This window comes from Lissotriton helveticus, chromosome 3_2 (assembly GCF_964261635.1).
Source record: "Lissotriton helveticus chromosome 3_2, aLisHel1.1, whole genome shotgun sequence".
Taxonomy (NCBI): Eukaryota; Metazoa; Chordata; class Amphibia; order Caudata; family Salamandridae; genus Lissotriton; species Lissotriton helveticus.
The window spans coordinates 49239303-49311391 of record NC_136062.1 but is presented as its reverse complement, the minus strand read 5'-3'; the positions used below and the strand labels follow the sequence as shown (position 1 = coordinate 49311391).

The following is a 72089-nucleotide window of genomic DNA, read 5'->3' as shown; positions in this document are numbered from 1 at the left end:
TGCTGCTTCAAACTATGGGACTTATTAAGATGTTGGGCAGAGTTGCATTCAATCGACCTTGTCTCGGTCCTAACCGACTTCCGGTCGGTGGTTCCGACCACCTCATTATGATGCGACCGAACACTGTTCAGTCAGATACTCACATTTTGCTATGGGAGCGTGTCACAGCCGTAAAGCGGTCGTAATACAGACTCCCACAAAGAAATGGGTGTATATGTGTGTGTGTAAAACCTTGCACTCTGTGGCAGGCACCCCATGGTGCCTACCACACAGTGCATGGACTTACAGGGGGCACCCTAAGTACCCCTCGGACACCAACCATAGGCCACAGAGGCAAGGGGGCCGACCACCTCATTACGATGGGACCGAACACTGTTCGGTCGGATACTCACATTTTGCTATGGGTGCGTGTCACCACCATAAACCAGTGGTTCCAGGAAATTGATGTGATACGTGGCCTCCATCGGAGACCACGTCCCTTGAATCTGTAGGTTTCCAGAGTGCGCTCCCCAGCCTTGGAGAGAGGCATCCGTCACGACAGTCTGATTGGGAATGTACTTGTGGAAGGAGACCCCTCTTAGGAGATTCTCTGCTGAACACCACCACTTCAGAGACTGAAGAGCATGCAGAGACAGTCGAATCCTGTCGTCCCAAGATCCTTTCCTCTGATCCCACTGGTCCTCCAAGCACTCTTGCAACGGCCTCATGTGCAGTCATGCGTGTGGCGTCAGGAAGATACAATAGGCCATCGATCCCAGTAGAGAAGACACCTTCCTCACTGTAGTAGATGGAGTGATCATAAGAGCCTGAGCCTTCCGAAGGAGTGATAATCGTCTCTCCTCCGAAGGAGACACACTTGCTGACAGCGTATTGATGGAGGCTCCCAAGTACTGTATGCACTGGACCGGAGTCGGGACAGACTTGGACATGTTGATGTGCAACCCCAGCTTGTTCAAGAGAACGCACGTCTTCTGGAAGTGTGCTTGAGCTTCCGAGAAGGAGGAGGCCTTGATCAACCAATCGTCCAGGTACGGGTAGACTAACACCTTGTTCTTTCTCAGGTGCGCTGCTACCACCGCCATGCACTTCGAGAATGTTCTCGGCGCAGACTTCAGTCCAAATGGCAGTAATGTGTATTGATAATGATTGGCGCCGACTTGGAATCGCAGGAACTTTGTGTGTTTGTGTGCAACGGGCACATGGAAGTACGCATCCTGTAGGTCTATAGCACATAGCCAGTCTCCCTGTTGCAACTGAGGATAAATCTGATGCAACGACAGCATGCGAAACCTTTCTCTGCGAATCCACTTGTTTGCCTGTCGCAAGTCCAGAATGGGCCTGAACTCGTTCTTGTCCTTCTTGCGAACCAGAAAGAACCGGGAGTACAGACCTCTTCCTCTTTGAGACCGAGGTACGTCTTCTATCGCCCTTTTCCTTAACAGGATATCGGCCTCCGCCTGGAGCTCGCGCAGCTGAAATTGCGAGCTGACCGGTGGAATTGCTGGAGGCGGGCTGGTGAACCGAAGACTGTTGTATCCATTGCAAACAATATTCAGTACCCACTTGTCCTGAGTAATTTTTCTCCACTCTGCCAGAAAAGATTGAACGCTTCCCCCCACCGGAGTGGGTAACGGATGTAGGGGAAGTAAGCGCTCAGGGCCTAGATCCGGCCGGGCCTTTAGTCGTCGTTGCCGACTGCTGGCCACCTCTGCCTCTCTGGCGCTTCTGGAACGGCCTTCGGAACTGCTGCTGCTGTTGTTCCTGCTGTTGCTGTCCCGAAGACTGGCCACGCCCTCTGCCCTGTCCACCGAACCGTCTCTGGAATGGGCGGTATGATTTCTTGGTATCCTTGGGCTTCTCCAGACCCACCGCCGTGAGCGTTTCGGCCTCCGCCTTCATGCGGGCCAATTCATCATCAGCATATTTTCCAAACAGGGTTTCGCCAGAGAATGGTAGATTGGCAACCCTCTGTTGTGCGTCAGGTTTTAGTGACGTGAGGCAGAGCCAGGCGTGTCTTCGCTGGTTAATCCCATGGCAGAAGCTATGCACCGCCAGTAAGGAAGAATCGGCTGCAGCACTGATGACCTGCTTCGCCACCAGCATCCCCTCATTTAACACCTCCTGGAAATCTTCTCTCTTGTCACAGGGCAGGTGCTCTACAAACTGCTGGAGGGATTCCCAGACGGCTCGGTTATACCGCCCCAACAAGGCCGTGGCACTCGCCGCCTTCATGGAAGTCGCCGACGTCCCACAAACCTTCCTCCCAGCCGAATCCAGCCATCTAGATTCCTTATCTGGTGGGACTGTGGATGACGGAGTGGTGGCATGCTGTTTCCGAGCTGCCGTCACTATCACAGAGTCTGGAGGGGGTTCCACCCTTAGAAAAGCCGGGTCCGAGTCGGGAGCCCGGTACTTTTTCTGCAGTCTTAAGGGGACCGCCTTAGTCACCGCTGGGGTGAGGAAAAGGTCCATGGCAGGCTCCTCCAGCCCCGACACCAGTGGTAGTAATGGACGAGACAGATGTTTCTGGTGAAGTGTCTCGAAGATCACCGATATCTTGGGCACCGCCAACGAGATGCCCAATTTCGCCGCAGAATAGTCCCAGAATAGTCCCAGGTCCGCGAGGACCTCGTCTGAGAACGAGACCTGCGCCTCCTGTGGCATCGTCTCGACCTCGTGGATGACCTGTTACGCGATCGTTCCCTCCTCCTGGAGCGAGAGCGCGATCTCCCAGCTCGTGGACTCTCCACAGGCCTCTGTGGAGTAGTCTTCCTTGGCCTATCCTGGGGTAGAGGTTTTGGAGTCCCCTTAGGCGGTGTAGGGAGCGGAGGCAGTGACACTGACCTCGGTGAAGGAACGGGTATCTCCGACTGAGGAGCAGGCCCACGTGGCGGAATCGGCGGCGGTGGTTGTCCTGCGGGAGGAAGTGGTGGAAGAGGAGGCTTGATGGGAGGATCCTCTCTAGGCAAGGGAGGCAGAGGCGTCTTAGGCCGAGGTGGTGTATAAACCACCGAGTACACTGAGCCCGGTGACTTCTTCGGGGGAGGGGACTGCGAATCAGCCCCTCCAGTAGGTGATGGCCGCCTCCGGCGTCCTCCACCAGACCCAGCGTGACTTCTGGCGTCAGCAATCCTTCTGCGCCGCTTAGGAGAGCTGGAAAGTCTCAGAGACGCCGACCTCTTTCTTCTCGACGTCGAGCGTCGCTTCTCCGGCGTCGAACGTCGCCTCCGCGACTCCGGCGTCGAACGCCGCCTTCGCGCCATCGAGCGCTTCTTCCTCGACGCCGAGCGCTCCTTGCGCGACGTCGAACGTGTAGTCCTCGACGATGAGCGCCGACTCCTTCTCGGCGCTGACTGCTTGTCCGAGGTCCTCGACGTCGAGGAGCCCCTCGACGTTGATCGGCGGTGTCGCTTTGACGGCGAGCGCCGACGCCTTCTTCTTCGACGTCGATGGGTCGACGCTGACGTCGACGACGAAGACGCCGTCGACGGTGATATCGACGGCAGCCTACCCAGGCCTTTCGACGTCGACTTCTCACGCCGTCGCGACCCGGAGCCCCGGGGAGATGGGGAACACACCGTCATCATCCCTCTGGATGTCGTCGTCGAAGCAATCGACGGAGACCGGGACCGTTTGCTGGGCTTCCTGCCTCTGGGGAGCCCCACAGAGGCCTCAGCAGAGGCAGAGGGAGCCTTCCCAGTCTGCCCAGACCCACCTGCAGCCTGCAGCCGTCTCTCTTCCAGGCCTTGAAGCCTAATCTTCAGCCTGTCCCTCAGGGTCCTTGTAGAAAAGGTCTGACAGATGTCACAATCTTCAGGGACATGTGCTTCAGGAAGACAGAGTATGCAGACGTCGTGTGGATCAGTCTTGGCCTTCTTCCTTCCACATGCTGGGCACTTGTCGAATAGAGCAGGCATTTTAGAGCCCTAAAAAGCCTGAACAAATACACAGAAGAGAAGGGAAACACCAAGTACATCAACTGAAAACACTTTTAAAGCAAAAAGTGCACAAAATTCCAATAAACCCTTGAAAAAAGGGAGAGCTCAATGCACCAGGGTCCTGTTAGCAGGAGCCGGAAAAAAGAACTGAAAGTAAGAGGGACCTGCTGTGCATTCTGGGATACTGGGAGAAGTTCTGGAAAGTTCTCTTAAAGGCACAGTATCCTATTTAAGCCACATAATGGCAGCTTATGGGGCTTGTCTGTCCTTACCTTCCTCTCTATTATTCCAGAGGCTTTATCTGGTAGAGGCAAGTATCTCTATGGAAGAAACTGGGCAGGCTGTGCTATTTGTGTGTTTTCTTTGGTGGAATTTCTAGTTGAAGTACTGGACAGTGTCGCCTGTGGATATAGGCTGCATTATTTGTTTTTAAATTCTCTCTTAAGTGTCTTTGCAGTTCTGCAATTTTCTGACAATTTAAGAGATTATTTTTGATTGCCGGGGTCCACGCACATGGGCGGGACTATTCACTAGATTATGACTATACACAGAGATCCCCTATTACAGAACACTGTTATTACAAAAGTTGAGCACATAATAATTTGACATCTATTTCTAAGGCAACACAAGTTTTGTCTTTAACCCGTTTCATGCGCCCGCCCGTTTTGCGGAAGTGCGGCACTTCCGCAAAACAGGCGGGGCCGCATCGGCCATTGGCCGACGGCAGCACTGGCCAGGTAGTGCTGCTGTCGGCCAGTGGACGACGGCAGCATGGAAGGGGTTAATAAGCTCGAAGATTCAGTGCAGAGTTCTGTAAGTAGCTTCTTAGAATGTTTTTTCAACAGTTCAGATTTCTAATAGACAATCCTTAAACCTACTCCGTGTTCTTCTAAAAATGTTATCCCTAACTCTTTCCTGTAGATTTTTCTTTGGCCTAGGTTAGTCTTCTGTAAAATAAGTAACTAAAATAATGAAGGTCTAACAGGACAGTTCTTTTTCATTGATCAATTATTGTTTTCTTTTTACCTTTTGATAGTTCTCAGTTATTGAATTCAGCTTTTCTCAGTTTTATTTTCTCAAGCTTAAAAGCAGGGTGGCTCATACAGTTCAAGTTTTGAATAACACAGTTCATCCAATGTGACTTTCAATACTTTGCCCATGCAATATGACCACTCTGGCGCTGAATACCCCCGACAGAGCAACTTCAATCTTGTAGATTTTCTCAACTCAAGCTTTCCACCTACATCTTCACTTTGCTCCAATTCAGATTTCTCAGTCGTACTCTTTTTGAATATTGTTAGGATTCATTCCCTGTAAAAAGCAATATAGGTCTTTATTAGAGGTATTTTGCATATATTAGTTGGTTTGTCTCCCCCCTCTGGACCTAAAATCGACTGGGAGAACTCTCTCTTTTTGCTTGCTTGTCAATCACACCACCATCTCTCAGATCTAGGTTGTTGCACCGTTAACTATGCAGATCTTGTGTAGCAACTGCAAACAGGTTAGAAACTGTATGCACCAATTCAGACAATCCTTTGCAGCAATCGCTTATCTTCACATCTATGATTTAAAAAAATGATTTTACAGGTACAGCATTAAGGCACTTCAGTGATGTTGAGGCACAAATCGAGACTCTATGATGTCTTTGTGTCGCTCGATTATACTTGAAACTTCAAGTCCATAGCTACAGTGCAATCCTTGTTCAATCTGTATTTCTGCAAACAAGTTTCGGGACCTTATTGATAGAGAGGGTCTTTTGATCTGATTTCAGAGCAATTGGCGATCTATACCTGGGGATCGATTTTTGCAAGAACAAATTTGTACTGTGTGGTTGTCATTTTTTCTGGTTGATAAAGATTTCACCAATCTTGTAAAGATGTAGTCTAGGACGTATCGCAGCTCATTGTAATAAGGATTTTTGATAATGTTCTTTTGCATTCTATTGGAGGGACCGTCTGATCTCCCTATGTGACTCAGTGTAGCATGTGTTCTTTTCCCTACATTCATTTGCCGACATGTCACATCTCCATGACACTCTTCTTCTGACAGCTTCCTAAACTTTTGGTGACATTTCATTGAATCCCTCTCCAAGTGTGTTTGTCCATGCATGTATCATTTAATTGGAAACAAAAAACTATCTAGCAACACTAGTCTCCCATTAGCTGAAATTTCGATGTAATTTGTTTTTCTCAAAATCTCTTCTGATACACTCCTGTTGTCCTACCTCTGAAACATTTTCTCGTACATTGAATAGACATTGTCCTTCTCAGATTCACATTTGAAAATTCCACTAAATGTCTAGGCTAGCAGGACACAATATTGTGCAACTGAATTAGCATCTCTCTTTCCTATGATAATAGTCACTCCCATTTGAGCAGTTGGACTGCCTGCTATAGTAAGGGCAATCAATTTTGTATCTTGTGCTGAGGTCACTTCATGAAGCAATTCATGGTGTCACACCATATGCTGCTGTTAATGTGCCATTGTTACCGCCTAAACATGGGCCATCTACAATTAACACGATCGGGCTCAATCAGGGATTCATCTTTAGTGTCTAACCTTGGCTTCATGCACAGATCCAGGACACCTAGACATTCATGTTCACAAACACTAGAAACAATTTTCTTTACTGGCAGTAGACTCAGTACATTTGAAATTAGATCCTTTTCAGTAGCAACTCCACAAAATAAGGGACCAATTCAGTTATTGGACATTCCATCATTATGTTCTCTCTCGTTTTGTGACTGACATCAACCACAGCTCCTAACTGAAGGCCGCTGGACATTTCTGTGGTTCAGTTTCTTTCTTTTGATTATTTTTCAACTCTAACAGCCTTTGCTAGAAATTGGGTTATTGGCTGAGATGGGTGGAAGCCCCACTTAAATAATAAACAATCCTGGTCAGGGTGAACTACAAGAAGTAACTGAATTAACCTCTGCTTAACAGTCTGGTAGCAGGCAGAAACGCAGTTTGGCTTAATTTAGAGACGTGTATAATAAAATTCATAATTTTCTTTTTAAAGGGATGTATGACGATAAGATGTTTTCTATTTCGGTCTGTCAATAAACTTTGAAACTGCAACACATGAATAGGATAAAGTGAAAACACCACAGATAAAACCTCAAGCCAATTTAGAAAAATAGAGTATTTATAAACAAAATGTCACCAAAACAAGCAGAACCAGAGATATTGAGTTTCAAAATGTTTTGAAAATGTAGTGCCAAAAAGCACAAAATGCCAACTATGGTTATCTGGTTTTGCTGGACCAGGACAAAGTCAAAGGTTCAGGCCAACATCAATGGAGCACGAGTCAGATACAGTAATCAGGTTAGTCCCACAGTGAGTTGTACCCTGTGTCTTGGATGCAAAGAGGATTAGCATCGGGAGGCGTTGGTTCCAGTCAGGAGCTGTGACGAGGCCGCTGAGCAAGAGTTGTGCTGCAATGTCAGGCATTAGTCTGTGTGACACTGTTAGTTTCAATGAAGCCTCCGATCGGGAGGTGCAATGTGAGTTGCAGTGTTGAGTTGCAGAATGCTGTGTTGGTGATCAGGAGCTGAGATGGGAGGTTCGGCACTGGTTACCACCAAGTTGTTGAACAGGCAAGGAGTATGCTCTGATGCCAACCAAGGGCCCAGAGTTTGTGGGGCACCTCTTAAGGATCAGGCCTCTCTCCAGCAAAGGCCCGCAACAGGGCTCTGGCAGGTCCATTTGGGCAATGTCAGCTGGGCAGATACAGGGCAGATCTCTAAAGCTCTTTGCATTCCTGTAACTGAAACAGGAGACCTGTTAGGTAGCCCTTGGAGTTACTTTGGTGGTCTTGGATTTAAGAGGCATGTCTGGTCTTCCTTCCTCAGGCAGCAGGGCAGTCCTTCTGAGTCTTCAACAGGTCCAGAAGTGATCAGATGAGTGGCTTTGGAAGTCCAGTATTTATACCTGTGCCAGCCTTTGAAGCGAGGGATTCAGATTCCTTTGCATGTGCCGTAAGCAAAGCCTCAGAATTGTGACAAAAAAATCTGACTACCATAAAGGAGGATTTTAAATCACAATTCATTTAATTAATTAATTTTCCTATCTGGTCTCAAACTTAAGTTATCATTAATCTGGAGGTCGGTTGGTCGGTGTCTCTCTCTCTCTCTCTCTCATGTTTTGATTGTAATGTTTGTGATATTGTTGTTTGTGATGTATTCATAATTTTTTGTAATGTTTGATGCAGAAACGTTTTTTGTTGTGTAAACACTGTGTGTTTTTTATGTATGCACAAAGTATATATAGTTTTGTAAATATTTAAATGTACAGTCCTTTTTTCTGTTATAAGCTTTATGAAAACTTGAAAGGTACAAAATGATGGACACAAAATAATTGTGTCGAGGGTGATCACAATAAATTGGTTTCTTATCCTCTTAAAAAATTGATTGAGTAATTGTGGTGCGGGCACTGTGTTTTTGCAACTTTTAGAAAGTTGGCATTTTCTTGCCTTATCAACTGATCAACAAAAGTGGGCCGGGATCAAAGCGCACTAAAAGATGAGCCTTGTGGCTTCCGACGTAAACAGTCTCAGATGCTTTTCTTCAATGACCAAATCACTTCTTCTAGACAGACAACAGTTTCTTTGCTGTTCTGAACAGCTTAGTGTGGAGAAATTACATTCATGCAAAATACAATATTGCCAATACAAATGTTGCTCTACACTCGTAGAGGTAAGGTCACAAAGTATATCACTTAAACAATCTTCTTGAAGACAGTTTTAAAGACACAAGCCAATGTATTTCAAGTAAGACCCTTCATCAGGGGGTAACTATGGGTAAAATAAGAAACATTCAAGGTCAATGAGGGGCAATATGAAGGGAAGCAAAAAGAAGAATAGAGGAAAAAAGATGAAGAAATAGATATGCATGTGTTATTTCAAATGTCAATTAGAATTCAACTGAGTGGAAAAGAAAAAGAAAAAAGACATTACAGAATGTGCCGACGTCTGCCTTACATGCAAACAAATGTGCTAATGATACATTCAAATTAACACCCGAGAGGCCAAATGGATGTGACAATAAACCTCCTGAGATGTACTAAAATGCTAGAAAGAAAGTGCAAATGTGCCCAAGTTTAAAACAAGCATTTACAATGTAATGGTTTCGCCTTAGGAAAAGTTAGAGCTATTGGCATTGTAACTGTCAAAATTTGTATTTGTGTTGGTTTTGAAAACAGATAAATAAATGGCATTGTCATTTACATTGCCATTAGCTTAATCTCTCGCAAATGTGAGACCTATTGCATTTGCACCCACACACACACACACACACACACAGAGCCAGCCGCACACACAGAGCCCGTCGCACACACACACAGAGCCAGCCGCACACACACACAGAGCCAGCCGCGCACACACACAGCCAGCCGCACACACACACACAGCCAGCCGCACACACACACACACACACACACACACAGCCAGCCGCACACACACACACACACACACACACACAGCCAGCTGCACGCACGCACACACAGCCAGCCGCGCACACACACACCGCTGCACACACACAGCCAGCTGCACACACACACACAGCCAGCTGCACACACACACACACACAGCCAGCCGCAAACACACACACAGCCAGCCAGCCGCACACACACACAGAGCCAGCCGCACACACACACACACACTCAGAGCCAGCCGCGCACACACACACACACACACAGAGCCAGCCGCACACACACACACTCAGAGCCAGCCGCGCACACACACACACACACAGAGCCAGCCGCACACACACACACAGAGCCAGGTGCGCACACACACAGCCAGCCACACACACACACAGCCAGCCGCACACACACACACACACAGCCAGCCGCACACACACAGAGCCAGCCGCGCACACAGAGCCAGCCAACCGCACACACACACAGCCAGCCGCACACACATACACAGCCAGCCGTACACAGAGCCAGCCGCACACACACACAGCCAGCCAACCGCACACACACACACAGCCAGCCGCACACACACACACAGCCAGCCGCACACACACACACACACACAGCCAGCCAGCCACACACACACACAGCCAGCCAGCCAGCTGCACACACACACAGAGCCAGCCAGCCGCACACACACACACAGAGCCAGCCGCACACACACACAGAGCCAGCCGCACACACACACACACACACAGAGCCAGCGCGCACACACACACACACACACAGAGCCAGCCGCACACACACACACACAGAGCCAGCCGCACACACATACACAGAGCCAGCCGCGCGCACACACACACACACACAGAGAGAGCCAGCCGCGCGCACACACACACACACACACACAGCCAGACACACACACACACAGCCAGCCGCACACACACACACACACACACAGCCAGCCGCACACACACACACACAGAGCCAGCTGCACACACACACACCCGCACACACACACACACAGAGCCAGCTGCACACACACACAGAGCCAGCCGCACACACACAGAGCCAGCCGCACACACACAGAGCCAGCCGCACACACACAGAGCCAGCCGCACACACACAGAGCCAGCCGCACACACACAGAGCCAGCCGCACACACACAGAGCCAGCCGCACACACAGAGCCAGCCGCACACACACAGAGCCAGCCGCACACACACAGAGCCAGCCGCACACACAGAGCCAGCCGCACACACAGAGCCAGCCGCACACACAGAGCCAGCCGCGCACACACACACACACAGAGCCAGCCGCGCACACACACACACAGAGCCAGCCGCACACACACACACACAGAGCCAGCCGCACACACACACAGAGCCAGCCGCGCACACACACACACAGAGCCAGCCGCACACACACACACACAGAGCCAGCCGCACACACACACACACACACACACACACACACACACACACACACACACACACACACACACACACACACACACACACACACACACACACACACACACACACACACACACACAAAAAAAAAAAAAAAAAAGTAACTGGGTAATATAAAGGAGGTACAGGAATATGAGTAGTAGAGATTGAAAAGGTGTGTGGCACATGAAGAGGTCTGGCAACAGGTTATGAGGTAAAAAGGCTGAGTGGGTGTTGAGGAATGGGTGGGATCTGCAGAGTGGGAATGAAAGTTGTCAGGGATGGAAGAAAGGAGCCCAGGCTGGGGTTCAGGATGAAGGGAAGAATAGCAAGCGACACAGAAGGCAAGGAGCAGCATTAGCACTCCATGTGACCTCACACTGATTTTGGTAATAACACCCGTTTTTACAAGTCTTTGGGTCATTACTATATAACATATATAAAAATATAAAAACGCATACATAAATAAATTACTGAGAAAGCGCCGTCTAAGACGTCAGGCTTCCCTTGTACGTACACGGGCATTACATATACGCTGTTTAATGTGTTTCAATGTTTACTTCATGTGACAGTTCAGTTCATCTCCTTCAGAACTGCCCCTGGAAACCCGACAGAGAACACAGCAGAAAGCTTCCACCCCATGAGTAACCTAAAAACGTATTTACATTAGGAGAGAAAAGGGGTGTCAGAGGCTACGCAAATGAATGCACACGGTAATGAACAAGGGAGCGACAGATCTTGTGAGGGAGTGAATGAAGAATCGGCTTTGAGCTATGGTTGAATGACTCATTGAATAAAAGGAAAAAAGTGGAAGTCAGTGGCCGAATGCCTGGGTAAGTGGGTCAGCGTTTGTATTACTGGGTGAATGGATGAAACAGTGACTCCCTCGCCTGGGTGAGTGATTGAATGGGAGCATATTTTTATCTCCACAACTGAATCACAGGTGCATCATTGACTGCGAATTTGAACATGCGTTTGCAACATTCACAGGCGTAGTTAAACACATCGAAATGCAATGCAGTTTGGAAAACAAATCGTCTGGACACCTGTAAAAACTGTGAATTTTGACACAACTAAACCTACTAATTTCCTCGTTCAAAGAGAAATATAATTCTTCAGATATACATCAGCACTATACGATTTGTTTGTCTCCGCAATGCCACAATTGTGCATGCTAAAGCTCTGCAAAATGCAAACTTGCTGTGAAAAAAGTATGCCTACATTTTCCGGCATGGAATGAGGTTACAAATGTGCCTCAGATGTTGCTTTTGGCGTGGTTTACTTGGAGTAATTAGAAACGTAAAAGCGAAGGAAAATCGTTAAGCTCCTCAACTTTCACTCAGGAAAAACTGTGAATTTTGCACACAAAAATCAGAGGTTAAAAAACGTGTTTGCGCTCGCAGCACACTTTGTTCTCTACCCGTGCATGTGTCTGCCGGGTGTGTAAACGCTATCAATGTGCATACGTAGGTGCCCATTGTTCAGCACCATGGACATGGCACGCGGACTCGCACTTGATGGCTCGAGCGCGTTGCGTGCAGTTTCCACTTTGGTTCCCGCTATGTTGGCCTCCTGTGTCTCCCTCAGGGTACATTTTGCAATGCGATGCCCAGCTCTGTATGTAATGGGTTAAGGAGGTAAAACAAGGCCACCCGCCAGAATGCTAGCAGTCAAAGCTGGGGTGGCTCTCATATTGTGGGGAGGTAGGAGTACATTTCCCACGACGCAGCGACTACTAAGGTCGAGAAAAGAAGCCGGAAACGCAAAAGGGGCAGTAAGCTGCTGAGAGGCAGTGCTTCATTTGTGCCGGTGCCCGCGGGTGGTGACCTCTCACTTTTGCCAATCAGAACTTATTTTTGGTCATTAGAATTTGACCAGGAGCGAGAAAGGCAGCAAATTGGTAATATTAGAGAAAAATAGGAAAACAAAGACTGGGACAAATCAGGAGAAAAGGGGGCCTGCAACTGCAATAGTGGGATGACGAGACAAGAAATGTCGGATTTGTGGAAGAAAGAGACACGAGGTGGAGTCGAAACTTGGTAATCGGTAACCCCTATATTATTGACAAAACTGCGGCCGGTGAACAAGGAAAACTGTGGGTCCATGCACTTTTTCTTTTAAACACATTAGCAATGGGGGGACACCAGGAACTGTTGAGACGAGACGGAGAGATGGCAGATGGGACAGACACAGAAGTGCTGACCACAGACGATGGCGTAGCAAAGGTGCCGGCTGACCAATAACAATACAACAACCTTAGTTCAGTTTGCTCCGGTGCCGCTGCACGTGCTACACTAGTGATAGCCACGCCCCTGAACAGAGAGAAGCCAAGGAAGCACTAAGGAAAATATGGTAACCAGGCAGATAGGACGCGTGAGGAGATCAGTCAACACATTAAATAGTCGTGAGAAAAATAAGAACCTGAAAAAGAGACGCAAAAGAGGTGCGTTTACAGATCGGGCGCTAGCAGTCCTGTGGTCGACTGCCGGGACCTGCCTGACTCCTCTGTCCCATCTCACATCTATAACAGACTTTCCAAGCCAGGCGGGGCGCTCCCCGGCCCCGCACCTCTCACAGGCCTTTTTGTGCAGGGACAGAAATAGTTCCGAGAAGTTTGTTTGGAAACGGAAAAAGTCCGTCTGCCCCTTTTCCTCCTCGGTTTCCTCCCCCGAGCCGGCGTCATCAGCGGAAACAAGTCAGGTCCTGGGCCGGCAGCCAATCACGGCCCGGGGAATGATGTCACGGGGTGTCCCGGGCCAGCAGCCAATCACAGCGCGGCCCGGGACACATGGCATCAAGGGGCGGGACTTAAAAAAAAAAGAGTCAGAAACGCCCACGATTCGCGTTCTGACCAGGAGAAAGTGATTGACACTGATGTCTTCCAATGGCTAGCCTCCTTTTATGGAGCTAGCCAATGGAAGACAGAGGCGGGACCAAAGCCTCATATGTAGGACATAAGATTTCGCCCTGGGCGGAGCACTGCTTACGGAGTGCTATGGCCACGGCGAAACCTAAAAACATTGGCAGAGACTATGTGAACCAGCATGCAACGTATCATGCAGGAGTATAAAAAATGGATGAACTCACAAGTGCATTATAAAAAAGACGCCTTCAAACTCATGAAGGTGTATAGGATGTACTGTAAATATCGGTAAGTGATCCCATAACCAGCCCAAACGTTTCTTATCCACTACTTTTCCTCATAGACCAAAGCTCTACATGTTACCCAAGATTCTTAAATATCCTTTAGATCCTCCATCTAGACCAATTGTGTCAGGTTGCAGTTTCACGCATGAACCATTGAGAAAGTACTTTAATACGTTTCTCGAACCATTTGTACAAAATTGGAAATCCTACATCATAGATACTCACAAACCTGTTCCGAGGGGCCCTAAAGGATGATCTGTGATGAGCCTGAGGGCCTTATTGATGCCAGCAGGATGGGAGTGGGGCATTGTGGGTAGTTAAAAGTTGCATGATACTGTATTAAATTACTTTCCTTTACTTCAGTTGGCTTGTAATTTGAAGCGTCTATTTATTTAACATGTTTTTGAACATTAGTGCTCTCTGAAGTAAACAGCAGCTTGGCACTGCTTTTAACACAGGCCGCCAACAGGACGTACTTTGAGTATCGCTGTCCTACATTAAGTATACAACAGAATTTTTGAATCAATTGGCTAAAATTCCAACCATAGAACCCAGTGCATGGTGGTTATGCCCTATGATGTGGCAGCATTATATACTTTAGTACCCCATGAGAAAGGAATAGAGGCTGTAGAATGGGCATTATTGCAACAAGATACCATTTGTGCAAAACCAGATTTTATTGGGATGACTCCATTTTAGTTGCTATTACAAAGCTACCCCTGTTGAGAGGTAGACCCCCTGGTGCACAGCGTAAACAAGACACACAGGTCTAATGATCTGAAGCAGAATTCACCAATGTTCAATCCATGTGATTTACTGTTTCATCAAAATTCAGTATATGTACATTAAATTCATGTATCCAACATCGTGATCCAAATCCAAAAGACGTTTGTCATCAACAGAAAGGAGATCAGCAATTTATAAATCCCAATGCATTTCGGGCCATACCAAAAAAGCCCTTCCTCAGGGGATCACTCTACAAACAAAAAGAAATAGCCATCGTCAAATCCAATTCAAATGTCATCAATGACCTGCATACCCAACCATGTGTCATCTCACAAACGTATCAAGAATAAAATGTGCTCGATAGAAGAACCAAATTTCCCAAGAAGCATGCACTCACAGTAAGTGGTGAAAACCCGAGTGTACAAATGAACCAACAAGTGAGTTCAAAGGAAAAAATCTCAACAATAGAAAAGGCTCCGACCTGCTACGAAACAACAGAAGGTGAAACCCAGTGAATCACAGTACGAAAACGGAGCGGTGATAAATCAAGTTAAGGAAACGTGAGGAAAAGTTACCCAGATCCCGCTGACTCGTGCGTTAAACACCAAAATAGCCACACAGTCTCACACATTTTAGTTGCATCATAGCCATCTCTCTTGGAATGATGCTTTTTATCTGCTAAAGAACGGGACTAGTATGACCTTGAATGTTTCTTATTTTACCCGGAGTTACCCCTGATGAAGGGTCTGAACAGAAATGCATTGGGTGGTGTCTTTAACCCCTTGCAAGCTCATAACAGCCCCCGGCCGTCATGCGTCGCGGTGGCCGTGTCCTGACAAAGGCCGGGGGGCGTCCGAATCCCAGCCACTATGTAAATCAGCCGCAGAGCACAAAAATTTGCAGCCCCTGCAAGGGGTTAAACATTTCTATAAGAAGACTGTTTAAGTTATATACTTTGTGACTTCACCTCTACAAGTTCAGAGCAACATTTGAATTGCCACTATGGAAACCAAGAATGTAATTTGACAAACTGTTCGAAACAGTGGAAAACATGTTGCTTTTCTTCAAAGACCAAATCACATCTTCAAGCAAGCAATCTGAGATGGTTTACATTGGAAGCCACAAAACACATCTAGTAGTGCACGTTGGGTCTGGCCTACTTTTGTTGGCTAGCTATCGATGAATTATTTTACTAGCATTGGACAGAGCTCTTACCAAAGCTGCACACTGCAACCTCCACTTTGTTTTGGAGTAGCATTGTGATAGTTTTCTACTTGATTCATGGTCTGTACATTTGTGTGCATTATAACAGTCATTACATTTCTTGCCATACTAAGTAGGCAGGGTATGCCCAGACGTGGGACCCTTGCTCACTTTCCCACTGGATTCAAGCTAGCCTGGCTGATGAGGGCTGTTAGCCCGAAACCGGTCCCAGGATGCTTGTTTCCAGTCCAGGGAAGACATGGCTTAGCAGTTCGGGCTGGACTGTTCCCATGAGGCACAGGGTCAAGACTGATTTGCATTTAGCGGTGTCTGAACTGGGGTGGCGAAGTGAGCTAAAGAACGATGATGGATTCAACCTAGATCCGACACTGGTGGGTGAGTGTCTGAAACGTTTCAGCACTCTGTCCATCATCTCCTTCTGTTTGCATAGGTATTTGGTGCCTGCAGCCTGTCACTGAGTCACATGATGATGTGGGTGACAGCTGGGCTGTGCGCATTCCTCCTAGACAGCCACACACAATATGGAGGTTAGACGTGAAAGGATGGACCATCACTGGCAGGATGGGATGGGATGGAGGAGCTGGACCCAGCACCACTTACACTTGGCTAGTCTGTGCCCTGTCTCCACACAAAGGCATGCACAACCCCTGTAATTAGTCTGGAGCCAGGAAGACAGGCAACCTGTGCAATTCAAAGCCATGCCTCTAGAAGCTACTCCCCACTTCAAATGCACAAAAGAGGATATATATTGGTCTTCAGACACCACCACTTTAGTACACTTCCAGACCTGTGGAAAATCAATCAGAGGACAGTCAATCAAGTTTATAGAGCACGGCTATTCACCCATGAAGATCTCAAGGTGCGGAGGGGGGCGAGGGCTGCTGATCCTTCTGGGCACTGGGGTTCAGTCAAAGAGCCAGTGAGGAATGCAGTCTCTGTGCTTTGGTTGCTTCAGAAGCGGATTGGGAAATGTCCATGACGTGGTTCACTTCGATTCAGAGTTGGGTGATGTAGGCCTTCTTTGTGACCTTGGCTGGGAAGGGGCGCAGGGTAATGGGTCTGAGGTTCTTGAGGTCAGTCAGGTCGGCGTATGGCTTCTTCAGCAGATGTTGGCATGATTCAAGTCATCGGGAAAGGTGGCCATCTTGATGGAGCAGTTGATGGTGCGGCAGAGATCGGGCGATGGGAGGTGGCTGCTCTATTGAAAATGTGGTGCAGAAAAAGGTCTATTGGGCTCCAAAGTGGATTCTCCTCATGGTCTTGAATGTGTCTGTGGAGAGGGGGGTCCAGGTGAGCAGGGTCTGTTGGGGGGTGGCATGGTTAAGTGCAATGGTGTCTGGCGCGGTGGAGGGACTTGTGTCAAAACTGTTTTAGATCAGAGGTGGAAGATGCTGAATTTGTTGCAGAGGTACTGGGAGAGTAGGAGGTCTGTGGTACCACTGTTGGGCCTGGCAAACTCCTCGACGATGGCAAAGAATTCTTTGCTGTTGTGTGTGTTGGCGTTGATTTTGTTTTGGAAGGCAGTTTTCTTTGTGGTTTTGAGGAGGAGGTGGTGTGTGGTGACGGCAGTTTTGAAGGTTGCGTGGGTTTCTGTTCCTCAATCTCTTAAGTCATCTACAGGTGCGTCTGGACTCATGGAGGGTGGGAGTTAACCAGCTGGCTTTCCTAGAGTGTTGCTTGCTGGGTGCCATCAGTGGAGGTTGCGTGTGCTGATGTCAGCCAGGAAGGACTGCTTGGCTGCTACAAGAACTGGCTCTCTACTGGACTGCTGCATTGACCTGCTGCCCTCTTGCCTGGGTGAGAAAGACTGGGCCTGCATCGCTTGAACCCAGATGGACACCAAAAGCTAGTTGGCTGGCCTCCTGATCTGAAGCCTCAGAGATACAGCAGGCCTCCACACCCTTGCACCTGGACTTCACCATCTGCGAGTCTACCCCATCAAGTGGTGCCACACCAGTCCTAGACCCATGGAAGTGGGCATAAGGTTCTCTGCCAGCCTCCGCATTTCCAGTGAAACCAAAGCATTGCCTGTTGCACAGAACAGACACCTCCAGTGTTGCATGTCACAAAAATCCACATTGCTACTGCAGTCCATTGGACCAACCACTGTGGAACATTCTTGGCGCAGGACATCACATCCCTCGACAGCAGCCTTGATGACGGACTCTGCATCACAGTTCTCCAGAACCCACGCATCACCCAGACTGTGAGCCGCATTCTTGAGGCCGGACTTCACATCCTCAATAATGACACAGGCCCTCATCTCTAAACCGACAAATCTTAAACACAGATCCTCGCAGCACTCCATAAACCAGGATTGAAGGTACTTTGTTTATCTGGCCTAACTGGGTCCCTGGATCAGGTCTGAGCTCCATCGCAGTCAGCCTGAACTTGCAACTTTATCCTAGTCTTACACACCCAGATGTCCAGTTGGGGCTTTGTGCTTGTGAGAAAATTGGCTTGTTGCAGTAACCTACCCCTGGCTTTTGATGCTACTTTGACTGTAGAGCACTCAGCCCCTGCTGTCCAGGTTCCCAGTACCATTGTTTTCTCCCTACAATTGTTCCACAATTGGTCCTCCGGGCCCCCTTTAAGTCCCTATTAAATCATACCTGGGAACCTAGGGCATTGGGACTGAAAAGGGTCCCCTACAGACCCTCACCGAGGCCATGCAGACTGCCACTGCAGCATGCATAACCTACCTGGAACAGACAAAACAAAGTCAGCATGGCTCACTGCCTGTGCCATGCCAATCAGCATGGCTCACTGCCTGGGCGCCATGCCAATTAGCATTGCCTAAGGTAAAGGTAAGTCACCCGTCTAAGGCAGGGTGCACTATACCAAAGATTTGGGTATGCCCCTACAATATTTAGGTCTATTCTTAGATATTGTAAGAGCCAGGGAAGCCATGGAGAGTACGTGGGCTGGAAACTTAACTTGAGTTCCACAGCACCTGGATGGCTTCCCTGAACACTGGAGTGTTTGCTACTACTCCTCTCAGGAATCCCACACTAATGCCAGTGTGCAATTTATTGAAACATGTACTCAGAGGGCACCATAGAGGTGCGTGCCCCTTGGTAACCTACCAACCCTGCTGTGGTCACAGACTACTTTAGGCAGCATGCCATCACCAGACATGTTTCTGGACCACTGGGTCAAGAGCCCCAACTCTCTGGGATCAGAAACAAAGCACACCCTGGGCTGTGGTGCACACCTCCTCTCCCCCCCCCCCCCCCGGATTGGCACAGTGCTCATGGGTGGGAACTTCAAAGGTGTACCTCCTTTGCAATGCAACCCCACCCCAAGCCTCCAGAGGGCAGCATAATGGAAGGTGTAAACACCACAGCAAAGGTGTCCATTGGCCCTACCTGGCACTCCCTTAAAATGCCCCTATAGTATTTGGGTGGCTCCCCCAGACTCAAACTAGTTCCTGCTGACCTAAGGAATAAGACGATGCCATGCACCGAAGCCTGAAGCGCATACTGACTTGGCCCCAGCCCTACCAGCCTGTCTCCAGCTTAAGACCCTGCTAAAGAAAAAAAACACCTGTCCTTCCAGAACCCAAGGAAGACTGCCTGACCTTTGATGAAAAAGAATTCCTGTCCACAAGATATCTACACATAGGACTCTGGTGCCCTCTGGAACTGCAAGTCCTGACCAGACTCCTCCATTCTAAGTCCAGGTGGCCCACCGATCCAGAACCGGTTCCTCAGCTAACCTGACCTCAAGTCCAGCTTTGGCTGACCCCTATGGACTCCACACCACCTGCAGTCTAAATCCAGAGCCCCCCGCCCCTCACGACTGGCCCTGGTAAGAAAAACCCAACGTCAAAGTACACCCCTGCACCCTAAGCTCCTGAGGATCTCAACCAAGTGTCCCTAAGACCCACAGCATCTCCACTGACCTCTGCTGTTGCTGGTGACCTTAGTGCAGCCTCCAGTTCGACACCTGCAGCCTGTTTGTCCAACCGAGTTTCTCCATTGAAAAGCAATGGGCACCCCTGTGCCGCTGGTGGTGTTTTAGTGCTGCTTTGTGGCACATCCTGTGTGTGCTTTAAACCCCGAAGCTTGCCCCCTGCAATCAGTTTACTTAACTGCTAGCAGCGTGGCTTCAAGCACACCAGTCTCCATTAAAACACTTGGGTCCTTTCTTCAAATTCAACTTCTGCACCTAGCCACACGTGCCAGATCAGACTTTGGGCTTACCTCAACCTTGCCCTCTGCTCATCTTAAACCCCGAAGACTGAAATAGTAAGTTTGGTACGAACCCATGAAACTGCATTGTTGGTTTTCTTCATAGGTTAACATTGAACTGTTTGAAAATTGTTTTCAGTGACCACTTTAGAAAGACTGGAATATTTTTCCTGAAAAACATACTTACCTATTTGCGAAGATTTTGGTCTTAAGATAAAACTCAAAGCTTATTTTTTTATAAAGTTGGTGTTGATCTCCTTTTTGATTAGTGGCCCTTATTTGTCAATGTGTGCGCGCAATATGTCTTACAATCCTCTGTGTTAGACCAGAGGCTGCTTATCCACACTACCAGAAATAGAGCACTTCGGGTTTGCATTGAGCACTGTACACGTCTGGGGGAATCTCTGGGCTGTGCACAGTATTAACACCTAGTGGCATACTACATACAGAGCCAGCTTCCTACAGTGCTTTTTGGCACTATTTTCACTGAGAACTTTACATATCTCTGGTACTAATTGGATTCTTGTTGATTTGGTCGTTTTATTTATCAAAGAAAGTTCTATTTTTTTAACTTTGTGTGGGATCCTTTCATGTGGTGTTTTCCTTTATTGTTCAAAGTACTACACAAAAACTTTACACAATGCATCAAGTTAAGCACGACTGCATGATGCAAAATGGTTGAGCAAAGGTTAATTTAGGGCTGGCTTGTGCCGGACCAGGATTGTGGTGGTTGTTGCTAGACTCAAAAAGGCATCCCACTGATTTACACAGCTGGAGAGGCACTTCGGTAGTGCCCCACTATTCTGTTTAGATCGCCTTCGATCAAGCCCATTAACCAATATTTTAGGTACTACTGGCTCTTTACAGCTAGCAGCAATCCATGTTATGGGAGGTCCCACTCCTATTGTCACTAGTAGCCACAGAATAGTCTAATGTCGCTGGAGGGTTGTCCTTGGTAAATAAATCCCGATTGGTCAGTTTGTGTAAGGTATGGCAGTTGGGGCTGTAATCTATCGGGCAATATCTTTGTAAATGTTTTTATGCCTGAATTCAAAAGCTCTACCAGCTAAGCCTGTTTATATAAGGTCTATAGCCTATTTTGTGAATGAGTAGGACATACGCCTCAGAGGACTTTACTATATGCGAGTGAAGGAAGGTGTTCAACATCTATACCCAGACACCGAGTCAACGTCGGCTGAAATGGTTTATACAAATTGTTGGCCAGACTGTTCAGACAGGTATTTATTAGGGAGTAATTCAAAACTGTATAGACCTCCTCAGCCATTAAGCGTTCTAGATCCTCAAATTGCCTTAGTCAATCTAGGAAGATCTGCAGTCTTTATAAATATTTGAGGATGATACCTTTGATAGAGTCAGACTGATTGCCTATTATAGTAATCTAAAAATGCCCCCAAACTTTCCCACCCCACCACCCTTCCCCCAATAAGATTCCATACGTGCCAGTAGGGTGGGTATTCTTTTAGTCATCTTTTCTGGACTTACCTATGAGTCAGAAGTGAATCAGCCTTAACGTTTTCACAAATCCGTTTGTTCAATTGTGCTTAATAGTATTTATATAGTGCTTACTACCCCCTATGAGGCGTTGAAGCACTTTACGGCCTGTGACATGCTACTCTGGAGCCCAAAGTCAGTGGTAAGTCCATCAGTTGCTGGGTTTTGTTTGCCTATTCCATGCATTCACTCCAGTGTTTGTGGTACATTGACATGGCTCATTAGAGGGGCCTATGTGAGAAGTAATTTATTTTCTGGAATAAATAGACATGTTATGGTTTCCAAAAAGCTTTAGACAGAGACAGGCATGAGATTTAGAGTAATGTATATACAAAAGCGACAGGAAGAAGGGAAACAGGTGCCCCCTTGAAAAATAAAGGATGAGGTAGGCAGAAAAACTAATTGAAGGTCAATTTTTACATGTACGATTTTAAGGAATATAGCAGGTGAATAATTTCTGTTTGCAATTTGTGGAAGTAAATCTTTTGAACAGTTTTAAATTATGCAGCATACACAATTTCTCTAAAGGCACTTAAGGTGACATACTTCTCACAGTAAAAAAGGAAGCTCAGTGCTTCTTGAGACCCCTTAATTGTCAGGCAGTGAGCCTAAAGGGCGCATTAGTTTACCCGCAATTACAATTTGAAAAAACAGCCTAGAAAGACCGCTGCGATATATCTATTACAGCAGTGTGTTCACTTGTTTGAAGTATTGTTACAGTTTATGAAAATCACGCACACCATACAAACTATATTTATAATATAAAACGTTATATAAACACCCAACTTAAAATATAGCAACGGGGACACTCCTTTGCTGAATCTGAATCCGGCGTTGTTGCTTTCTTCAGGCTTTCCCACCCACGGCTTGCCTGACTGACTCTCCGGTGGTTCCTGCATCCAGCCGCTCCTGTGGGGTTCTGTGAGGCGGCAGGGCTGCTAGCGCGACCCGGGACTCGCTTTCCCAGGAGTCCCTGTGTCTCTGGCCGAGTCACCTGGCCCCGCTCTCCCTGACCGCCCCGCCCCAGCTGCACCAGGTGAAAAAGAGGAAAGGAACTCTTCCCCGTGGGACACTCCTTTGCTGAATCTGAATCCGGCGTTGTTGCTTTCTTCAGGCTTTCCCACCCACGGCTTGCGGTACCCGCTCCGCGGGTCCCGCTTCGTTGCTCACCTGACTGACTCTCCGGTGGTTCCTGCATCCAGCCGCTCCTGTGGGGTTCTGTGAGGCGGCAGGGCTGCGAGCGCGACCCGGGACTCGCTTTCCCAGGAGTCCCGGTGTCTCTGGCCGAGTCACCTGGCCCCGCTCTCCCTGACCGCCCCGCCCCAGCTGCACCAGGTGAAAAAGAGGAAAGGAACTCTTCCCCGTGGGACACTCCTTTGCTGAATCTGAATCCGGCGTTGTTGCTTTCTTCAGGCTTTCCCACCCACAGCTTGCGGTACCCGCTCCGCGGGTCCCACTTCGTTGCTCACCTGACTGACTCTCCGGTGGTTCCTGCATCCAGCCGCTCCTGTGGGGTTCTGTGAGGCGGCAGGGCTGCGAGCGCGACCCGGGACTCGCTTTCCCAGGAGTCCCGGTGTCTCTGGCCGAGTCACCTGGCCCCGCTCTCCCTGACCGCCCCGCCCCACCCTATTGGTTCAGGACCATAAATTTGGAAGCTCCTCGCTGCGCGGGAGCGCCCGGGGCTAAGCCCGGGCAAAGGGCGGGCCCTCTGTGGCCCTCCGTGGCCTGTAGTGTCTGGTCTGGGCGCACCCTTATTTTTCCACTGCACTATAGCTTCGTATTTAATTTTATAATTGCCTTTTGATTGAAGCTATTGGGGTAATTTTTCCTCTGGGTATCCTATCTGTTTGTTCTGTGTTCACTGTTATTCTTGGGTCACTTGTTGTGCTATTTTATTATTGCTTGTTTTTTTACCCTGTCTGAGATGTCCACTCGTAAAACTAGGAGCCAGAGAGCTGGAAACGGAAAAACTAAAAAGTTATTGGCACCCTAGATAATTTTATTTCTCGGACAAACTCTCTGATAGACCAGGGTATTTCTTTAATGGAAAGGAGGGTTTCATTGGACCTTGCTCACGCTAAAAGGTCTTCATTGGGCAACATAGCAAAGTTTGATTAACCTTGTTGTTACTTCTCCTGGGATGCCCACTAATGATTCCACTCCCGCCAGTTGTCAATCATTAATTCCCATCGATGCCCCCTCTATGAGCACATTACCCCCTAATATCCCCCATCCACCCGTGATAGATAACTATGATGTCATCGTCCCTTCCAAGATGGGTGGGTCAGACACTATTATGTCAACTTTAAATGTCTTGACCCCAATAAATCTTCCAACTGATAACCCCGCCATAATTTTACAAGGGTCCATGGGTTCCAATTCCGGGGGGGAAAATACAGGTATGGCGATAGCGAATGATGGGACTTTCCAGGCCCCCATTGATCATACTGAGTCTGACCCCTTAGACTCCACTCCTCACTTATTATCTCTAGGGGTTCCGGACGATATAACTCTTGATAGCAGCCTGGCCAGCATTCTGGATACCAGCGGAAGCAATGACTCACTAACTAATTCAGGGGACGGGCTTGACTCTCTAATGGAGTCTATGTCCAGCTTGTTAAAATCTTTGCTTTCGCCTCTGGAGAATAGGCTCGCTAATATTGAACATCAACTAGCTACTATTCTTGCGCTACAAGACCCTAGGCTGACTACCCCTGGCCCCTGTATTTCGGTGGTTCCACCGCCTGTTACTAACACTGGGATTGTTAACACAAATCCATCCACGGGGAGTATTCCGGTTCCAACAATCAACCCTTCCATTTCTTCTCTAACGGCAGCTAACATAGTGAATAATATTAAACCCTCCACTTCGACATGTCCGAGTGCAGTGAATAGAAATGCACCCAGTGCAGTGAGTAGAAAGACTTCTAACAACCCAGCTCCTATTATTCCCCAGCCACAGCCCAGAAAAACCACTTCGCGACGTAACATCAATCTACCACCTGATGCATGTCCGTATGTGGTCGTTCTGACGGGGATTCCTGAGCTGCCAATGTCCACCTCTAAGCCCTTCTGGGCGATTAAAAACAAAATATGCCACTGGCTTGACAAAAATTACCCTCCACCACCTAGCCTAAATAAGAATATACTTATGGTAGAACAGACACCTTGGGTAGGTGGGAAGAAGAAAAGCATAAAGGGCGATTGTGTCGTTATCACGTTTGAGGACCCACGACTTGTAGAATTTATTTGTTCCTCTCCTCCCCGTGATAGTAAGTCAGTGGTATCAGCCAAACCCCTGTCATTTTTTTATGTGCAAGAGGGCCATGAGGATGTTAGATGGAGTTGGTTGAGGCCGGCTATGAAAGGCTTGGGTAGAGGTGGCACACATCAGAACCTGCAACAGTGGGGAATGCCTGTAGAGGAAGGATGGAACCTAGTCCATAGAAGGAGGGGGAATCAGTGGAAGGGAGATACACAGTTCAATGGAGAAGGATGGGGCCCACAGCTCAACTATCCCTTATTCCCTTGTTATAATCGATTTAGTGGGCTGGAAGAAGTGGACTGACCATCACCCCAGTCTATTGAAGATGTCAAGGGCTGTGGGATGCCTACTCCCGTAGATAGTGGTTCTATCGTTGCTATCAGGGAGGAAATACCCGATCAGGATAGCACTATTCCAGACCTTTTGTCAGGGGATGTTGATATTCAGGCCGCCCTGGATACACCTATGTTGTCCCCTCCCCTTGTTAAAATTCTGTCCTGGAACATAGCGGGCTTAAAGAAAAACTTGCCCGATCCGGAATGGAATAATTTCTTAGAAGATTTCCATATCTGTATGTTCCAGGAAACCTGGTGTGTAGAGCCAGAACACAAGCAGGGCTACTCTACATTCTTTGTCCCTGCAACACAGCTTGGGAGGGGGCGCCCATCGGGTGGTCTACTCATTTGTATTAGGATAGATTTGAATTGTGAGGTTACTGTTAATTATGTCCCCTGTAATAATATTCTCCATATAACTGTTAAAAGGCAGTCCGTCAGGAATGTTTTTGAACTTTTCTGCATCTATGCCAGGGGGCTTCCAGGGGGCAAATCGTCTCCAATACTGGAGTTGTTAGACAACAGGCTTTCAGCCCTCCCCTCTAAATCCTCAGTGTTAGTGGGAGGTGATTTTAATTGTACATTTGAGCCTCTCGATGAGGATGAATTTTTGGGCCCTTTTAATAAGCCAGGAAACCAGATAATTCCATCCCTATCTCTGGCTCCAATTAAGAAGTGGTCGGCTCGAGCTATTCAGTTAAATGCCCTGGTGTCTGCCCATGACCTATGGGCCTTAAACAGCCGTACCACATCCGATCGTATGGGCGCTATGACCTTCAATCGATTAGGCTGCCCGTCACGGATTGACTACATCCTTTTGGATACAGGGTCATGGGCTAATCTTGTTGATTATGGAGGTCAGGCAGAGGATTGATAGTGACCATAATCCCCTTTGCATGGGTATGTTCTGGGGAGACAATATTGGTGAGGAGGTCCAAAATGAGCTGATTACTAAAGAACTAGTCCCTTCTAACTGTAATCGCAGGATTAAATGGAATGTGGTTAGGTGTAATGAAGGGACACTTGAGAATATTAGGGTTCTAGTTTCGGCTGCTTCATCTGCCCTGGTACCAGTGAATCAAACTTCACTCCAGCGTCAGGGGCCGGTGCTGGCAACTAAGTATAAAGACCCAATAGGGGAGATTAGTATGTTTTTCTCTAAAAGAAAACAAGGGATGCCAATTGACTAAAGGTATGCAAAAAAAGGGGAACCCTTGGTATACTGCTTCCTGCAGAGAGAAAAGAAAAGCAATTTCACTAGCTATTAAAAACAAGGATGCCTTAGCAGCTAGATCAGCTCGAAATGACTATCGCATTAGTATTTGCGAAAGCCAAAAAAGATTGGGAAGAGGAACATTGGCAGGCTCTAAAGGAAGCGGCTCATGGGAAAAATGCCACTGCATTTTGGAAACTGATTAACGTCATTGATAGACGAGGCTCTGAGCCTATTCCAAACCATATAACCGAGTCCCAATGGTATTCCCACTTCTCGAAATTATATGGCGTAGGCTCCTTGGAAGTTGCGCTAGCATCCCCTATAATAGGTACCGGTTGTTCGATCTATCGAAATGATGGCTTCACAGATGTATTGTTTACACCCCGTGAGGTACAGGATACCATCCTTAAAATAAAACCGGGTAAAGCACCTGGCCCGGACGGAATACCGGGTGATTTACTGTTGCTTAACCCATTGGTTTGGGCTGATTTTATTGTAAATGTTTTGAACCTCATTCAGTTGGGCCAGCAAGTACCGGACTCATGGAAGGGTGCTGAAGTTGTCACCATTTTTAAAAAAGGTGAGAGAGAGGACCCTGCCAACTACAGACCAATTAGTTTAATTGATGTTATTCAAAAAGTAGTTGGTAGGGTAATTGTAAATAGGATTGAAGGTTGGCTTATGGAAGAAAATATTCTGTCCCACTTTCAGGCTGGATTCAGAAGTAGTGTAGGGGCAATTGACCAAGTTTTCAGATTTTGTGCAGTTTTTTGGAAAACAGTGTCAATAGCCAGAGGGAGCCTCTACTTGGCTTTTATTGATCTCAAAACTGCTTTTGATGTAATACCCAGTGTTAAACTCTGGAATGTCCTATTGGATATGGGTTTCCCACCTTATCTGCTAAATCTTATTATCAAACTCCATGAGGGTACTTATGCGAAGATACGCTGGGGGGCGCAAGGGCAACTCACTAAGAGTATACCTGTTAACAGAGGGGTGCGTGATGGCCCCTACTTTATTCTCCCTCTTTATAAATGGGGTGGTGAAACATCTGCAAGAGACACCGGCAGACGCCCCCATTGTGGCTGGGGAGAAAACGCCATCGCTCCTCTTTGCCGACGACACCCTCCTGTTATCAAAAACCCCCACAGGCCTTCAAACCCTTCTTGATCAGTTTAGTGTTTTTTGTCAGGAACGGGGACTTACAATAAACACAACTAAAACTAAACTAATGGTTATGACCGCCAAGAGGAAATATAGGAATATCCACTTGACCTTGAATGGATCTCCTTTGGAGGTGGTCGAAGAGTTTGATTACCTCGGTGTTAGGATTAACAACCATTTGAAATGGGAACCCCATATATGTAAAATGATTTTAAATCTTAAAAGGGTTTCCGGCACTATTTTAAAAAATCAACGTCTCTCTGTGAGTAGGCCAGTTGCCCCTGCCTTATCAGTTTATGAGGGTAAAGCAATTGCCTCAGCTGTCTATGGTTCGGAACTGTGGGGTAATGAGAATACTAATGACCACATCCGATCAGAGAACAAGTTTATGAGGGACGTGGTATCACTTCCATCCTCTACCCCACTTAAACCTTTATTCTTAGACCTGGGTAGAAAGTCTATTCGGGACATCTTACAGCTTCGTCCCCTCTTATACTGGGTTCGTTTGAGGAGGACTCCCGAATTAGCTAACTATGCCTTAGTGTTAGATGAAATGTTAAAATTAAACACTTCAGGCAAAATTAAGTGGCTAAATGCTTTAAAACATCTTGTAGCAAGTGTGGGTTTAAGTGACGCTTGGGTATCCCAAACACCTCCACCAAAACAAGTGGTGAAAAAATTATATTGGGATTGGATAGAGGCCAAGGCGCTACAGAACCCAAACTGGGGACACTTGACCGAGACTTTTTTGACCCATAAATGCACCTTAAAATTGGAATTGTTTTTGGATTTCATCCAGATTCCTCGGGAAAGGATTTTATATCTTAAATTTAGATATGGAACATTGCCCCTCAAAACTTTTACATCTAGATGGAATAATAGGAGGGAAGAGGATACAAAGTGCCCAGGCTGTACAAATCCCGAAGAATCATTGGGCCACCTTTTTTTTGCCTGTAAGGCATACATCCTACCTAGAAAGAAATGGTTAAAACCAGTACTAAAGAATCTTGGTGTTAGAGGTTATAAATCAGCTTTGCGTATTCTTATCCCCAACACCTCCTCTATGGTTATTACTTGTGGGGTTGCAAAGTTTTTATCTTGTGCCTGGATCATTAGGACTAAGATTTTAAAAAATGTTTATCAAGTCAATTTTTCCACATAACTCTTATATGTATTTTTGTAAATAATGAACTGGTTTTATAATTGTGTGTACTATATGTTTGTACTTTTTATGATACATGTGTCGAATAAAAGTATAATGACTTGACTTGCAACGCAATTCACACATTGCAGCAAGTATGATATTCTGTGCATGTTTGTGGCACATCCAATAGCTGGTTCAGAAAGTGCTGTCCCCTGCGCCTACCTGAAGCACATCCCCAAAGAACAGACACCATGCGTCTGCGGTCACCTTAAGCATTCACCTAGCAGCGTAGTAGCTTTAAGCACAATGATTTCTCTGATCTCTCCATGGCCACGAGGTCAATTTGACCTCTTAAGGAGTTGCTCCTCAGAGACAGAGGTTCTGTGTTCCTCTCCTATCTTTTGGAGTCCCATTTCCAAGGATTCCCTGAAAGCGTTAAGCCCCTGCTGCTGTTTCACCCTCTCCACTAAGCACGGTCCCCTAGTTACTGCTTTACATGCATACCATAGAGTAGTTTGAGACAGGAATAAAATAAATCGGCATTATTGTTTTCAATGACATATTGACTACAGGTTCTCCTCTGAATCTTTTAAACATTAACTTGTGAAACTGACTGGCCATAACCTACCTGTGTCCGAATGTGCAAGATGAAGAAAGACTTTCCGATTCGACGGTCGCCATGTGGTTCTTTAACATAAAAGCTAAGACTGACTGTGCCTCAGACAGGCGGACATAGCAATTGGACGGAGACAAAGCCCTGGACTGTGTGCTGACGAATGAATCGATTCAGCATAGTAGGATAACAAATGCAACCTGATCAGTTTTTAAGCGAGGTGGGAGTACCCGTGGAGATCGTTTGACTGCATGGAATACACAAAATATCCTTCTGGGATCAAGTAGTCATAGCCCAATCAACGAGACCTCCTTGGAGGACAGGTCACGCACAGTTTGTGGGCATATGGAATGAACTATTCCCTGCAAAATGTTACATTTTTATACGATCTGGGGGCTATGGTGGCACTTATGGCGAAAACGGGTGTATGGTAGTCAAATCAAGGAAGGCTATATGAACTTCGCTATGCTTGCACATAAACGTGCATACCAGAGGGCTTTAAAAAAGGTTTGGGCCTCTAGATTAGATATCGTGGGCAGTCTTAGCAAGTTGAAGGCTCTCTCTCCCATATCCTTACTCTTTCCTTCTGCATGCAAAATCATTAGATTATAAATTAGTCAGCAGTCACCTGCTTTTTAATAGACTGCTAAATATGATGGACCCTTTGGTGCTACTCACATAAGGGGCATTCTCCCTTTGATTATCTTAATTTACCCTGATCATGAGACTTAAATATTGTTTAGAGTTTTGGTTTAATAAAATAAAAATTTACAGATTGTACAGGGTTTGAGAGAGGATACATTGGCGTCAGATAGAATGATGCAATGAGTGAGAGAAGCTTGGTAAGTAGGTAGGGGCGATCAATGTGGAGGATTGTAGTAGATAGGAAATGAGAAATTGAATAGTAGACAGTATGGAGTAATGCAACCATGAATAGGGGTAGGAGTATGGGCGGGACATAGGCATATATAGATTTTAGGATTTCAAAGATGGAATTAGAGCTAAGGAAATTATGGTTCAGAGAGTTAAAGATGGAAGACAGCTTAGTGAAGGACATTAGAGCAGGCTGTTGTGAGAGTATAATTGGAGATGGCTGGTTAAGGTATGAGTGGTTAAAGGTAAGAGTCAAGAGGAACAGAAGCAGAGTGTAGGAGAGCAGTGCGGGAGGTAGACTGAGAAGGGTGGTGGAGCGGGTTCGAGTATGTAAGAAATAGATGTAGGTGGGAACAGGAGAGGGTATTTTGTGGTGGTGAGAGAAGGTAGCTACGAAGACATATGATGGGCGAGTGGTGGAGATGGAAACTATTGTCCCATCTGAACGTCAAATTACATGTAAGCTACATTTTTGGTTGCAGTCCTGTCTGGGTGTTGACACGTACATAGATTTGTTCACGACTTTTTTGGTGTCCCACTTGTGTTGGTGGGTAGTTCGGAGGGCACCTAAAGATTTGCCACCAAGTCCCACTTGTGCTTTTCCATTGTGGTCCTTAAGTTTATAGTAAAGTACCCTAGGCTTCAGACACTGAAAGGGTTGGTGGGTGATTCTGAACAGTGGGTGCTCTGCCAAGAGGTCTCACTTGTGTTACTATACCAGAAATGCTGCCAAAGGAATCAGATAGCCACAATGGGTCTACGCTGAAAGGGAAGACAGTGGTGAGTCTACATGGTGTACCCAAAACCCAAGATGTCAGCCCAATAACAGTCACAGACATTCACAGCAGCAGGTCTGGGTAGTACCTACTAGACAGATTTCAAAGTCCAACAGAAGGGTCTGCCCAGAAGTGGAGAGATCACACTTCTGGGCAACACTCGTTTCGTCGCTAACAGGGAAATCGCCCAGCGACTTTCTCAAGGCTTCAAGGTCATTGGTAGCAACTTTCCATGTGGTGATAATTCCATCCCACACGCTTTAGACAGTGGGTCTGGTATCCTTGCTTCGAAGTGAGCAAATCTGTAATGGTCATTAAAAGCACCCCGCTCAGCGCCCTAGTACAGCTGCAATTAGATCAGTGCTACCAATGACATTGAAGCCTTGAAAGTCGCGTTACGATTTCCCAGTTTGTGCGACGAAACGCTTGTTGGCTGATGTAAAAAAGATTTCTGAAACTGTTTATAATTTGTGTATACTTGCATTGGTATTTAATATTATTCTACAGACAAGTGCTGAGGATTTTGTGAACTTTTCAGACAGGTACAACGTCCCAAGGATACTCCTAGGATTGTATTTTGACTTGCTTACAGGCTCCTAACTATTTATACTAAGTTCCCAATTGCAAAGAACCCTGGACAGGGGGAACGAAGCGCTTTATGCAAATCATATCACCGAGCAAATCGGAAGGTGATAACCATTTATCCTTTCCATCCCTGTGCTGGAGAAAAATGTACATCTTCCAAAGTACAAAAGGGAAAAGTAGTCTGAGAACACCAACAAATAAAAGAAACATGCGCTTGTGGGTGCTGCCACCTTTCAAGGCAAACTACGCCACAAATTCCTATGTCCCGCTCATTGAGTGTGATCTATAGCCCTGGAGCTCTCATGACTTATGTCAGATCTCCATTATCAATTGATTTATGCCTGGTAGGAAATACTTTTTGCTCCTTCCAGGATTTTCACAACAAATTAGTTTGTATACTTCAATTTACAGCCGAAAGTACCTTGATCAAGAGGCCTCATGGGGAGAGGGGTTGGCCTAACGGCTAAGGCGCTCGACCTCGGATCTGGGTTCGAGTCTCGGTAACGACGCCAAAAAACCCCCGTGATTCTGGGCAAATCACTTAATCTCCCCGTGCCTAAAATAAAAATGAAAGTGTGTGCTCATGTAACTGGTGCTATGTAAAGAACTCTGATAACTGATTCGGTTCTAGTTCGCGCTATATAAAACTCTGCAAAAAAAAAAAAGTAACTTGATCAAGAGGCCTCATGAAAAATTGAGATTTGTAAACAGAAAGTATTCAAATTAAACTGACACTTAACAGTGAGAAATGACTTTTATTAAAAACAGTATATCCATTCATATAAACTGAATGACCACAGGGACGCCGTCTTAAAAACCAAACTTAGTAAGATTAACAAATTACAGTATATAAAACTATATACTGTTGAGAGGCTGGTGGGACTTGAGTTACAGCTCAAAGCATACACTTACTAAAATGATTTACTAGGAAAAATGCTAAACAAATAGGAATGTTCTTAGAAATTAAATTGATGATTATGCATTTCGATCCATGCGCACATCAATCTCTCTACCATTGATCTTTATGCCGTTCATTATCCTACATGCCTTTTCAGCGGTTTCTGGTGAATCAAATCTGACTGTTCCACAACCTTTGGATTTTCCATTCTCCATCTTTATTTCTGCAAACATCACATGACCTGAAAGTCAAAGAACAACGATCAAGAAAAGACCAAACATTTCAAAATGTAACTTAGTGATACTCAAAAGCATGCAAATGCTATCAAACTGCATGTGCTCCCATGTAAGAAAGGTGCTGTGGAATGGAGCACACATTTTTTGCGTCCTCCATTCATGTGTAAACACCTGCCCTTTTAGATTAGACATTCTTCTGTAAACGTAAACAGCATCCCACCTCCACTCAACACTGGTAAAACCGAGTAACGGTGGATGCCAGTTTTGCTTGTGGTCCTGGAGAGGTAGATCTGATGAGTTTTTAAATGTATCCACATTAGATATCTTAGCACGAAAGGGCGCCCCCTCTGCAGTCACAGTGAACAAACACAAAGTTGGAATAAGTGAAAATGCACTTTTGGCGAAAGGAGAACAGTTCTTAATCTACTTTAAATTGGCAAACGTTAAAATCTACAAACGCTAGTAAATTTGGACCAATTCGAAACTATTTCATGATGTAACTATAGGGAAAAGTGTGTAGATCAGCTTCCGGAATGCTTACATTACAGCGCTATAAACAAGGCCACTGGAATTATGCATCAGTGGAGGGCTAAAGTCTGCGTCGGGGCTGAGTAAAGCACCTAAATCACGATTCCGCTGAAAGCTCCCACAGTAGGGCATGTCCATCATATATGGATATAGGTCAAGGGGCTAACCAGCATCTGGGGCAGTGTTCCTGCTTGGTCAGATGCAATCTTTGCAGCCATCGTGGTTTGACAATCCCTGTGTACACATTAATGATGTATGTTTTAACTGCATGTCGCGAGTCACCCATATGCAATTACCCAGCACAGAAGCCACACCATGCTCGCTGACACTACACATCCCCCGACCCATTGTGTTTTCATTGTAATGATGCAGGCGGCCAGGCGTAACAAGGAGGGTATACAGACATGAAATACGCTTACGTCCTGCGCCGCCCCCCCCCCCCCCCGCCCCCATGTAGGGTTAGTCTATTCTTGCGCGTTGCCGGTGGTAGCGCCAGAAGATTCTGCGGCCCGGTCAAGCGAGCCAGCATTCCTGCGACAGCGTCAGTATCCCATCCCTGGAACCATACCTTATAATCTACTGGATATTGAGCCTACCCAGTAACATGCCCAGAATTCGGAGCCTGTAATCCCCCACAATCATATAGGCATGTGCAGTAGTACACAGCGCACCCGGGGAAGCATCATCTTGCTCATGGCTCATAGGGGTGTCTGGAGAGGTTTGTTTTGAGATACCATTAACTGCATAAGGGGCCCTCCGCTGCCTCGTATTCGTCATCAGAAAGGGCGCCTAATTTCTCACTGCGTAGGGCGCTCTCAGGCAAGGACAGCTCTGGTTTCAAGATTGACACAAGTATACATGAATCGCACATTTTGACAGGGAGCTCTTTCAAATATTTGGGATTATGCTGCTTACATTTAAGGGAATGCCACGTTATTTGCCATCACGTCAAATGTGCAACATCGGCAAACATCAAATAGCTTGGGTAAACATCAAATAGCTTGGGTAATTTTATACAATGAGGAAACTGGAACAATGTGTGTCCCCGGACACAACCGTGCACCAACTTAACCGTACATTTACAACTGCTTTCTCCACTTCCTAGCAAGCAGCAAAAAAATCTGCAAATAGATTCTGACTTAAGTTTGCACGGATACCAAGTCTTGTAGACTGGGTCAACAGCCATAGTGGTCAAGGGGGGAGCGAGCAGGACAACTGAATAGCTGCCGGTTCTGGGTCCCATCTCCACCCCCCACCACCCAGCCGGGCCCACTGCAAGCATAGGAAACGTGGCAGGTGACAACTGTATAGAGGAGAGCAAAAAGGGATATTAGGTCCCAACAGGAACATCACTGCAGTTGCTGCAGAGTGATTGAGGGGCGGGGGCAACAAAAAAGATTCGAATATAGCCGGCGGCCCTTTTTAGGTCTCGGCCTGATCCAGCGCATCTCGGCCGAGACATTTAGTAGGGCTTCGAGATTTATTTTTATTTATTTATTTTATTTTGAAAGTTGTATATAGCGCGAACAAGATCTTTGCAGATAAGTGCGCTTTACACAGGCAGGTGGGTAGGGGAACAAGGGGGCATAGTAGGGAGGTAGATCATCAAGTTCATGTATATAGCAAAAACATGCTACTTTGCCGGCGATAAGCTTGCGCATTATAGTCAGCAGATCGCCGGCAAGGTAGCACTTGCGGAGCGTCACCACTCGCGTTTTTTCCCATGCTTGTTTTCTCCAGTGTCGTCCATGGAAATCTTAATATACGGCTTACTACGCGGACCTGTTCCAAAAATCTAAATGAGCAAATATCATTCCTTACTAAAAAGACGACAATTGGTTTTCAAACCAAAACCTCTCACGTCCTACGTGAGAAACTGGATGCTTCTTGCTTGGCGACTAGATTTAATTGAAACAGCCGAGTGAGGGGCGGGAGTAAATTCACCTCGACAGAAGAGATCCAACCACCATCAATCACCATAAGCCCTGCAACTGCATCTAATCAGACTCCGAGAATGACTCCCTCTCCCGATCTCTGACTGGCCGTAGCAAATCCTGTTGTCCCGCCTTACACTGCTTGGAAGTCGGAGACTACAACTCGTCCTTCGACCAGTTGTCCCACATGCAGTATTTGCTGATGGTGATTACTTTCTTATGGTAGAATGAGCGCCCTGGACTCTGCAGGTAAGCGTTTCTGATTTAGAGTCTCCGTGGCATACCCGCCTAGAGCGTGGGTCTATTTTGGATAGTTGCAGAGCGACAAAAAGCCAGCGTTGTTTGTGCTTCCGGTGCCAAGTTTCAGACTGGACACGGTGCGTTGTGACGTTTTAGTTGTTGTGACCAGATGTTTTCATGTCACCCGTGTACCACTGATGGACTTTTGCTCTTGCATATTATCAGGTGTGTTGGTTCAACTGGTTCTATTAAAATGAACCAAGACTACAACTGTCAGAATGCATTGAAATGTTAAACTAAGTTCAGGAATAGAAAAGTAGTGCAGTTCCTGATTTTGGACTGATTAAACCTTAGAACCATCCCGTGTTAATGGACCTCTAGAAATGTTCTCTATTGTGCGTTAGATTTCATTTATGATAATTCAGCAGCCAGTTATACATAGTGCAAGTAGTACTCGGTATCTTTCTTTTTCATTCAAACGCGCTTTGATATTTCATTTTAGTGTGAACAGCATAACGCTGTACCCTGATATGTAAAGTGGCTTACCGGTGTGTGGTCTGGGCACGACAAATGTGTTTTGTCTTTAAGCACATAGAGTTGGTTACAGAGTGCCCCAACGTTAGTGCATCACCGTGGAAGGGGCGGGGAACTTTTGTTACTGAGCTTTAGCTCTATTTCGCATTTATAGACCCGTTTTTGCGTGATCTAGATTTTATAGTACTCTGATCTTATTTCGCTGACCATGATGGAGTAGCTCTTTTGGGTACGTTAAATATTTGGTTTATGGTGCGCATACTTGTCAGCTGTTTACGTTTTCTTGTGCTTTGCCGTTAGTGCAGACTGCAAAAGCTGCTCCACGTTGTTTGAGACGGTTTTCAAAGCTCTTGCTGTTACTTAGATACGGCACCCCCAGTCATCTGCAGTCCAAAATCTATGTTGAAGATATAAGGGGTCTGCACTGAGGGTCTGTGTCAACTGTCTCCGGATGCCACGTCGGACGGTGCAAAGATTAACAGATAACTTAACAGCGGATTGGTTTAATAGCAGCTTTCATTGAGCAGAGGTTTCAAAACAAATAGTTTGAGTGGCCGTCCGTCCTGGGTAAAATCGACGCTGTTTTATATCGCGTTTCTTTTGGAGGTACGGTTAAAAAAAGAACAGTTTTTTTAAACATGAAAATGTTTAATGAAAAACTAGTCGGTGAAATACGGAAGCACACTGTAGTGAAAAGCAGTGAAAGATAATGAACTAAGCACTGTGCAGTTTATGACAGGTGTACCTAAACGCACTATTTGTTTCGTAGTTTCCGGATTTACTTTGCTCCGCTCCTGCCCCCCTCCCGCCCCTCCCGTTGTCTGTGTTTCCTTTGCTCTATCAGCCATCCCACACCCCGACTGATCGTAATTTCTACAAAGCGGCAGGGCACCCAGGATAATGTGCTGCATGACTAACCACTTATAAGGCCCCAAAGTCGAGACTATTGGCTATGCCAATGCTTGTTTTATATGAGCAAGTGCAAAAACACAAAAGTCACTACTGGGAGACTTCGTATAAGGTGCGGCTGAAATTGAATGGAAGGTGCTAAGCAGGAACAAGAAAAAAATATATATATATATTTCTTGCTCCCCTTGTGTGTATATATATATATATATATATATATATATATATATATACACACACACACAACCACCTATATATACACCCCCTGCCATATAATTATTTAAATAAAGTACAGGAGACCACACTTAGTGTTTGATTTTTGCTGTGAATCCGAACTCTCCACAAAGCAGAGCCAAGATAGACAAGCATTTGCAATGCAATAGGTCTTCCATTTACACGTGTTTAAGCTATTGGCATTGTAAAGGACAATGACTCTGTACCAAACAGTGATGGACGTACATAGTGTGGTAGTGGAACTGCTGACATTTGGCATGTTTGTGAAGGACCGTGGGCTAGTACACAGACGTTGCTGTCCAGTGGGATGGGTGTATAAAAATGTGATTTCATGCTTGCTCCTGGGAATGCGTTACACCATTTGCACAGGAATGGAACTTCGTTAGAATATACATGTTTGTTAAATGGGGGGGGGAGAAAAATGCTCAAACTATATAAATATTCAACATTTTATTTATAAAAAAAAACAGGGCGCAAAGGAACGTTAAAAAAAGAATACAACTTGAAACACCATGGAAAGCGTAATGGAGCATCGTTTTGCTGTATGTGGATGCCTTTAATAACTAACCAGAGCATTTGTAAATGTCCCGTTACCACAACGTGTCTTACATAGACCTACTAAGCCCTGCAATTAATAACTGTCAATACGACAGAATATAGTGGTATTTTGCCTCTCGCCAGTAGGAAGGTAGGCTGCAATAACTTTGCTGGGGTTCCAACATGCTAACTGCAGATCACCGCATGTTTCAGAGGCGGGCAATCGAATCTCCAAGGCATCCTGCTGGTTTATCATGAGCAATCGCTACAATTTGATACTTTCCTGTAGGAAAGACATTTTCCAGCTAGTAGTGCTCCTTGCAGAATCTTTACACTGTTCCCACTCTTTTTGGGGCCTGTAATGTTACTCCAGTGACGCAACTGCTAAGGTTTGATTTCGTCTCCTCACCCGGTACCGTGAGAAGGGAGCCGAAATCGCATGACCCGCATTGGCACCTTGTGAGTGGGCAGATATGCCAAGTAATTTGCTAATATCCGTGTTACTTCTGATCCGTTCTGAGACATTTTGCAGTTTAATATTGCGCGAACCTGACCCAGAAGGTATCGGAGCGCTTTACATGAGAACCAGTTGCATTACAGACGGAACGGACGCATTCAGAACCTCGAAATATATTTTGAAAGGCAGTCTATTTTTTGTGCTAATATGATAGTTTTTAAGCAGGTTGCACGGTATGCAGCCTGGCAGCAGAAACCGCATTAAGGTACATACGATTTTAGGTCGGTCAGTCTGTCATTCTCTCTAGAAAAACTTCGACTGAAATTCTTGTCCTAATTAACCCTGACACCAAACTGCTGCATCGCTTTGGCAGCTAACACTGCTGCGTGCTCATTCCCAACTCCTGAGGTACTAGAGCAGGCCGTGGAGCTCAGGTTGTGGGTGAACACAAGCATTTATTTCTTCTTACCTCAGGTTAGCACACTCACATTTGTGAGCTAGAGGGGAAGATTCAACCGACAGGATACCGGCTCACATGTAGTGGGCCATCACTTCCGGAGTAAAGAACTACCTTTTCAAGTGAAGCGAATGCGGATAGTTTATTCCGTAACATGAGGGCCATGTGTTTACGGACGGGTGACGCCCGCTTAAGTTGCCGAACAAATCGCAACAGTTTGCCCATTGGCTCCACTAAACGTTACTCATTGAATTTCCTTGAAGGAGATAGGTTGAAGCTCCGATAGCCTCTACTGTTGTACTATGTTGGGAGGCGGGAGTTAAGGCTGATGCTTGCAGACATTCTTCCGGTTTCTGGAGGATTTGCAGGTTATACTACACCACGACCATTGAAACAGCATTTGCAATGCAATAGGACTTGCATTTACGCGAGACCTATTGCATTGCAAACGGGAATGCAGTGGCAAGATGGCACGAACAATGGGAGTGGGGGATAGAAGTCACTGACAGCAGGAAGGGGGCACAGGAAGAAAATAGTACTCATGCAACACTCGAAGTAAAGGATGGAAGGATACAAATGACATGGCCGTCATAAGGAAGGACTCAGCCTATGAACCAATCGGAAGGCAGCATTCAGAAAGGACTGACACAAGTCAATGAAAAAACAAGCATTTACAATGCAATGGTTTTGCCTTTGTTAAAGTTAGAGCTATTGGCATTGCTCTTGACACTCTGAAGCTCCACTCTGAAGCTCCACTCTGCACTCTGAAGCTCCACTCTGCACTCTGCAGCTCCACTCTGAAGCTCCACTCTGAAGCTCCACTCTGAAGCTCCACTCTGAAGCTCCACTCTGAAGCTCCACTCTGCACTCTGAAGCTCCACTCTGAAGCTCCACTCTGAAGCTCCACTCTGAAGCTCCACTCTGAAGCTCCACTCTGAAGCTCCACTCTGAAGCTCCACTCTGAAGCTCCACTCTGAAGCTCCACTCTGAAGCTCCACTCTGAAGCTCCACTCTGAAGCTCCACTCTGAAGCTCCACTCTGAAGCTCCACTCTGAAGCTCCACTCTGAAGCTCCACTCTGAAGCTCCACTCTGAAGCTCCACTCTGAAGCTCCACTCTGATGCTCCACTCTGATGCTCCACTCTGATGCTCCACTCTGATGCTCCACTCTGATGCTCCACTCTGAAGCTCCACTCTGAAGCTCCACTCTGAAGCTCCACTCTGAAGCTCCACTCTGAAGCTCCACTCTGAAGCTCCACTCTGAAGCTCCACTCTGAAGCTCCACTCTGAAGCTCCACTCTGAAGCTCCACTCTGAAGCTCCACTCTGAAGCTCCACTCTGAAGCTCCTCTCTCCACTCTGAAGCTCCACTCTGCACTCTGAAGCTCCACTCTGAAGCTCCACTCTGCACTCTGAAGCTCCACTCTGAATCTGCACTCTGAAGCTCCACTCTGCACTCTGAAGCTCCACTCTGCACTCTGAAGCTCCACTCTGAAGCTCCACTCTGAAGCTCCACTCTGAAGCTCCACTCTGAAGCTCCACTCTGAAGCTCCACTCTGAAGCTCCACTCTGAAGCTCCACTCTGAAGCTCCACTCTGAAGCTCCACTCTGAAGCTCCACTCTGAAGCTCCACTCTCCACTCTGAAGCTCCACTCTGAAGCTCCACTCTGCACTCTGAAGCTCCACTCTGAAGCTCCACTCTGCACTCTGAAGCTCCACTCTGAAGCTCCACTCTGCACTCTGAAGCTCCACTCTGCACTCTGAAGCTCCACTCTGCACTCTGAAGCTCCACTCTGAATCTGCACTCTGAAGCTCCACTCTGCACTCTGAAGCTCCACTCTGAATCTGCACTCTGAAGCTCCACTCTGCACTCTGAAGCTCCACTCTGCACTCTGAAGCTCCACTCTGAAGCTCCACTCTGAAGCTCCACTCTGAAGCTCCACTCTGAAGCTCCACTCTGAAGCTCCACTCTGAAGCTCCACTCTGAAGCTCCACTCTGAAGCTCCACTCTGAAGCTCCACTCTGAAGCTCCACTCTGAAGCTCCACTCTGAAGCTCCACTCTGAAGCTCCACTCTGAAGCTCCACTCTGAAGCTCCACTCTGAAGCTCCACTCTGAAGCTCCACTCTGCACTCTGAAGCTCCACTCTGAAGCTCCACTCTGCACTCTGAAGCTCCACTCTGAAGCTCCACTCTGCACTCTGAAGCTCCACTCTGCACTCTGAAGCTCCACTCTGCACTCTGAAGCTCCACTCTGCACTCTGAAGCTCCACTCTGCACTCTGAAGCTCCACTCTGCACTCTGAAGCTCCACTCTGCACTCTGAAGCTCCACTCTGCACTCTGAAGCTCCACTCTGCACTCTGAAGCTCCACTCTGAAGCTCCACTCTGAAGCTCCACTCTGAAGCTCCACTCTGAAGCTCCACTCTGAAGCTCCACTCTGAAGCTCCACTCTGAAGCTCCACTCTGAAGCTCCACTCTGAAGCTCCACTCTGAAGCTCCACTCTGAAGCTCCACTCTGAAGCTCCACTCTGAAGCTCCACTCTGAAGCTCCACTCTGAAGCTCCACTCTGAAGCTCCACTCTGAAGCTCCACTCTGAAGCTCCACTCTGAAGCTCCACTCTGAAGCTCCACTCTGAAGCTCCACTCTGAAGCTCCACTCTGAAGCTCCACTCTGAAGCTCCACTCTGAAGCTCCACTCTGAAGCTCCACTCTGAAGCTCCACTCTGAAGCTCCACTCTGAAGCTCCACTCTGAAGCTCCACTCTGAAGCTCCACTCTGAAGCTCCACTCTGAAGCTCCACTCTGAAGCTCCACTCTGCACTCTGAAGCTCCACTCTGAAGCTCCACTCTGCACTCTGAAGCTCCACTCTGCACTCTGAAGCTCCACTCTGCACTCTGAAGCTCCACTCTGCACTCTGAAGCTCCACTCTGCACTCTGAAGCTCCACTCTGAAGCTCCACTCTGAAGCTCCACTCTGCACTCTGAAGCTCCACTCTGAAGCTCCACTCTGCACTCTGAAGCTCCACTCTGAAGCTCCACTCTGCACTCTGAAGCTCCACTCTGCACTCTGAAGCTCCACTCTGCACTCTGAAGCTCCACTCTGCACTCTGAAGCTCCACTCTGCACTCTGAAGCTCCACTCTGCACTCTGAAGCTCCACTCTGAAGCTCCACTCTGCACTCTGAAGCTCCACTCTGAAGCTCCACTCTGCACTCTGAAGCTCCACTCTGCACTCTGAAGCTCCACTCTGCACTCTGAAGCTCCACTCTGAAGCTCCACTCTGAAGCTCCACTCTGCACTCTGAAGCTCCACTCTGAAGCTCCACTCTGCAGCTCCACTCTGCACTCTGAAGCTCCACTCTGCACTCTGAAGCTCCACTCTGAAGCTCCACTCTGCACTCTGAAGCTCCACTCTGAAGCTCCACTCTGCACTCTGAAGCTCCACTCTGCACTCTGAAGCTCCACTCTGCACTCTGAAGCTCCACTCTGCACTCTGAAGCTCCACTCTGAAGCTCCACTCTGCACTCTGAAGCTCCACTCTGAAGCTCCACTCTGAAGCTCCACTCTGAAGCTCCACTCTGAAGCTCCACTCTGAAGCTCCACTCTGAAGCTCCACTCTGAAGCTCCACTCTGAAGCTCCACTCTGAAGCTCCACTCTGAAGCTCCACTCTGAAGCTCCACTCTGAAGCTCCACTCTGAAGCTCCACTCTGAAGCTCCACTCTGAAGCTCCACTCTGAAGCTCCACTCTGAAGCTCCACTCTGAAGCTCCACTCTGAAGCTCCACTCTGAAGCTCCACTCTGAAGCTCCACTCTGATGCTCCACTCTGAAGCTCCACTCTGATGCTCCACTCTGATGCTCCACTCTGATGCTCCACTCTGATGCTCCACTCTGATGCTCCACTCTGATGCTCCACTCTGATGCTCCACTCTGAAGCTCCACTCTGAAGCTCCACTCTGAAGCTCCACTCTGAAGCTCCACTCTGAAGCTCCACTCTGAAGCTCCACTCTGAAGCTCCACTCTGAAGCTCCACTCTGAAGCTCCACTCTGAAGCTCCACTCTGAAGCTCCACTCTGAAGCTCCACTCTGAAGCTCCACTCTGAAGCTCCTCTCTCCACTCTGAAGCTCCACTCTGCACTCTGAAGCTCCACTCTGAAGCTCCACTCTGCACTCTGAAGCTCCACTCTGAATCTGCACTCTGAAGCTCCACTCTGCACTCTGAAGCTCCACTCTGAAGCTCCACTCTGAAGCTCCACTCTGAAGCTCCACTCTGAAGCTCCACTCTCCACTCTGAAGCTCCACTCTGAAGCTCCACTCTCCACTCTGAAGCTCCACTCTGAAGCTCCACTCTGCACTCTGAAGCTCCACTCTGCACTCTGAAGCTCCACTCTGCACTCTGAAGCTCCACTCTGAATCTGCACTCTGAAGCTCCACTCTGCACTCTGAAGCTCCACTCTGAATCTGCACTCTGAAGCTCCACTCTGAATCTGCACTCTGAAGCTCCACTCTGAAGCTCCACTCTGAAGCTCCACTCTGAAGCTCCACTCTGAAGCTCCACTCTGAATCTGCACTCTGAAGCTCCACTCTGAAGCTCCACTCTGAAGCTCCACTCTGAAGCTCCACTCTGAAGCTCCACTCTGAAGCTCCACTCTGAAGCTCCACTCTGAAGCTCCACTCTGAAGCTCCACTCTGAAGCTCCACTCTGAAGCTCCACTCTGAAGCTCCACTCTGAAGCTCCACTCTGAAGCTCCACTCTGAAGCTCCACTCTGAAGCTCCACTCTGAAGCTCCACTCTGAAGCTCCACTCTGAAGCTCCACTCTGAAGCTCCACTCTGAAGCTCCACTCTGAAGCTCCACTCTGAAGCTCCACTCTGAAGCTCCACTCTGAAGCTCCACTCTGAAGCTCCACTCTGAAGCTCCACTCTGAAGCTCCACTCTGAAGCTCCACTCTGAAGCTCCACTCTGAAGCTCCACTCTGAAGCTCCACTCTGAAGCTCCACTCTGAAGCTCCACTCTGAAGCTCCACTCTGAAGCTCCACTCTGCACTCTGAAGCTCCACTCTGAAGCTCCACTCTGCACTCTGAAGCTCCACTCTGAAGCTCCACTCTGCACTCTGAAGCTCCACTCTGAAGCTCCACTCTGCACTCTGAAGCTCCACTCTGCACTCTGAAGCTCCACTCTGCACTCTGAAGCTCCACTCTGCACTCTGAAGCTCCACTCTGCACTCTGAAGCTCCACTCTGAAGCTCCACTCTGCACTCTGAAGCTCCACTCTGCACTCTGAAGCTCCACTCTGCACTCTGAAGCTCCACTCTGCACTCTGAAGCTCCACTCTGCACTCTGAAGCTCCACTCTGCACTCTGAAGCTCCACTCTGCACTCTGAAGCTCCACTCTGAAGCTGCACTCTGAAGCTCCACTCTGAAGCTCCACTCTGAAGCTCCACTCTGAAGCTCCACTCTGAAGCTCCACTCTGAAGCTCCACTCTGAAGCTCCACTCTGAAGCTCCACTCTGAAGCTCCACTCTGAAGCTCCACTCTGAAGCTCCACTCTGAAGCTCCACTCTGAAGCTCCACTCTGAAGCTCCACTCTGAAGCTCCACTCTGAAGCTCCACTCTGAAGCTCCACTCTGAAGCTCCACTCTGAAGCTCCACTCTGAAGCTCCACTCTGAAGCTCCACTCTGAAGCTCCACTCTGAAGCTCCACTCTGCACTCTGAAGCTCCACTCTGAAGCTCCACTCTGCACTCTGAAGCTCCACTCTGAAGCTCCACTCTGCACTCTGAAGCTCCACTCTGAAGCTCCACTCTGCACTCTGAAGCTCCACTCTGCACTCTGAAGCTCCACTCTGCACTCTGAAGCTCCACTCTGAAGCTCCACTCTGAAGCTCCACTCTGCACTCTGAAGCTCCACTCTGAAGCTCCACTCTGCAGCTCCACTCTGCACTCTGAAGCTCCACTCTGCACTCTGAAGCTCCACTCTGAAGCTCCACTCTGCACTCTGAAGCTCCACTCTGAAGCTCCACTCTGCACTCTGAAGCTCCACTCTGCACTCTGAAGCTCCACTCTGCACTCTGAAGCTCCACTCTGCACTCTGAAGCTCCACTCTGAAGCTCCACTCTGCACTCTGAAGCTCCACTCTGCACTCTGAAGCTCCACTCTGCACTCTGAAGCTCCACTCTGCACTCTGAAGCTCCACTCTGCACTCTGAAGCTCCACTCTGAAGCTCCACTCTGCACTCTGAAGCTCCACTCTGAAGCTCCACTCTGCACTCTGAAGCTCCACTCTGCACTCTGAAGCTCCACTCTGCACTCTGAAGCTCCACTCTGCACTCTGAAGCTCCACTCTGAAGCTCCACTCTGCACTCTGAAGCTCCACTCTGCACTCTGAAGCTCCACTCTGCACTCTGAAGCTCCACTCTGCACTCTGAAGCTCCACTCTGCACTCTGAAGCTCCACTCTGCACTCTGAAGCTCCACTCTGAAGCTCCACTCTGCACTCTGAAGCTCCACTCTGAAGCTCCACTCTGCACTCTGAAGCTCCACTCTGAAGCTCCACTCTGAAGCTCCACTCTGAAGCTCCACTCTGAAGCTCCACTCTGAAGCTCCACTCTGAAGCTCCACTCTGAAGCTCCACTCTGAAGCTCCACTCTGAAGCTCCACTCTGAAGCTCCACTCTGCAGCTCCACTCTGCAGCTCCACTCTGCAGCTCCACTCTGAAGCTCCACTCTGCAGCTCCACTCTGCACTCTGAAGCTCCACTCTGCACTCTGAAGCTCCACTCTGAAGCTCCACTCTGCACTCTGAAGCTCCACTCTGAAGCTCCACTCTGCACTCTGAAGCTCCACTCTGAAGCTCCACTCTGCACTCTGAAGCTCCACTCTGCACTCTGAAGCTCCACTCTGCACTCTGAAGCTCCACTCTGCACTCTGAAGCTCCACTCTGCACTCTGAAGCTCCACTCTGCACTCTGAAGCTCCACTCTGAAGCTCCACTCTGAAGCTCCACTCTGAAGCTCCACTCTGAAGCTCCACTCTGAAGCTCCACTCTGAAGCTCCACTCTGAAGCTCCACTCTGAAGCTCCACTCTGAAGCTCCACTCTGAAGCTCCACTCTGAAGCTCCACTCTGAAGCTCCACTCTGAAGCTCCACTCTGAAGCTCCACTCTGAAGCTCCACTCTGAAGCTCCACTCTGAAGCTCCACTCTGAAGCTCCACTCTGAAGCTCCACTCTGAAGCTCCACTCTGAAGCTCCACTCTGAAGCTCCACTCTGCACTCTGAAGCTCCACTCTGAAGCTCCACTCTGAAGCTCCACTCTGAAGCTCCACTCTGCACTCTGAAGCTCCACTCTGAAGCTCCACTCTGAAGCTCCACTCTGAAGCTCCACTCTGAAGCTCCACTCTGAAGCTCCACTCTGAAGCTCCACTCTGAAGCTCCACTCTGAAGCTCCACTCTGAAGCTCCACTCTGAAGCTCCACTCTGAAGCTCCACTCTGAAGCTCCACTCTGAAGCTCCACTCTGAAGCTCCACTCTGAAGCTCCACTCTGAAGCTCCACTCTGAAGCTCCACTCTGAAGCTCCACTCTGAAGCTCCACTCTGAAGCTCCACTCTGAAGCTCCACTCTGAAGCTCCACTCTGCACTCTGAAGCTCCACTCTGCACTCTGAAGCTCCACTCTGAAGCTCCACTCTGAAGCTCCACTCTGCACTCTGAAGCTCCACTCTGCACTCTGAAGCTCCACTCTGAAGCTCCACTCTGCACTCTGAAGCTCCACTCTGAATCTGCACTCTGAAGCTCCACTCTGCACTCTGAAGCTCCACTCTGAAGCTCCACTCTGCACTCTGAAGCTCCACTCTGAAGCTCCACTCTGAAGCTCCACTCTGAAGCTCCACTCTGAAGCTCCACTCTGAAGCTCCACTCTGAAGCTCCACTCTGAAGCTCCACTCTGAAGCTCCACTCTGAAGCTCCACTCTGAAGCTCCACTCTGAAGCTCCACTCTGAAGCTCCACTCTGAAGCTCCACTCTGAAGCTCCACTCTGAAGCTCCACTCTGAAGCTCCACTCTGAAGCTCCACTCTGAAGCTCCACTCTGAAGCTCCACTCTGAAGCTCCACTCTGAAGCTCCACTCTGAAGCTCCACTCTGAAGCTCCACTCTGAAGCTCCACTCTGCACTCTGAAGCTCCACTCTGCACTCTGAAGCTCCACTCTGCACTCTGAAGCTCCACTCTGAAGCTCCACTCTGCACTCTGAAGCTCCACTCTGAAGCTCCACTCTGCACTCTGAAGCTCCACTCTGAAGCTCCACTCTGCACTCTGAAGCTCCACTCTGAAGCTCCACTCTGCACTCTGAAGCTCCACTCTGAAGCTCCACTCTGCACTCTGAAGCTCCACTCTGAAGCTCCACTCTGCACTCTGAAGCTCCACTCTCCACTCTGAAGCTCCACTCTGCACTCTGAAGCTCCACTCTCCACTCTGAAGCTCCACTCTCCACTCTGAAGCTCCACTCTCCACTCTGAAGCTCCACTCTGAAGCTCCACTCTGAAGCTCCACTCTGAAGCTCCACTCTGAAGCTCCACTCTGAAGCTCCACTCTGAAGCTCCACTCTGAAGCTCCACTCTGAAGCTCCACTCTGAAGCTCCACTCTGAAGCTCCACTCTGAAGCTCCACTCTGAAGCTCCACTCTGAAGCTCCACTCTGAAGCTCCACTCTGAAGCTCCACTCTGAAGCTCCACTCTGAAGCTCCACTCTGAAGCTCCACTCTGAAGCTCCACTCTGAAGCTCCACTCTGAAGCTCCACTCTGAAGCTCCACTCTGAAGCTCCACTCTGAAGCTCCACTCTGAAGCTCCACTCTGAAGCTCCACTCTGAAGCTCCACTCTGAAGCTCCACTCTGAAGCTCCACTCTGCACTCTGAAGCTCCACTGAAGCTACACACCGCGCAGGGCAGCTCTGGATGCTGATGCGAGAGGCCAGCTGGGAGGCGCGCTGCTCGTGCTGACTCGGAGAGAAAACTTGTTTTCATTGGGAGAGCGGCCTTCAAAGACCCGGTCACTGCGCCTCTCCGAGTGTTTAGCTTGGGATAAAATGGGCGCAGTGTTGTGGTGATGACAGTAGAGCAAGGGAGGTGCCGGCAATGCCGGAACAGACTCGGGGGCGTTCCCGGCGTCGCGTGACGTCGGCAAAAGGCAAAGAATGTCAGGAACGCCCCCGTGTCTGGTCCGGCATTGACGGACAGGCCCCTCGTCCAATGGCAAGGCTCCGTTTACGGAGCCAGCCAATCAATGACGAGGGCCGACCCAAAGCACCCTACAGTTCTCAACAGGATTTCGCCTGCGCGAAAAGCTGCGCAGAGCGCAGCTTTCGCTAGGCAAAACCTAATGAGCGGAGGAGTGGGCGTGGCTTCTACCATGTACTCTACTACCACAGATCAACCCACATCAATGCTTGTGCGCTGGCTCAGGGTTTTACCTAAAATTATAAAGTTTTAGACCACAAGGCAGGGCCCGCAACCAGGGGGGGGGGGGGGGCTGGGGGGGGGGGGGGCTGGGGTTAGGCTCACGGATCCACCACGGTGGATCCATGTCTCTAGATATACCTTTAGTAACTCCCAAACCTACTGAGTTACAAAAAGCACTCTTTCTGGACCAGGATATAGCTTTCAGCCAAGTTTAGTGCAAGTCTGTTCAGCGGTTCTGGCTGTCTAAAATCCATAAGGGAAATTGCATGGGGGGGAAAAGTGTTTCGGGACCCCTCCTATCCCCCCTTTCCTTGGCTCCCACTGGACTAATGACCCAGAAACTTTCCAGAGAGCAATTGAAGTGAGTGGCAAACTAGTTTTGAAAGTTATTAGCAACACAAACAATGTTTTATATCGAAACTACGCCCTAACTACCTACTGGCGACAGCCACTTGGCAATTATATATAGATACAAACATGCAGCCAACCATCATAGATTGAAGATTGGCTCTCCTTAACACGCCTCAACTCACCTAACTTTGTGAGTTATGACTAGCGAGAGATCTCTGGTCTTAGGAACGATTTCTTCAACCTCAAATCCAGAGACCTCCCTCCCCGAAGAAACACCGCTAGCCCTGGTCTAATAAGCTCCACCACCTTCAAACCGTGGAAAACAACGCCCCTGCTCTGCCAGGCTCAAAGACCACTCCGCACCATTTGCACCCTCTCACCGGGAAATTTCCGACCTTCAAAATTCCTACCCCACATACTCATCAACCATGAACATGCTTCCCCCCCTTCTCAAGCATCCCCGTCATATTGGGGACTAGTCGTATTCCCCTCATTTGTCTCACCTAGACCCCCTCATCTCACCTCTATCCATTCCCTCCCATCTCCAAACCCCCTCCCAAACCACTCACCTGCATGCTTGTTAACTGCCGCTCCGCTGCCCGAAATGCTATAGAAATCTGAAACCATCCTTAGCAAATCGATTGACATCGCGTTCCTTACAGAATCCTGGCTTAATGACCACTCTACAAGCATTCTAGACCTACTCTCACCCCCGGGCTACTCCATCATTAGGAAAGATAGACCCATCCGAAAAGGTGGTGGCGTAGCTATCTTCAAAGACTAACTACAGCTCTCCCTTATCAATAACTTCGAATATGCCTCCTTCGAATACCTTGTAGCTGAACTCAAAATACAGGGTTCCCCCCATCCGCCTTCACAATATATAAAATCCGCCTGGAAATGACTACCCATTCATTGACAAACTAACCTTACCCAATCCTCAATTTCCAAATCTAAAAACATCTTCCTGGGAGACTTTAACCTCCATTGGAATGATACCAAAGATTCCTCAATCTCCCTCCTCTCGGACCTTCTCGAAATGAATGACCTCAAACAAATCTGTCAGTCACCAACCCATTCCAAAGGAGCCACCCTTGACGCTATCATTACCAGCAAGGATCTAGCCCTCCTACATAACATCATTCCCATTGACTGGTCCGACCCATCACCTCATCCTATTCTCCATAACTACCTCTGCCTCCCCCCTCCCACCAAAACTATTAAACCCATGAAACTGATCAGAAATCAGTCATATCCCTCCTGACTTACTTGAATCCAAACTTCATGCCCAACTTCTCGCTATCCCTCCCTTAACACAAATGAACTTACCGAACAATATAATAAAGCTGTCACTGCTACCCATGACCTTCTAGCCCCTCTCAAACTAAAAAAAAAAACAAATATCCCCTCCAAATCATGGTTTAACACAGATCTTAATAATGAAAGACGCAGACTCAGACTGACTGAAAGATTATGGAGACAGCACCCCTCTCCTTCTAACCTGGCCCGCCTCAGACTTGCTAGATCGTCCTACAAAAACATCTTTAGACAAAACTTCCTTCTTCAGGTCACAACTAGATCGAGCTCAGAATAGGCCAAGAGAACCAGTCAACATTGAACGCAATCAAACCGCTTCCGCTCCCCCTGTCCCACTGGCCTCGACGACTAGATGTGAAGAAATAGCTCTTTTTTTCAGACAAACTAATTGAGCAATCCTTCCTCTCTACTGCGAACCCTACCACCAATACAAACATCTCTTAATATCCTACCCTCCATCATTACCCCACACCCACTACTGCCCCACACCCACTACTGCCCCCTCCAACATTACTCCCCCCCCACACCCACTACTGCCCATCATAACTCTGATCTCCCTCACCCCCCCTTGCCCTCCAATTTCCTGGACTCCAATCATCCTAATTCTCATCCTAAAAACAATGCCGCATGGCTTAACTTCCAGCCAGTCACTGAAAGACGTCTTCAACATCATTAGCAAACTCAAGCCTTCCTCCCACACCAAAGACCCTCTCCCCTCCAAACTTGTCCAAAACCTCAAACACATCACCCCTTACTGGACCTCTATTATCACCAGCTCCCTTGCCACCGGCTGCGTCCCCACTTCATTGCAACTAGGCCAAATCACCCCCATTATCAAAAATCCTCTGGCAGACCCAAACGACCTCAATAACCTTTGTCCCATCTCCAACCTTCCCCTTCTTTCTAAAGCCCTGGAAAAATGTGCCCTTCTCCAACTAGATAGACACATTAAACACTAACTTACTAGACCCATTCCAATCTGGCTTTAGGAAAGGATGCAGCACTGAAACTGCCATGCTAAACATTGTTGACAACATCCACCACTCATTCGACAAAGGTGAATCTAGCCTTCTGATCCTCCTTGATCTCAGCAGCATTTGATACTGTTAACCACTCTGCTCAACTCAATGTTCTTAGAGATCGATTCAGCCTGAATGGTACGACACAAATGGTTTGTCTCATACCTACAACACCGTTCTCAACAAATCAAAATCCAAAATTGCCTATCTAACCCTACCTCCATCTCCTTAGGAGTTCCGCAAGGATCCATCCTCTCTCCCTCTCTCTAACCTTTTCATGGAACCCCTCACTCATTCTTAAACAAGCCGGGATCAACTACCATCTCTACGCCGACGACACCCAACTCTATTATAAGATTAAAACTCATGCGGACATCCTTCACCTCAACACTCATCAATATTCAAGCCTGGTTCCACACTAACGACCTCAAACTCACCCCTAAAAAACTGAAATTATTCTTTTTTTACCCTAAAAATAACCAGCTCCCCATTCAGAATTGGATCTCTGACCTTAATGCCCTCAAATGCTCCTTATCTTTGTCCTCCTCAGTCAAATCACTAGGGATCTCCCTTGACAACCTCCTAACCCTCAAGGTACACATCAACAATTCTGCCAAAGGAGCCCTCTTCTCTCTCCGCCACCTTAAGAAAATCAAGCCCTTCATCCCCATCGATTTCAAACTAGCAGTCCAATCCCTTGTTCTCTCGCATCGACTATGGTAATGCCATTCTCACCGGAATTCCCAAGATCCACCTAGCACCTCTTAAATCTGTGCTCTACCTTGCAGCTAGGCTTACCTCAGACTGCAAGCGATTCGACCACATCTCCCCTGCCCTTAAAACCCTTAAATGGCTCCCCATTGAAGGTATGTCCACTTACAAAACTGCATGCATTACTCACAAAATTCTCCATCAGAACACACCGACCTACCTCGCTAACAAACTCACTAAAGCCGGTTGCTCCCGTTCCTCAAGTACTAACACCCTCCTTCTTATCCCCCCCTTCTAAAAAAGAAAAACACCCAGTCACGATCCTTTTCCGGCAACGCACCTTGCATTTGGAATGCCCTTCCAACTGACCTTCGCTGCAACCCTTCCTACTCTAGCTTCAAAAAAGAACTCCCAACTACATCTCAATAAATACGGGGGACCCTAATCCCCATCTGTTCTCTCCCACCGGCCACATCTGTCCGACCCTAGATGCACCCGCCCTCCCTTTTTCAGCCTTACTCGCCCTTCCTCCTCGTCACTTCCCCTTCCCTGTTTACCACCTTCACTCCTCCTTGCACCCCCCTTCCCTTGTCCACCCTCAGCCCTCATCCCCTCCAACCCCCCCACTTCTTCCACTCCCGCTCTCTTCCATACCAACCTACCGGACCACTAACCTCCCTATTTTGACTGTGCAATTTGCCGGCTCTTCAATCTATGCCTTATGATATTTTTGACTATCTCATCTTCCACATTTTGGTGTGCTTATATCCCATATTTTTTATTGTGAAACCTGTCAGGCCGAGACTTTTATGTTGTTTATATACATTGATGCTATGTATGTCCGTCTTCTTGACCTTCTGGTCTCAAAAAATGTAAAGCGCTCCGATACCCTTGGGTCCAGCCAGCGCTATATAAAACCTCTAATATAAAATAAATAAATACAAATATTGGGAATGGATAAGCAAGTTAGCAGGGATCAACAGTTTTTGGCTGCATCCTTCCAAACTGGAGAGCTGTGGCCTGACCAGCTGCCGCCCCTCTTCTCTTAAAGCCGGATGCCAGCTCCTCTGGTATTTGGCTCAAGGTTTCAGTAGCTACAGAAAAACCACTTATTCTGGACTGCACGCCATCCACTCATTGAGAGGCAAGAAGCAAAATGTTATCAATGATTTCTGCACTGTCAGGTGCAAGTGAAAGGCTTTCCGCAAGATGTTACCCTACTAATCCAGGACCTACGCACCCCAGTTTTTCCAGAGACCATCATAAATTGAGCAGAAGCAAAGTACAAATCCTTCTGAACAGCTCACAGATTTGACATCTCAAAATCAAATGTTACTTTCAACTGTAGATAGTAAATTTACAATTTAGAGACCCGGAAGAGAATAACTACCTCAAGTAACTCCTCTCCTTTAAAGCTGTCCTACTCTAGAACTTCAGCCAGTAACTTGGTTAGTCATAAAGTAGCATTATTTTAAATGTTCTGTTCACTAACAAAGTTAAACTCCAGCTGTTGCCTGGCTCGCCCAATGAACTGACATTAGCATCCACAACCAAATTGAGCTCACTCACCACACTGGTTGAATTTTTCCTTCAGTTTTGGCCACGTCAAATCAAAGGGAAGCTAGGAAAGAAAGAATATGTAATGAACCATGTATATTAAATATAAAACAAGTGTTCAAGTTTAAATTAACACCACTTACATTTCGCACAAATATTTGGCACCCTTTTGTGAAAGCTCGATCCCTTTTTCCACTTCCCATCTGATTAGCATTAAATCCACCAAATCCTCGATCCATGTCTAGGCCAGCTCCCATTCGATCGAAATTGGAACCCATTCGATCCATTCCCATGCCTACTGCCATGTTATTCATCGCACCCATCCCACCACCTGTAAATAGAAAAACCACCACAATTCAGTCACACATGCCAAATGAATACGGTCAGACATACTTGGGGGAGGGGGTGTATCAGGCACCCCTAATCATGCAGAAAGCTACCTCCAATAGAGTGGAAAGAACGAATGATGCAAGCATAGAATGGAAACATTGAAGGGCAGCAGTAAAGTGCCAAAACTGACATTTCAGAGTAAAAAGTGGGGAAAGCCTAAAGCGAAGCAATGGCATGGCATGCAGGACTCAGGCCATAATGGAAAGCGTGCCCAACAAAAAACGTTGTACTCAAACCCTGCATTAAGACGACATAGGTAAAAACTTGCAGGGCTGGAATTGGCCACAGATTGCACATCCACCAAACGTTTGAACAAGGTAAAGTCTTACTGCCATTTCATGCGTTTTACATACTTCTCACTTCATGCCACTTCTACTATTTTCATGCAATATATTAAGTTACACATAGGAGCTTGTATCAGATGGCACAATTTAGGGACTACACTTGCAAATAATCTTTGCTTCACCCCTGAAACCTGTTCATTGGATCCTTTTATATCTTCCGTTACACTTTCTTGTGTAAAAAAATTCTAACAGCTGCAGTATCGCCTTTACAGAAGATTAATTGGCTATTACACGTAGCACTATAGAATTACCTGGAGCACATTGAACATTTTGGCAATGCATATCCATGTGCAAGTAAATTTATTTTGCGGGGTGAGTGAAGGGCAATTTCACCACTTACACCAAGTAAATTGGTTCACAAATTTCTTTATGCTTTTATTGTTTTTTCTTCACAGGTAGCCAATGCTTTTCGTCCTAAAGAAAAGTTTTATTATTTTTGCATGTCTCCTAGGAGTACCACAAGGTCTGCCCATTTAGAGAAGAGACCATTCATGAATTTAAACAGTTTATTGATGAGGTAACCATATAATGTTACAAGTTTAAGTTAACTGTCTTAAAATATCAGGAGTTGGACTTTGCTAAAGTTTGCTGATCTCCCAATGATATTGCATAAAACGTTACAACTTTGGTCTACTGGACCTCTTAACTCAAACTTTCCATTCCACATATACAAAGAAATTGTATAACATGGTTTAAATAGTAAGACAGTACTTAAATATAAGTTTCCCATACTGCCTTAACTGACCAGGTTCAAAAAGGTTTCATATTTGAAATATGATTAGATAACCTATCATTTTTAGCTAAATATAATGATTAGTGAAGTAAAGCCTAAGAAGGGTTAATGGCCTTGTATAATGCACGATTAGGTGCTCTATATAATAGAACAAGTTGACGGCTCCTAAACATATCAGTGTAAATAGAATATTAATGTGTAGATGTGCAACACAAACATTCAATTTTATATATGTTGTACATAAGGGGTGTCAAAATATTGTATGTTGTCTATGTTTTGTTGCCCTGAAGAAGTCCTTTAATAGGACGAAACGTGTTGGCTACCTGTGAAGAAAAAAAGAACAAAATAAAGAAATTTGTGAACCAATTTACTTGGAACTGATTACTTGTGATCAATGTGTGCTGATCAAATCTTCTGTAAATTATTGATGTGAAGAGCATTTCACATTAAGAAACTGGGTTTTGTTTCTTTTGATCATTGCACCATATGTTGATAATTTCCCAAGATACAAATAAGTGTGGTTTTAAATCCAAGGTCTCATGTAAATCATTCAATTTCACAACTTAAAAACCTAAAGCCAAAATGTGGTAGACGAATGAATATATATATATATATATATATATATATATATATATATATATATATATATTTTTTTTTTTTTTTTTTTTTTTTTAAAGAGTTGCACACAAAAACCTGACTTGATTACAGTTCTAAGGAGCCAACAAGAAACTACTGCAGGCATCCCAAGCAGCACTGAGCAGTGGTAACAGAACATACTTCCATGAAGAAAAAGGTTCTGGGATAGGGAATTCTAGTCTAAAGGTCCCTAAGAATACTGGCTAGAGAAAGCTTACACCTGTAAGTAAAAGATTGAGTAAGAAATGGTAATTCCAGTCTTAGAATTTTTAGCTTACTCATTCCAGAGGCTACAGGTCCCATGCCAGGTGTCATTCCTCCAAATCCTCCAACCATAGCGCCAGCTGAGGAAAAAAGGATATAAACACTAGTTAAATGTATCAGACATTTGTAATAAAACTACAATTCCGGTTACTATGCCAGAGCAATCAACTTGTTTCATTCATCACCCTATTAAAAGTAACATGCAATATAAAGCATGTATTACAATGAATGTGAAAACACATTTCCCTGGCACACAAACCAGCACATAAGTAGGACAAAAAAAACCTCACAGAGCAAACATTTGTGCGATTGGTACAGTTCATATTCTGGGTTCATCCCTACTTTTAGTCTATTGTACCCTCTTAAAACCCTCATGAAGCACACTGCCCCACCTCAAATAAGGTATCGACATCTTACTGCCCAAGACCAACTCAACCCGAGCCCAGCCCTCCTCTCCCAAATTACTGCTCCAATCTTAAGCGAATATAGGAGCGACAAATAGTTTCATTCCTCCATCCTGAGCAGCCGTTGTTTCACCTATAATTTTACTCACTGCATGCATAAACAGTTCTTCCATCTTTCCCCTCCAGTCTGCCCCGCCCACTTCCCCTCTGCATTAATGCCCATTGTACACCTTTCCTGTATCTTACCACCACCAGCTGTCCAATCTTAAAAATGCGACCCTATGTTTAGCCCCTGCCAATCAATCCTTGGCAGTAGAACATTCTCTGGGAAAACACTTTTCGTAGGCAGTATTAGGGCTGTTTAAGGTGTCTAAAACAAGCACAAATAGCAATTAGAAAGCTGAGAATAACCACGCCCTTCTCAAGTGCAAGCCAAAGCATTGAACTCTGGTACTCCAAAGACTTGCTAACAAGCCATCGCCAGATAGGAAAGAAAAACAGCTCTCCATAGGACCTTTTGATAATGGAGTTCGACCACGTAGATCGCTCATAGCCAAAGCAAAGTACTAAACCAACAGCATCAAGTAAGCGGTCAGAAGCAGAACTAGGCTTAAGACAATCAAGCACTGCATCAACTGAATGATGGACCCATCTATTTGTCATCCACAGCGCAAGGCCATCAACCTCATGAGAGACAGCAGATCAAAACACCATCTCTCCCAGATCTGGCCGATGTACTCCACTCCCTCAAAGCAACGTCTTAACATTGTCCTTCAAAGTTCTCTCGGGATGCTCTTACCCATACTTGCCATGGTCAACGCCTCCTACACTCAAGGTACCTCCGTTTGTAATAAAATCTACACTACATCTCAATGACCATGCCATCTACCAATCCACCATTTCTCTACCAGTCAATGGGCAAGATCACTGAAAAAGCAGTGTATCATCAACTCCAGGATTATATCAATGCTAACCATCTCCACATGACTTGACAATCTGGCTCAATAACAGCCACGACAGCTCAGAGAATTCACCGAATGCTACGCCACTAAAAATTAACCCGACCCCAAATTAACCCTCATGGAACAAATGGCCAAAAAAAACAGACGGCGCTTCTGAATTTCTGTACAAGCCCTCACTTTTGCGCCTGGAGGGGGGTGCGAGGGACATACTACATGGGCTCCCCATAAGTCACTTACACCACTTAAAGACATCCTACGCATTGCATCAAGTCCCACCCTGGGCCCGCATAAACATTATCACATCTCATCCTGAAAGTCAATTGGCTTCCCTTTCTGTTCCTCACCATCTTTAAACACAGGTGCCAGCACCCCGGTACCCTACAGCTTCACCGTCAGACTGCAGACCAAGTGTAAAAAAACAAAAAGCAAGACCGCAGCAGGCCTTTCCATCCAGGCACCCAGGACCACTCCCAACTATGCTCTAGTTTATTAAAGAAAGCAGACCTGTCTCTCTAAAGAAAAGTATCACAATGCATTAGCCATACATATCTCCCATTCCCCCTATTGCTCGTTGACTTGACTCTAGTTTGTCACTATGAACAGAGCTGCATTTTGGCTAGGTTTGCACTACACAGACTATATGCATACAACCAGACAACAATACTAGTATAAATAGTGCATGTTTAGCTACATTTGGGCTTTTTGTGCAGTCACTCGAAAAATAGCACAATGGAGCCTTCTCCAGTTTCACGGATATCAGGTCTAAATGTACACAGCATTTTAGTAAGTCAAAAAGGCCACATGACTAACAGTAGCAATGCACATAATTTCGTTTGGGATAATTTAAAATGCAGACTGAAATATCCAATACAATAACAAGTGTCCCATTGAACATTTCTACCCAAGTTTCCTGACAAGTGAGCATAACGCTACATCACCTGCCTCAGGTCGGCAGTCCTCTTGATGCCTTATAAAACGGACAACTTCCTTCCAAATGCCCAAGCCATCTGCAGACTATTTAAGCAGATAAATGTCCAATTAACTGTATCAACATCCATTTGCCAACATACTGCATGCCATTAGAAATAAGTGATTTGGTACCCGTACCCATTTGCCCAAATGAATCGTTAAAGGTACGGTTCATTGTCATGTCTCCACGAGCGAAATCACGATCCATAGTATTCCCCATTCCAGCACGATACATATCTATTAAATACAACAAAAAGAAAATAAGAATATGTACCATGGCCAACATTTTGGGCACGAGCTCAAGTTAATATGCACACTACATAAGCCCAGAAATGCAGACGTTGGCTATTTATCAGACCAGCTTACCTCCCATGCTGCTTGCCATGCCTCCCATGCCAGTTCCCATTCCTCCCATGCTGTTTGTCATGCCTCCACTCATGCCAATGCCCATATTCCCTCTGAAGTCATCCACACCACTCATTCCTATGCAATGGAGAAGTAAATGTTATAGTGGGAACGAGAACAAAGTGGCAATAGTGTTCCTTTTTTATTTACCTGACATTCTGTTGACTCCACCAAATCCGCCCATGTTATTCATTCCTTCCATTCCTCCAAACCCACCAACTCCTGCTGAATACAAGAAACCCTCACTTAAGGAACTTGTGAATTAAAATAATGACAGACTGCAGAAACAAAATGCAATATGATCTCACCTCCTCCCATTCTGTTCATTCCGCCAAACCCTTGGGATCCCATTCCTTAAAGGGTAAACAAAGGAAAATAAATTATCTTTGATTATTATTGTGTTAACTATAAAACTGAAAATAAATGTTACTTTACCTCCAGGGCCCATATTTCCCATACCACTCGATGCACCCATGTGAGCATTTATAGGCTGCCCACCTGGTCCAAGACCCAGGCCAATGCCCCCAAGGCCACCTGAAAAAAAAAATAGCTTCTCTGTAAACCAACAACCTACCAACCAAAATTCTGTAATCAGCAACTTGCAATATCGTTGAACCAAAAGGAAATGTAATTGCAGTGGGACACAAATTAAATGCAAGTGGCATGCTATGGAGAAATACAAGACCAACTACATTTACAATGGGAAGCAACCAATTTGAATTTCATCCAATCCAGTCCATCTAAATAAAGGGCATTTTCATTTACGAGTATCTTAGTCATTACTTTGCCGCTGTGCTTTTCTAAAACATACAGAACAAAGAAATCCGTAAGAAAATGAGTGTTGCAATAGTAAATCAAAACTGTATGAAGTAATCTTCATTCATCGTACTGGTTGCCAAGAAAGCCAAATGTAAATGAAGTTATAGCTAAGCGGTGTTTCACTATAGGATATGAAGTTATTAGCAGCAAGCTGCAAATTCTGGTCTTTAGCAGCCAGTGCTTGAATACGGTGCAGCTAGTCTACAAGCATGATTGTTCACCATAATTACTAATGACTCAAATTATGAAAAAAGATTTTCAACTTACGCGGCAACTGTGGCGTTTTACTATCAGCTATGCGGAAGTCATCCTGGGGGATTGATTTATCATCCTAGTACAAATGGTTCAGTACAAGATTAACTTGGTATCCAGTAAATCAGCTGGAATATACAAGCCATTTAACATATGACACTTACCATTTTTACATGCATTGGTCTGTCGAATAAGAACTGTCCATTGAACATGGCTAAACAAAAAAGTGTTAAGGGAAACTCCACAGCAACCAGAACAAGACGTTTTGCTTTCAACTAAAGACAGCAAATGAAAAGATGCAAATGAGTGGAGAAAGATTGCCACCAAAGCAGGGCACAAGATGAAAAGAAAAAGCAGCTTTTGGTGTCTAACCACATCACAACACCCAAAAAAGTATTGATCCAACTCAATTAGTAAATCACCTAGGATGGAGAGGCACCTCAAATAGGAACAACCTTAGCCCCTGATCACATCGAGACTGCACAAGTCTGACACCATTAAAGAGACAAGGAAGTGAAAGTAAAGCAAACAGGAGACAGTGTCAATAAGTGAATGAATAATTAGAATGAGAGGCCTCAGATACACATCTTTAATTGGTGGATATTTGCTTATCAGAGCAGATGGCCCAGCATTTATTTCCAGCATGTTTCAATCCAAGCACTCACACCAGAATAAAAGTGAGACTGAGTATTCACTGATCAAGGGAACCAGTTACTTAAAAGGATACAGATTGCTTGAACAGCTTCAAGCGATTGTTCAAAAGTGACTGTACCCATTCCACGACTCTTGCCGTCTTGGTCTTCTTTTATATCTGCTCGTTTCACAGTTCCTGCCATGCTAAACACCTCTTTCAGTTTCTTCCATCCAACTTTAAAATCGAGCTGAAAAACAAAATATATATATATGACCCTATAAAAATGCTGCCCAAACTAACCTACTGGTGTGAGTGATATAGATGGGGTGTGAGTGATATAGATGGGGTGTGCGGGGATTTACAATGCAATAGGTCTCGCATTAATTAAATGCAGAGCTTTTGGCTTTGCAAGTGGAAAACAAATGCAGTGTTGGCCGTTTGTTTCCCTATTTATTGACTTGTAGCAACGGCGACATGTTGCACTTTAAGTGTTTAAAGCTAAAGCATGGCACTGTTGCTACACAAGGCAATACATAGGATGATGCGGCAGCTGTATTGTCGAAATATTGACGATCAATTAGCTTATGTTTAAAGCTAAATGCAGCAATTGCCACAAAAGTCAATAAACGGAAAAAGGTGTGCGCTGCACTTGAAAATGTTACCCTGCAAGCTAATGCAACAGAAACCTGAAAACTGCGCTACAGCAGTGCGTAGCTGTACTGCCAGCAATGGCAGCCACGCCGAAGAAGTCATTAACTAAAGATGCTCACAAAGTGCAAACGAAATGTAACCTCCATAAGGACTGCCCCTTTCTGTGACCAGGTACAAGAGTAGAAGAAAGGGACTAAAACAATGTAACCAAACATTGAAGCATTTACAAAGCAGTCACAAGAGCCAATGAACACATGGGCGGGGTTTCAAGCCCATATCGTGAACACAGCATGTCTCACAGACAAGGGATTTTTTTCTTCTTTTTTAGGTCTCGCCTGTCGATGCGCATGCGCATCGAGCTTGCGAGCCTATTGCGGCTTAAACAAGCTTTAACTAAGAAGCAAGGAATCGTGGCGATTCCTTGCAGTGCCCGTGACTTTTAAGCTCAATGCGCATGTGCATTGAGCTTAAAAGCGCGTGCACATGCCCCCAGCCGTCTGGATGTCTTTTCCCTCAGCCGCACTCCTCCCACACCCCCGCTCCGCCCCCTCCCCTGTCTGCCGTGTCGCATTTCTTCAGGGCACTTTCTCCACGGCCGCCAGGCCACATCAAAGGCTTCCCCAGCACTGCCCCACCCATCAATCACCATCCCACTGCCACCCCCCTCCCTCTCCATATGGTGCGCTCTGCCTCAGGCCTCTCTAACTCGGCCCCCTCCTCTGCCCGTCGTGTCGCATTTCTCCTCCCCCCTCCCCTTCTCTTCCTTACCTCCGTCTTGTTTATTGTAAACATTTGCACGACTTCAGTGTTTGCCTTCCTCTCTTCTTGCTGCCCCCTCCCCACTCTCTCCCAGCACACCCCCCCCTCAAGCCCCCTCCCCTGCCCGCCGTGTCGCATTTCTTTTCTCCTCTTTGCCGCTCTCCCTGCTCCGCCCCCTGTACCCGCCCCCTCCCCACTCTCTCCCAGCACACCTCCCCCTCCAGCCCCCTCCCCTGCCCGCCGTGTCGCATTTCTTTTCTCCTCTCCTCATGTTAGACCATCTGCTGACCAGTATGAACAAAAGCAGCCTTGGAAAGATGGCAATACCCACTGGACAGAACATCTCACCCACACCAATACGGCACAGACGTGCCACGCATTCAAGAGATGCATCGATATCAATACAGCCATGCTACGAACAAATTGGACATTTCCAGTACCGATCGGACATGCCACACTCCAAGCAAGGGCTAACCGCTGGGAAACTGGCCTTTGTCGACCTAAGACATATAGGTCAGCACTCTGCCTACACCACTCCCAAGCTACAACCCAAAACCCACGACTCCATCATTAAGGTTCTACCACCCTGCTTCAACCTGTACACCAGACATTGGACATAGCCGTCTTAGGGATGACTCACAATACAGTGCCGGAAACGACTCATATTGAAAGAGCCATGCAAGAGCACACATCCCAAATAGCCCACACAGTACTCCAGGCCACCCAGCAGGAGGCCATACTGCACTCTACCAATGTTGATAAAATTACTCTAAAATAAGCAAATTTCAGTGACCAAGAGCTAATGTAACAAACTTTGAGGCCGATGTACGTATTGTCTCAAAATTAAATTCTGTTTTAAGCAAATACAATCTGCAGCCTGAATATTTTACAAAAATATCCCTGTGGTCGACTTTACTATTGGACGTAGAAGGGTAGTACTCTCCATATGGTGCGCTCTGCCTCAGGCCTCTCTAACTCGGCCCCCTCCTCTGCCCGTCGTGTTGCATTTCTCCTCCCCCCTCCCCTTCTCTTCCTTACCTCCGTCTTGTTTATTTTAAACATTTGCACGACTTCAGTATTTGCCTTCCTCTCTTCTTGCTGCCCCCTCCCCACTCTCTCTCCCAGCACACCCCCCCCCTCAAGCCCCCTCCCCTGCCCGCCGTGTCGCATTTCTTTTCTCCTCTTTGCCGCTCTCCCTGCTCCGCCCCCTGTACCCGCCCCCTCCCCACTCTCTCTCCCAGCACACCTCCCCCTCCAGCCCCCTCCTCTGCCCGCCGTGTCGCATTTCTTTTCTCCTCTCCTCATGTTTACAACATGGTATGTTTCCCCTATCAGTGCTGGGGGGGCTAGGGTGGCACCCCTGTGTCCCAAGTGTTCTGTCGGGAGCCTGCATGTTTCTCCCCACTCGGTGGCATGCACGGACTGCACGGATGCACCCAGCTCGCCTGCCTGCAGTGTGAGTGGAGGCCATTAATAATCCCGGGGCGTGCACCCATTGCACTCAGCGATGACTTCATTCCCAGGGCCACCCGGTCGATGGCAGATGCACGCACTGCATTTCAATGCGCACCACTGGAAGGCAGCCCTCGAGCATGAGCACACCCCGACCTGACCGCATGCAGACGCCAAACCCAACTACCCCCAAAGCAGAGAATGCACTCCCAATATCCACCGGCCACTTTTCCTTCTTACGTTATTATGCATACAACGGCGCATGTTCTGAATGTAGGTTTGCAGGATTGTTTCTGAGGCATGGTTAGCAGTGCATTATTTGTTGGAAATGTTGTGGCGGTTTCTGTCTGGTAACTTTGCATCCAACAACTTACTAATGCAATAGGTCTTGCATTTGCGAGAGTTAAACCTATTGGTATTGTAATTGACAATGCCTTTTATTTACGTTTTAAAAACCAACACAAATAAAAGGCAGTGCCATTTACAATGCCAATGGCTCAAACTCTAACAACTGCGAGACCTATTGGCTATGCCAATGCTTGTTTTTAAATACAACCCATCAGCAATGTGTGTTTCGTAATAGTAACCCTTTCCCTCGGCAGGAATGTCAGGATGCCTGGGTGTTTGGAGTGGACATTTATATGTATAAAACACAACAAAGAATATCCTGCTAAGCAGCAACCTGATCGCTTAAACAGCATTGCAACCTGTTCAATTTTCAAAACTTGAGTAACGGGTCCTTTAACACAAGAGACACATTTGAGGACATTTATTATATCAGACTTACATTTGCAACAAAAACAGTGGTTCCGAGTCGACCAGCTTGCAACGAGTTTATGATCTCTGGGGGTATGTTGGGATGATTCACAATATTAGGAGGTAAATTCATCATCCCGGGTCGGACATCCGCACTGTGTCCTGCTGAGAATCCTCCACCACTGCGGCTTAAAGCACGGCGAGCATGTTCCCCTTCAAAATCCTGGGGGGGAGAAATCAACAGGCAGTTGAAAATATCTACAATACTGCAAATGCGACCAGTCTTGTCAAGAGTGCCTATTGCTAGAATCCGATAACGTCTAAGGGAAGTTGGTTTAGATGAGTTATGTTCCTTCCTAGTACTTTTTTTTCAAGTGGGACACGGAGCAAAAAATGAGTGATAAACTATCAAAATGACAGTTAAAGGCATGATTGACCACAGCTTTAGAAAACCTACTGTAGTAGCGTATCTTGACAAAATCAACAGCCTCACCTCTTTAATGTTCAAGGGTCTTCCACTAAGATCGTGCTTGGCCATAACTTCCACTGCTTTCTTGACAAATTCTGCATCTTTGAACTCAACCACACTGTAGAAAACAAAATTTTATTAACCAATAGAACGCACAAACGTAAATAGACATAAATATATATGTATATTGGTTACTTACCCACAACCCTACAGCCAGGGATATTTTCAAATACATGTAAAGGAATAAAATAAATTAGTAAGCGAATATCGTCGTACAGAATAGTTTGCAACAATGTACAGGCCTACACATTTAATTAAGCTAACCCTGCCTGCTTAAAGCAGCCAGCTGCATGTAAACAGCTGCCAATATAGAGAGGCTGCCCTCTTAGTGGTAAACATATTCCATAACACGTTTGTTTGCTGGATCCAGTTCACAGGTAGTAACCTGGATGGCATTGTTTGCTGGATCCAGTTCACAGGTAGTAACCTGGATGGCAGCTTACTGGCGTGCAAAGATGCAGGAGCAGCATACTAGTTTGACTTTTGTATAAAAAAAAAAGCTGTGCTGGGGAGAGTAGCATTTAAGTGTTATATAGTCATGGAAATACTGTGCCATTTGACAATATGCACATGAAGCAAAAGCACTACTGGCATGTGGGCATTTTGTATAGGCTGTGTTGTACAGCTAAACAATATAGTTAATTCATAGGACAGTTTGTCATGTTTCAGCACACAAATAGTTATGGTGGGTGGCTTTAAATAGCATAATTAATAGGTTAAATCGGTCTGAAATCCCTTCCAAATATATGTATCCATCCAAGTCGGAAAGCAGAAGAACCTGACAACACCAATTCATTTTAAAATAGGACTGGTCTATTGATCCACAGCACTATCGTGTGCAGCTCTGCAAACTGCTTGGAGGATGCCAAAAGTACAACATAGCACTACCTGAAATTGACCATTCAGTATAGTGTCGAAAATCCAAAAAACAAATTCAGATTACAAGATCTAACGCCTAGTTTAGGTTTCTGAAAGGGGACAAAGTTTGCAAAATAGGGTGCCTTCAGCCTTCCAGTTAAATTTGAAATAGCATCCAATTATTTATCAGTGCAGGGATCCGAGATCTTCCATACACAAACAGTAAAATGAAACTTACTTTCCAAAACTGGTACAGGTATAATGCAAAAATAAAAACTGCTGAGGAAGTTTAAAACCTCAAACAGGTTATTGCCCACGGCACTTACCCTTGATTTTGCTTCAGCATCCTTAAAGAGCTCCACGTATGTAACCTCACCAACTACATAAGACATACAAAGGGAAAATACCAAGAAACAATGCATTTAAAAACACCAGCATCTTTCTTTACTGTGCCCAATGCACAACTCTACAAAGAACCTATTTTTCACCAACAATGAAAACATACCAAATGTCAAACAATGGCTACATAATTCAGCCAAATTCGAAAACGTAGCAGCCACATACTCAATAGCAATACACAACTATAACCCAATTCATACTACAAAATCATATTTCGGCCACTACGAGCAATATTACAAAAATCAGCGGCCATTTATCCTCAATTTAAAACAATTATATAGCACGTTTCATTGACGTGTCATCTCAAGCACAACAGCTGTTTTAAGGTGACTTTCTACCTGAATGAATTCAATCTTGAAAAAAGTTTACCTTCAATATAAAAACAAATTTACAAGCCAAATGTTCACAGGAGGCAACACTTTCTAAAATTCGGTAATAAAAACCAGTCAAATAGTCATGTCACCTTACAACAGATACACCAAGCACAATTTCTCACAGACCTGCCTTACACAATATACAGTTTTTTAACGTTGATAATGACCCAGTAAGTGGGACTTTAATTTCATTATTCTGCCAAGACTATGCAATGTGTGAACAAAGAACAGCAATAAGCAATTGTAGTTCGGTATCACCTGAGCGTATTGACAGTGTGCAATGCAGACAACTTGAATTCCAAAGCCAAATGTACTACCAAGGAGGTACAAACAGTGTCTGGAGGACATCCATCATTGTGCATACATAAACACTAGATATTAGGATTGCCAGTAAAAATTACCTACAAGGAACCATTTTGGAAGCTGGCGGCATGCATGTGCCAATCTATGTAAGCAGTAGTCAGCAGAAGAGCACTAACTTTAACATTGCTCCTCAGCAATGCTGGTTGTCTCGAGGGAAAAGGGAAAGCAAAAAAAAAAGAGTTTAAAATACTCAGCAAAAAAAAACAAAAACGGCGTGGTTAGGGCAAGTTACCTTTGTCTCTCATGATGTCTTTGATTGCTTGCCATTTCATGTCATATGGGATGTTACTAATAAATACTCTATTGCGCCCCTGTCCCTTCCGGTCACCAGAGCCCGATCCTCGGTCCTTTTGGTAGGGCTGAAACCGGTTTCCTTTCCTAGATCCTGTAGATTTTTCCTTCAGTTCCGACTTCTCTTTCACTTGCTCTTCAGACTCGCTAGTAAAACAAAAAAAGCCAAAACAGAATTAGGTTTATCTCGTTGCAGGCACATGTACTTGATATAAAACAAATATGCATCACAAAGCGAAATAAAATACTGTCATGCTTTACGGTGAAGAAAGCACAGGATTTAGAAGACTACAATTCTCACATTAAACTACCAACTAAATATATGCCCTCAAAACTATAAGATCAGACACAAGTGCTATAACCTCGCTGATCTAGGTTTATAGATGTGCCATTAGAATAACTATTCCCGTAAACCTGTGAAACAACGAATACGCAAATTGATAGTCATAAAATTCAAGAAGCCGATATACGTTAAGTTTGGCGCGTTAAAGAACCTTTGCAGACCGCCATTATAAAACCCCGGAAGTAGTATTGCAATAACCAACGCATAATGCACAACGGCACAAAGTTTGTCCATCCGGTTCAAAAGTACTACTTTATAGTCCTACACCTCACAGCTGTAACGAATTGACTAGACTAATATCACGCGTGATACGGGTCTGCGAGATTTACAAACCAGCAGGACACGTTGTCACAGCTTACCTTAAAAATACAACATTTCCAGTGTTACAAACGTGCGGACGTTTCCCCTCCCTGCTTCACCCGAATGGCGTTGACCGCACAAGCCCCTACCGGACTACGGTCACCACCCACAAGAGAGCCCTCCATTATCTACTACGGCCTAAAATTCGACAACACGTTTTTCACGGCCTACTACTCTTACGTAATTTGCCCTTAAGACACCTGTCTTTAGGGCAAATTAGCCGCTTATGTGGGGTCTATTTTTACTCTCACTTCTAGCTAATCCCCGATATCCTAGCGGCTACCCAACACGGCCTGCCCTGCAATCTCAAAGACAATAGGTAGGCCGTACGCTTTAACTCCATTGGAATCGCCGTTCTCCTCCGCCCGTTGGTCGTCACAGTTGTTGACCTCCTCGCTCCCGTGTTCCGGCTGGGGCTCCTCTTCCTGGGCCCCTTGTGCTTCAACGGCTTCCTGCGCCTCGTCCCGGTCCATGTCTTCCATTCTAAAGTGCCCCTTGATCTCACGAAGGCTTCCACAGCAAACAGGCCGCTCCGTCTGCACCGTTGGAAAGAACCGGTGCGTTGGGCTGCAGTGGGTGTCGTCAGAGACAACTTCTCGCGAGAAGGGGAGTATCTTTAATTTAGCATGAACATGGAAAAAGGACAGATAAGCAAAAGAACTCCGTTGAAATGGCATCTTACTAATGTTGTTGTTTTTTTTTACCACATTTGCAGTATCGATATATGAAAAGTAAGCTTTCTTATGACTATACGTTCATTTATGTGACTGTAAATAAATATTCTACATACTGTATTCATTAAAAAAATATTGCATGGCTCAGAAAATCATTTCGTCATACATACTTTATTATGTTTTTTTCCCAATGTAACGACTAGGTTTTATACCGACAGGTTAGCCTTTTATAGCGGTAATGGTTTCACAAACGGTCTTTTTTTCTATATTAAGATGGCCGTCTCAAAACACGAGCATAGTCTATCTTCCACATATGCAAGTAAGTACGCGGGCTGGGTAATGGTGAAGCGATGCAAATTAGAATGCCCGCCCCGCGGAAAAAAACACGTAATAGAAAAGGTGGCCATTTTAGGGCTGAATTATGCACACCAAAAGGACCACTCGCAGCCAAAGATTAAAAAAAAACATTTTTTTCCTTGAATAACGCGCGGTCAATAACTGAAGAGTTTCGGTTGAATACATGACAACTAAATAAGTTATCATCCGAGCTTCCAGTCGGACAGTTAGGAGCTGTGACCCACAGTTGTTTTAAAATGGCGGCAGGCGACATCCATGTGCGTTATTTTATTTTTTTAGAAAGTAACCAGGGCACAAGCATACATGCCAACATTTCAGAAGAGCAACGAGGGAGATTTAAAAAAAAAAAATCGGGAGAATGGGGCCTTGAATTGGGTTACTGGCATGTATGGGCTTTGGAAGTGGGCTGCTGCAGGATTGGACATTTGAAACACAAATGTAATTTTTTTTTTACCTTTCAGAAGCATGGAGCGCAATGGCAGGCAGAGAGAGGGTGATGCAAGTTTTGTGCTCTGACCTGGCAGTTTGCTGGCAGTGCATGCAAATTGAAAAGCTGCCTCTCTTACCTATATGTGAAGCCCTAACAAGGTGTGAGCCTTTGTTTCCCCTCCGGGTTCATTTGCATCAGGTGTGAGGCTCCTGACTGCTCCCAGCCAAGAGATTGAACAAAAGGAGGCCTAATGACCCCTCAAATTTTTCCTTTGATATAGGCCCAGCAGGAGACTAAAATAAGAAAGCCCCCTCCCTGCCTGCACGTTGTTGCTTGTTGCAGATGGGAAGCAGACAACGTGCAGGCGCTGCTGAAAGTGTCTCGGTGTTTGGAAATTACATCGGGACGAGTTTAGCACATTATTCAGTGGGGCCCAAATTCGTGGCAGGGTGGACGGCGTTCACCCTGTGAAAATAGTAGGTGGACCTTGTCCACCCGCATGAACCCCCGACTCGTGCCCTGAAGGTAAGTATGTAAAATGAGTAGATCTGCAGGTGCTGCAATTGCCTCCTCAAAGACAGATTTATTCTTACTGCTGTAACTACCCCGGTTTTGCGCTTATGGGATGATGCACAGCTCTGACTGAATATAACTACTGAAGGTGGGCTTGACACGTAGTATACAAAGACTAAGCAGGGTTGCGGAGCTCAAAAATTAGGGCTATCAACCCTGTGTTTTTCTTCGCATTTAGTTACGATTATATATTTCATTGAATCAATGCAAATTTTTGTTTTTCTAGATTTATGACAGGTATAGCTATATGTTTTAGGTAGAAATCCTTCTGTAGGAAATTTGCCAGCTTTTATCAGTCATCTACAAGTGTTTAACAAAATATTTTATCGCCTCGCAAATGAAACTCACTTTTTAGATTTATTGTCGCTCACCTTAGAATCAGTTTTATCATGCCAAATGTCTTCCTAGACATCAGTGGGGTCACCCTTATCAGCCAACCTGCTTCCCCATACACAAATTGTTCACCATAGCTGGTTTTAATTTCATCACTCGCCAGATGCCTACTTGCCAAGAATTGAGAGGTAGGATTTGTCAGACTTTAAAACCATTAATTAAATGGATGACATAACAGGAAATATAGTGATGTGCTGTGCTTGAAACCTGTGGTCTTGATTTTTTTTCATTCTTTAGTAGTTCACAGTTGTGCATTAGCGCCCTAATCCCCACAACTACACACATCTCATGGGCTGAGTGTTGTTTCATGTCCCATCAGCTATACAATTAGTGTTTTTATGCCTTATCAGTAGAGAAAGAAAGTATTCCGCTTGGAAACCAGATATCATACACACTCATTCAAGACTCACTTAAAATTGCAGTTTACAATACATAAAATCTACATATGGAATGAAACCCAACCCACAAACGTGTATGCCACCAAATTAGAGATATAACATCAAAGGCTTTTTAATTCTAAAAATTGATCTCACCATAAGGGCACCTTTGTTTGCATCTTGTAAACAAAACATTAAAAAAATATATGAAATTCATATATAACATACAATATACAGTATAAAACGAATGTGTACGATATAAAAGCTGCTCATCAAAATATGTAAACAAGGGATAGAACAAGATCCTAACGGGGAATCCTATTTGCACAGTTCAGAAAATGCTGTTGCATTAACTGATCCGACAATTCATATCAAGTTCCTATCCTGGTGAGTGTGAATTTCCATTCATTCCAGTGATTGCTCGTGGTCGGATTCAGGAGTGCTCAGCGTTGACGTGTTTCGGTGGAAGTAATTAGTTAAAACCCACCTTCTTCAGGACAAAAAAATAAGGGATTATTTCATCCCTCCTCTGAGTAATAACAGTATGTATAATCTATGGAAAGGAAAGGCATACAAAAATATATTTTTCTATTTCTTTATTTTCTAATTCAATATCACATTCTAGGTTATCATATCCTCAACTCATCTGTAGTAAGCAAATATTGACAAACTCGTAACATTTCATATTCCCTCAACATTCTACATTTGATGCACAATCTCATTTGGTGGTTACTAGTTACACATGGCCATGTACATTAAGCTGCCTATTTAACAAGGTACACATTTCCCCTGCATTCACACAAACCATTCGCCCAAGTACCTTCTCATATATTCTGAGGGAAATAACACTCACAACTCTTTGTGATATGCATCCAGATATCTTGCAAGAAATATATGTATATAAAATATGTAGTTGTGGCTTGTTCAAATAGGTCCACAATCTCACTGCAAAGCGGAAGGATTCCTTTTCGCAAATCTAGAGGTAGAACATAACATAGCAGGTGTATTTGTAAAGCGCACAATTACCTGAAGGTTTCCTGGCGCTGAATAACAGATGTTTATTGTTACCCAACTCAATGGTACTCATTTTATCGACCTCAAATGGATGAAAGGCTGAGTGGACCCGCCGAGATTTGAACTTGTGACCATGAGGTCGAACACAGGCCCCTGCAGTGGCTGCTTTAGTCCACTGAGCCACCAGACCCGGCCTAAACAAGGAAAACATACAGGGTGCCCTTAGAATTTGTCATCCCATATTGTAATTAAAACTATGTCTCCTCAAAGTATATTTAGGTGATCATATCTCTTTAAAACAATTCTGACCTTTGCGTATGTGGACGAGTTGTCCTACGTCATACCGGGAGTATGTTTCTCCTGTTCGTCCGCTCTTGTTCTGATGCCGCTAACTGGCGGGAAGGGTATTTTTTATTGTGTATCCTCTTCCTGCTGTGTTGCGGTTTCCCTTAGCCCGTAGTTTTGTTCCCACACCAAAAATTATATTTGTTCTGGTTGTGAGGAACTAGTCCCTAAAAAGAGAAAATAAGCCCAGTCACATTCAATTATAGTCAGTCGTAAACATAAGATGCCAGAATCCCTCAAGGCTACCTATTATCTTTTTTGTAAAACGTGTATGGGCCTAGGGGCGCTAGGTGGCGCACAAGCGGAATGGCCGCCATGGTGTGAGGCTCCCGCAGCCTGGTGCAGACATCCTTCAATTATCCTTACCCCTACAAAGATATTCACCCAGAAGCATAGCGGCGAGTGGAGCCCAGCGCCTGGGGCAACAGCGTGCCGAGTTTGAAGAAGATCCGACGCAGAATGCCCCAGCTGCAGCTTCCTAAGTGAGAGACCAAGACGAGTCCCTGCACGGCCTGGTGCTGCCAGGCGGGCACGATTGGCACGCAAGTACCGCAGCGCTCGCGTGGTGCCAAGGCCGCGCGCTGAACGTGCTGCGGCAGAGGAGCTGTGAGTGCCTTCGCGGTGGTGCTGGTGTGCCTATGTTTAAAGCGACACAGAGGGCCTAAATAATCATGCCGTGATGCTGAATGCTACGGGTGTGAGGCACGGCGGACAATAGGCCTGGGACTCCACACAGGTGGCGGAACGGCCATAGGTGGTGGCCATATTGCGCGTGTACCTCTGAACACTGACTGCAATGGGCGCGGTGTGAAGCAAGTGGCACTGGGGGCACCCCTGTCATAAGGAGCGCTGATACCTGGGACAACGCGCCACCGCCATACAGGGCTATAATACTGTCCTGTACCCTGGGGTGAGAGGCTGAAGCGGTGTCATTCGAACTGCTGAGTGTGGTGGTGGGTGCACGGCGGACCGGAAAAGCAGGCACGGAGGACGTATATAGTGGGCTATGCCGGTATTTTATTTCACAGTACAAGGCATAAAGTACAGGAG

The 72089-nt window shown here is 46.4% G+C and overlaps 1 protein-coding gene across 3 annotated transcripts; it reads right to left on the bottom strand.

The window, feature by feature from the left end:
• Positions 1–32311: 32311 nt before the first annotated feature.
• MYEF2 (myelin expression factor 2) lies at positions 32312–67486 on the bottom strand. Of its 3 annotated transcripts, XM_078684812.1 has the most exons (17): positions 67207–67486; positions 66115–66320; positions 65073–65125; positions 64028–64035; positions 63853–63946; positions 63391–63582; positions 59835–59988; positions 59272–59321; positions 59123–59186; positions 58472–58570; positions 58345–58389; positions 58187–58258; positions 57770–57868; positions 55311–55376; positions 53073–53260; positions 52942–52993; positions 32312–32715 (listed from the first exon to the last, which is right to left on the bottom strand). In XM_078684812.1, exons 1-17 carry the CDS (start codon positions 67356–67358, stop codon positions 32552–32554), a joined length of 1758 nt encoding a protein of 585 aa, XP_078540938.1. In that variant the 5' UTR covers positions 67359–67486; the 3' UTR covers positions 32312–32551. The 3 variants fall into 3 exon arrangements, with proteins under 3 accessions (XP_078540938.1, XP_078540936.1, XP_078540937.1); XM_078684810.1 differs by lacking the exons at positions 64028–64035; positions 65073–65125; positions 66115–66320; positions 67207–67486 and adding an exon at positions 57998–58114 and having other exon boundaries at positions 58187–58261; positions 63853–63975; XM_078684811.1 differs by lacking the exons at positions 64028–64035; positions 65073–65125; positions 66115–66320; positions 67207–67486 and adding an exon at positions 57998–58114 and having other exon boundaries at positions 63853–63975.
• Between the last annotated feature and the right edge of the window lie 4603 nt (positions 67487–72089).

What these genes read in the sequence shown, in the direction of transcription:
- MYEF2 (XM_078684812.1), bottom strand. Translation starts at nt 67,358, where the DNA reads ATGGAAGACATGGACCGGGACGAGGCGCAGGAAGCCGTTGAAGCACAA. An exon ending in AATGAACAGAATGGGAGGAG is followed by an intron (nt 58,259 to 58,344) that starts GTGAGATCATAT and finishes TGTATTCAGCAG; the next exon opens with GAGTTGGTGGGTTTGGAGGA. An exon ending in GCCAAATATTTGTGCGAAAT is followed by an intron (nt 52,994 to 53,072) that starts GTAAGTGGTGTT and finishes TTTCTTTCCTAG; the next exon opens with CTTCCCTTTGATTTGACGTG.